A 67,875-nucleotide genomic window follows, 5' to 3' on the forward strand; every position below is an offset into this window, starting at 1 on the left:
TTGGAGTTTTAGAGCTTTGGCGTTTCGGAGTTCTGGATTTTTGAGTTTCGGAGTTTTGGAGTTTCAGTTTTGGAGATTCGGGGTTGCGGAGTTTCGGAATTTGTCAGTTTCGGAGTTTTGGAGTTTCAGAGTTTTGGAGTTTCGGAGTTTTGGAGTTTCAGATTTGTGGAGTTTTGGAGTTTTGAAGTTTTTAGATTTTTGGAGTTTTGGATTTTTAAAGCATTGGAGTTTTGGTGTTTTGGATTTCTGGAGGTTTTCAGTTTTGAGGGGTTGTGGAGTTTTGGAGTTTTGGAGTTTCGGATTTGTGGAGTTTCGGATTTGTGGAGTTTTGAAGTTTTTAAGTTTTTGATTTTTGGAGTTTTGGATTTTTAAAGCATTGGAGTTTTGGTGTTTTGGATTTTTGGAGGTTTTCAGTTTGGAGGGGTTGTGGAATTTTGGAGTTTTGGAGGTTCGGAGTTTTGGAGTTTCCGAGTTTTGGAGTTTCCGAGTTTCGGAATTTTGGATTTTGGAGTTTTGGATTTTTGGAGTTTTGGATTTTTGGAGTTTTGGATTGTTTGAGTTTTGGACTTTCGGAGTTTCGGATTATTGGACTTTTGGAGTTTTAGAGCTTTGGAGTTTTGGAGTTCCAGATTTTCGGAGTTTCCGAGTTTTGCAGTTTCGGAATTTTGGAGTTTTGGAGTTTCGAATTTTAAGTTTTAGAGCTTTGCAGTTTCGGAGTTTTGGAGATTTAGTGTTGTGAGTTTAAGTATTTTGGAGTTTCATAGTTTTGGAGTTTCGGAATTTTGTAGTTTTGGAGATTCGGAGTTTTGGAGTTTTCGAGTTTTGGATTTTTGGAGTTTTGGATTTTTGGAGTCTTGGATTTTTGGAGTTTTGGACTTTCTGAGTTTCGGATTATTGGACTTTTGGAGTTTTAGAGCTTTGGAGTTTTGGATTTTTGCACTTTTGGAGTTTTGGAGTTTCGGAGTTTTGGATTTTTGGAGTTTTGGAGGTATGGATTTTCGGAGATTTGGGGTTTTGTTGTTCCAATATTTTGTAGTTTTGGAGTTTTGGAGTTTTAGAATTTTGGATTTTGGAGGTATGGATTTTTTGAGTTTCAGAGTTTTGGAGATTCGGGGTTGTGGAGCTTTGGAGATTTTGGAGGTTCAGAGTTTTGGAGTTTCCGAGTTTCGGAATTTTGGAGTTTTGGATTTTTGCAGTTTTGGAGTTTTCGAGTTTTGGATTTTTAAAGTTTTGGATTTTTGGAGTTTTGGATTTTTGGAGTTTTGGACTTTCGGAGTTTCGGATTATTGGACTTTTGGAGTTTTAGAGCTTTGGAGTTTTGGAGTTCCAGATTTTCGGAGTTTCGGAGTTTTGGAGTTTCGGAATTTTGGAGTTTTGGAGTTTCGAATTTTAAGTTTTAGAGCTTTGGAGTTTCGGAGTTTTGGAGATTCAGTGTTGTGAGTTTAAGTATTTTGGAGTTTCATAGTTTTGGAGTTTCGGAATTTTGTAGTTTTGGAGTTTCGGAGTTTTGGAGTTTCGGAATTTCGTAATTTCGGTGTTTCAGAGTTTTGGAGTTTTGGAGTTTTTGAGTTTTGGATTTTGCACATTTGGAGTTTTGGATTTTTGGAGTTTTGGAGATTTGGGGTTTTTATTCCAGAATTTTGTAGTTTTTGCAGTTTTGGAGTTTTAGAATTTTGGATTTTGGAGGTATGGATTTTTGGAGTTTCGGAGTTTTGGAGTTTCAGAGTTTTGGAGATTTGGGGTTGCGGAGTTTCGGAATTTGTCAGTTTCGGAGTTTTGGAGTTTCAGAGTTTTGGAGTTTCGGAGTTTTAGTTTTGGAGTTTCAGATTTGTGGAGTTTTGGAGTTTTTAAGTTTTTAGATTTTTGGAGTTTTGGATTTTTAAAGCATTGGAGTTTTGGTGTTTTGGATTTTTGGAGGTTTTCAGTTTTGAGGGGTTGTGGAGTTTGTGGGAATCCTGGCTTTCGCCGTCGCCTTTGCGCGGCTAGCCGGCCTCCCGCGTTGTTTCTCCTCTTTCCCTTGCTCCCGCCTCAGGCGGTGGAGAGGCGGCTGGGTGACTAATCACTGTCATTTAGCCACAGCTCCGCCCCGGCTCCCCAAGGGCCTTTGCCATTGGCGCCTTTTGGCGGGAATTCGGGACCCCGCTTTGGGCGGCCGCGCGCCGCGCGACCGTCCGAGCGGGGCCCAGAGAGAGAGAGATCCCTCCGAGACAGCGTAAGGTGCGTACGTTACTGTTTGTCCGTGCCGGCCTTTGCCGTTCGGACCAGTGCTTACTCGAGCTCGCCCGCACGTGTCCTCTGACCTGCAGCGGCTCGAGCCTGTCCAGCGGGGTCCAGCGACCTCTGACAGACGTACCTTGCGTTGATTGCCCACTCTCTCTCGCAACCGGCCCAACGGTCGACACGAGAGAGATCCCTCCGAGACAGCGTAAGGTGCGTACGTTACTGTTTGTCCGTGCCGGCCTTTGCCGTTCGGACCAGTGCCTACTCGAGCTCGCCCGCACGTGTCCTCTGACCTGCAGCGGCTCGAGCCTGTCCAGCGGGGTCCAGCGACCTCTGACAGGCGTACCTTGCGTTGAATGCCCACTCTCTCTCGCAACCGGCCCAACGGTCGACACGAGAGAGAGATCACAGCACTGCCGCGGGGACATTCTCCTGCAGCGGCGTGCTAGCGGTGCGCATTACTCGAGTCGCTTCGTGCGCGCAGCGGAGCCTTGCTCCTCGCGCGCCCCCGGGACGGGGTGACTATTGAGTGTGTGTGTATCAGCTGGAGGACGATGTGAATAAACGTCTCCTTTGTGAACTTGGAGGCCTATTTCTTTGCGGCGAATCGCTCTCCTCCCAGCGGAGGCTGAGTGCACTGCATCGGTGTCCCAGTGTGTGTGTGGTGACGGCTGATCGGGGCCCTTGGCTCGCGCGAAGCTCGAACCCGCGGTGGGTGGTGGCCTGTGTCCACTTAGGAACCCACAACTGGCGCCCAACGTGCTAAGTCACTGGCGCTTACGCCTTTGACGGCACATTAGCCGAGCAGGTCGCCTTGACGATCACGCTTGCGCACCGTGTCTAACACCCCCAGCGGGGCACTCGGCAGCTACATGTCGGCTCCCTACGGAGTTGTAGCGTCGTTTGATCCGCTGGCTGCTGTTCCTTCGAATAGCTAGACACCGTGGTTGGCCGCGGCCCCCAGCGGGGTTCACGGCGAGACAACCCAAAATGTCGACCACGCGGCTCCCATTGGAGCTGTATCGGAAGCACCCTGCGGTGCATCCGCTGGTCGCATGCCTCAGCTTGAAAGCACGAGCTGATGGGCGAGTTGGTTGTACATGATATGATTGAATCAGCGCTGATATGATATCAGCGCTGTGTTGTCCTTTTCCTCCTTTCCTCTGCTCTCTTTTTGGCCTTCGGCCTTGCGCTGTTTCAATCATATTATGCCTCAGCTGTGCAAGCTTTCCGCCCAGTGCGAAAGCAGTTCGTGTCACGCTGCCGCAACCGGCAGTTTCGAACAGCAGCAGCCGTGCCCCGCGAGCAGTCAATTCTGCTCTGGGAACGGCGAGGCGCTGGCCCGGTTCCCTGTGGAAACCACGCCGCTCATCGAACTAGGAGCCTTGCCTCCCTCGTTCGTGTAGCCCGCCCAAGCCTCCACTGAGGCAGGGGTGCAGTGCGCTCAGTTGGCTGATGCGGCTCCGCGAGCCTGCGGGTCGGCTGGCGCGCTGGGCTCTCCTGATACAGCATTACGACTTTTCCGTGCAGTGTCGAAAGGGGAGCACAAACGTGGTAGCTGACGCGCTATCCCGTGCCCCACTCGCCAGCGGCGCCTTGACGCCTGTAGGCGGAGGGGGCGAAACAGCGGACGAGCCGCCGGGCGGCAAGGAGGGGGAACCCGCAAACGGGTTAACCCATTCCGCTAACCAGGCAAGCAGCGCTTCGCAAAGCGGACGAGAGGCAAAGCTCTTCGTGAGCGCCTCGGAGTTGCCGACGCGAACGGAAATTTTGGCTGCAAACCTGAGTGGGGACGAGACCAGGCTCCCCTCTGGGATGACTGGAATCGTTTTCAGCCGTAAGAGCTACTGAAAGCCCAGCAAAATGACCCCTTTTTGTCGCGAGGTGAGCGACGGTCTCAGGGAGACGGAGCGCCGTGACGCTACTTGTATTGTAGCGGGCGCAGGGGGGCAGAAGCCAGCGTGTGTCGCGGCGAACCCCGGGGATTCATATTTGCTGGACCATGACGGGCTCGTGCTGAAATACATAGCCACCGATGACGAGTCCATCGACCCGTTCAAGGTGGTTATCCCCAAAAGTCTGAGAGGCGCACTTTTGCGATTCTCTCATGACGAACCACTGGCCGGTCATCTGAGTGGCTCCAAAGTTTTTGCAAAACTGAGTCATTCGGTGACGTGGCCCGGCATGAAGCGTGACATTTTCCGCTATTGCCGTTCCTGCCATGTCTGTCAAGCGGTGAAGTCACGGGGCGGCAAGCCGCCTGTAATGATGAAACCGATTGACAGTGTGCGTCCGTGGCAGATGGCCACCTGCGATTTGATGGGGCCTTTCCCCAGGAGCAAGCAGGGGTTCATAGACCTGAAGGCCTACGCGTCACGGTCTGACGAGCTTGCGCCGGTACCCATTGGTATCAAAGGCAAGCGCAAAGGCACAACTGGTGCTGCGGAACGCAAGCGTACGGAGCACCGGTACAATCTGAGGCGACGGTCACCGGCGTGATTGATGCCGGACGGCGGACTCTTCCGCAACCGAAGGCACGCAGCCTCAGCTAGCTGGCGAGCTTTCTCGTCAGGCCCTACCCAGGCGAAGCACGGTGTGTTATTTTTTTTTTGTTGTTGTTGTTTTGGCAGCATGCTCAGTTCCAGCCTTGTGTGTTTATCGGTTTATTTATTTGTTTGCTTGCGTCAGTTTCTAGCCACTTTCGTTTCCTGCTTGTACGTCTGTTTTCGTTCTAACGTACCAGACTTGTACATAGGCAAACTTCAGCCAGCTCGTGCTTGCTCTTATCTGCTAGAAGGAATAGATTGGATTAGGTGTCGTTTGTACAGCGCGCCTTTTCTCATTTCCGGCCCGACTGTGGGTGGTTGGCTCGTTAAGGAGCCGTGTGTCGCGGTGCGAGTTTTGTGCGGCCCGTACGGAGGGGAAGTTGGCGGGGCGTTTGGGGCGATGGGGGAGGCGGAAAGTGCACCCTTTGACCCTCGCCGCGGCGCCTCTGGACGCTTCTGATGAGGGGATCGTTGTCGCCGACCAGCGTCCGCGCACTTGCCGGTGTATGCGTGGTTGTGGCTGTGACTGTGTGCGCGCGTAACCATGAGCCAAGGCGACGCCTGTGAGTTGTGCCGTTGTGTCCTTCTGCGTGAGCGCGTGGATGAGAAGGACCCCTCGCGGTGGACAAGGTTACACATCAGGACGCCGCCGAACGTCCGCGCCGGTTTGAGCCGGCGTGAAGGGGGTGCACTAACTCTCTTGTGCCGAACGTGATGTCGTGCCCAAGGGCGCGAGGTCAGTGCTCTGCCGCGGCCCCGTCGTCATCAACGCACCCTACATCAACGGAAAGAAGACCGCCATCAGTCGTCGGCCCTCCCAACCCGTTCAACTTGAAGTCTGCGAGCGGTGAGTCGCCGACCGGCCCATTGGGCCGCGCCATCGAACTTTGAGGCTGACATCCACCTGTCACATAGCTGTACAGTTTATTCACATCTTCTTGTGTACCGTGTATATAATCTGCAAGCTGTTTTGATTTACTGAAGCGTATGCAAGTGTTGTTTGCCTTGTTTTTCCTTTGTTTTCTTACGTTGTTTTGGCTGGAACTGAAGGGTAGGTAGTTTTTGTTTTGTGTATTCATTTCTTTATTTTGGAACTGAAGTGTAGCTTATTTTTTTGTGTATTGATTTTTTTATTTTGGCCGCGTGCTTTGCCGATGGGTAGGAGGGCATTTAAGGAGAGGGGGATGTGGGAATCCTGGCTTTCGCCGTCGCCTTTGCGCGGCTAGCCGGCCTCCCGCGTTGTTTCTCCTCTTTCCCTTGCTCCCGCCTCAGGCGGTGGAGAGGCGGCTGGGTGACTAATCACTGTCATTTAGCCACAGCTCCGCCCCGGCTCCCCAAGGGCCTTTGCCATTGGCGCCTTTTGGCGGGAATTCGGGACCCCGCTTTGGGCGGCCGCGCGCCGCGCGACCGTCCGAGCGGGGCCCAGAGAGAGAGAGATCCCTCCGAGACAGCGTAAGGTGCGTACGTTACTGTTTGTCCGTGCCGGCCTTTGCCGTTCGGACCAGTGCTTACTCGAGCTCGCCCGCACGTGTCCTCTGACCTGCAGCGGCTCGAGCCTGTCCAGCGGGGTCCAGCGACCTCTGACAGGCGTACCTTGCGTTGATTGCCCACTCTCTCTCGCAACCGGCCCAACGGTCGACACGAGAGAGATCCCTCCGAGACAGCGTAAGGTGCGTACGTTACTGTTTGTCCGTGCCGGCCTTTGCCGTTCGGACCAGTGCCTACTCGAGCTCGCCCGCACGTGTCCTCTGACCTGCAGCGGCTCGAGCCTGTCCAGCGGGGTCCAGCGACCTCTGACAGGCGTACCTTGCGTTGAATGCCCACTCTCTCTCGCAACCGGCCCAACGGTCGACACGAGAGAGAGATCACAGCACTGCCGCGGGGACATTCTCCTGCAGCGGCGTGCTAGCGGTGCGCATTACTCGAGTCGCTTCGTGCGCGCAGCGGAGCCTTGCTCCTCGCGCGCCCCCGGGACGGGGTGACTATTGAGTGTGTGTGTATCAGCTGGAGGACGATGTGAATAAACGTCTCCTTTGTGAACTTGGAGGCCTATTTCTTTGCGGCGAATCGCTCTCCTCCCAGCGGAGGCTGAGTGCACTGCATCGGTGTCCCAGTGTGTGTGTGGTGACGGCTGATCGGGGCCCTTGGCTCGCGCGAAGCTCGAACCCGCGGTGGGTGGTGGCCTGTGTCCACTTAGGAACCCACAACTGGCGCCCAACGTGCTAAGTCACTGGCGCTTACGCCTTTGACGGCACATTAGCCGAGCAGGTCGCCTTGACGATCACGCTTGCGCACCGTGTCTAACACCCCCAGCGGGGCACTCGGCAGCTACATGTCGGCTCCCTACGGAGTTGTAGCGTCGTTTGATCCGCTGGCTGCTGTTCCTTCGAATAGCTAGACACCGTGGTTGGCCGCGGCCCCCAGCGGGGTTCACGGCGAGACAACCCAAAATGTCGACCACGCGGCTCCCATTGGAGCTGTATCGGAAGCACCCTGCGGTGCATCCGCTGGTCGCATGCCTCAGCTGTGCAAGCTTTCCGCCCAGTGCGAAAGCAGTTCGTGTCACGCTGCCGCAACCGGCAGTTTCGAACAGCAGCAGCCGTGCCCCGCGAGCAGTCAATTCTGCTCTGGGAACGGCGAGGCGCTGGCCCGGTTCCCTGTGGAAACCACGCCGCTCATCGAACTAGGAGCCTTGCCTCCCTCGTTCGTGTAGCCCGCCCAAGCCTCCACTGAGGCAGGGGTGCAGTGCGCTCAGTTGGCTGATGCGGCTCCGCGAGCCTGCGGGTCGGCTGGCGCGCTGGGCTCTCCTGATACAGCATTACGACTTTTCCGTGCAGTGTCGAAAGGGGAGCACAAACGTGGTAGCTGACGCGCTATCCCGTGCCCCACTCGCCAGCGGCGCCTTGACGCCTGTAGGCGGAGGGGGCGAAACAGCGGACGAGCCGCCGGGCGGCAAGGAGGGGGAACCCGCAAACGGGTTAACCCATTCCGCTAACCAGGCAAGCAGCGCTTCGCAAAGCGGACGAGAGGCAAAGCTCTTCGTGAGCGCCTCGGAGTTGCCGACGCGAACGGAAATTTTGGCTGCAAACCTGAGTGGGGACGAGACCAGGCTCCCCTCTGGGATGACTGGAATCGTTTTCAGCCGTAAGAGCTACTGAAAGCCCAGCAAAATGACCCCTTTTTGTCGCGAGGTGAGCGACGGTCTCAGGGAGACGGAGCGCCGTGACGCTACTTGTATTGTAGCGGGCGCAGGGGGGCAGAAGCCAGCGTGTGTCGCGGCGAACCCCGGGGATTCATATTTGCTGGACCATGACGGGCTCGTGCTGAAATACATAGCCACCGATGACGAGTCCATCGACCCGTTCAAGGTGGTTATCCCCAAAAGTCTGAGAGGCGCACTTTTGCGATTCTCTCATGACGAACCACTGGCCGGTCATCTGAGTGGCTCCAAAGTTTTTGCAAAACTGAGTCATTCGGTGACGTGGCCCGGCATGAAGCGTGACATTTTCCGCTATTGCCGTTCCTGCCATGTCTGTCAAGCGGTGAAGTCACGGGGCGGCAAGCCGCCTGTAATGATGAAACCGATTGACAGTGTGCGTCCGTGGCAGATGGCCACCTGCGATTTGATGGGGCCTTTCCCCAGGAGCAAGCAGGGGTTCATAGACCTGAAGGCCTACGCGTCACGGTCTGACGAGCTTGCGCCGGTACCCATTGGTATCAAAGGCAAGCGCAAAGGCACAACTGGTGCTGCGGAACGCAAGCGTACGGAGCACCGGTACAATCTGAGGCGACGGTCACCGGCGTGATTGATGCCGGACGGCGGACTCTTCCGCAACCGAAGGCACGCAGCCTCAGCTAGCTGGCGAGCTTTCTCGTCAGGCCCTACCCAGGCGAAGCACGGTGTGTTATTTTTTTTTTGTTGTTGTTGTTTTGGCAGCATGCTCAGTTCCAGCCTTGTGTGTTTATCGGTTTATTTATTTGTTTGCTTGCGTCAGTTTCTAGCCACTTTCGTTTCCTGCTTGTACGTCTGTTTTCGTTCTAACGTACCAGACTTGTACATAGGCAAACTTCAGCCAGCTCGTGCTTGCTCTTATCTGCTAGAAGGAATAGATTGGATTAGGTGTCGTTTGTACAGCGCGCCTTTTCTCATTTCCGGCCCGACTGTGGGTGGTTGGCTCGTTAAGGAGCCGTGTGTCGCGGTGCGAGTTTTGTGCGGCCCGTACGGAGGGGAAGTTGGCGGGGCGTTTGGGGCGATGGGGGAGGCGGAAAGTGCACCCTTTGACCCTCGCCGCGGCGCCTCTGGACGCTTCTGATGAGGGGATCGTTGTCGCCGACCAGCGTCCGCGCACTTGCCGGTGTATGCGTGGTTGTGGCTGTGACTGTGTGCGCGCGTAACCATGAGCCAAGGCGACGCCTGTGAGTTGTGCCGTTGTGTCCTTCTGCGTGAGCGCGTGGATGAGAAGGACCCCTCGCGGTGGACAAGGTTACACATCAGGACGCCGCCGAACGTCCGCGCCGGTTTGAGCCGGCGTGAAGGGGGTGCACTAACTCTCTTGTGCCGAACGTGATGTCGTGCCCAAGGGCGCGAGGTCAGTGCTCTGCCGCGGCCCCGTCGTCATCAACGCACCCTACATCAACGGAAAGAAGACCGCCATCAGTCGTCGGCCCTCCCAACCCGTTCAACTTGAAGTCTGCGAGCGGTGAGTCGCCGACCGGCCCATTGGGCCGCGCCATCGAACTTTGAGGCTGACATCCACCTGTCACATAGCTGTACAGTTTATTCACATCTTCTTGTGTACCGTGTATATAATCTGCAAGCTGTTTTGATTTACTGAAGCGTATGCAAGTGTTGTTTGCCTTGTTTTTCCTTTGTTTTCTTACGTTGTTCTGGCTGGAACTGAAGGGTAGGTAGTTTTTGTTTTGTGTATTCATTTCTTTATTTTGGAACTGAAGTGTAGCTTATTTTTTTGTGTATTGATTTTTTTATTTTGGCCGCGTGCTTTGCCGATGGGTAGGAGGGCATTAAAGGAGAGGGGGATGTGGGAATCCTGGCTTTCGCCGTCGCCTTTGCGCGGCTAGCCGGCCTCCCGCGTTGTTTCTCCTCTTTCCCTTGCTCCCGCCTCAGGCGGTGGAGAGGCGGCTGGGTGACTAATCACTGTCATTTAGCCACAGCTCCGCCCCGGCTCCCCAAGGGCCTTTGCCATTGGCGCCTTTTGGCGGGAATTCGGGACCCCGCTTTGGGCGGCCGCGCGCCGCGCGACCGTCCGAGCGGGGCCCAGAGAGAGAGAGATCCCTCCGAGACAGCGTAAGGTGCGTACGTTACTGTTTGTCCGTGCCGGCCTTTGCCGTTCGGACCAGTGCTTACTCGAGCTCGCCCGCACGTGTCCTCTGACCTGCAGCGGCTCGAGCCTGTCCAGCGGGGTCCAGCGACCTCTGACAGGCGTACCTTGCGTTGATTGCCCACTCTCTCTCGCAACCGGCCCAACGGTCGACACGAGAGAGATCCCTCCGAGACAGCGTAAGGTGCGTACGTTACTGTTTGTCCGTGCCGGCCTTTGCCGTTCGGACCAGTGCCTACTCGAGCTCGCCCGCACGTGTCCTCTGACCTGCAGCGGCTCGAGCCTGTCCAGCGGGGTCCAGCGACCTCTGACAGGCGTACCTTGCGTTGAATGCCCACTCTCTCTCGCAACCGGCCCAACGGTCGACACGAGAGAGAGATCACAGCACTGCCGCGGGGACATTCTCCTGCAGCGGCGTGCTAGCGGTGCGCATTACTCGAGTCGCTTCGTGCGCGCAGCGGAGCCTTGCTCCTCGCGCGCCCCCGGGACGGGGTGACTGTAAGGGTTCGGTAGCGTTCGCGGGGGTCATCGGAACGCGGCTGGGGGTGCTCAAAGCGAAGCGTCTCCTTTCTTGGAACGCGGCCGCTCGCGAACGCGCCGGGAAGTACGGGTGTCCACCCACCCGCGGTACCGATTCGCACACGTGCTGGCACGGATGTGTATTTGTGTTTGTTCTGTTTTAATTTTAGGGTGGAGGGAATGTTCTCTGCACGTACTGGCACGACCGTGCGTTTGTATTTGTGGAAAGGGCGTTTTGCCCTACGGAAGCTGGAGGGCTGGCCAGGCTCTCGATAAGCCAATCATGTGAACATCGCAACATGATTGGAAGCCACGAAATGTGGGCCGGGCCTTTAGGTCTTTAAAACAGGACCCCGGAGCCGGAATCGGGGTTCTGCGCTTAGGTCAGATGCAACGCATCTTCGGCAACGCCGAGTTAGGGGCCTCCCCTAAGTATTAGCCAGATCCACCTTTTTGTTGTTGTTTGTCCTTTTGCCGTTTAATTTGTCTCGAGTGTCTAAACTTCTGTACGCTGTAAATATCTGTACATAAACCTCAGTTATTGCCTTTTTTTTTATCCCTGCGTGTCAACTGATCACAAGAGCGTCTCTGACGTGGCACCCCTGGTGCGAAGAAAGAAGCTTCAGTCTTCGAGTTGAAACCAACCCGTCTCTGGCGGGGCACCGCTGGTGCAAGGAGAGTAGAACCTGATCTTTACTGGCGCAGTCGGACAGGATCCTGCGGCCATCGGATGACGGCGCAGGAAGAAGACAAGGCAGGGAGAAAGGTGACGACAAGGCGACAGGTCAGCGTTCGTGAACGGACCTGCGGAGACACGTCGGCAAGGACGCAAGGACCACGGCGGGTGTCCAGCGACGCGGGACTGCGTACGGTCAAGGAAGCAGCGCGTCGAGAACTCGACGGTCACCGGCGGGTTGCATTAAGTGACGACAGCGGGCACAGGACAAGCGGCGTGCGACAGCTCATCGCAGCGTCCGGGGAGCTGGCAATGCGGATCGACGCATCGAAACCGTGAGTTTCCTTGGTCGCATTGTTCACGTCCCTGTGTTCGAGCCGGCAGGACAGTTGAGGGATACAGACAGCGGTATGGAGAGTTATCCATGCCGGCCCTCACTCGATGTGAGGTACCAAGTGGAATTAGCAAAGGCGCGCTTAGCGTACTTTCAGGCTGAACTTGCGAAAGTGAATAGAGGAAAGGCGCCGCTGTGCGAGGAGAAACCTCAGGATGTTAAGTGCGTCTTGGATGAATTAGAAGCAAAGCGCCAGCAGCTAGCGCTGGAGCTCGCTGAGCTCAAGGCGTCTAGGAAAGCTAGTGAACTAACCAGGGAGAACTGCTCCGAGTCGCGAGAGGTGAGGCAGCCTGTGCTGGAAGACAAAGGATTATGCTTGTCATGCACAGATCAGGGAAAAAGCAGTGAAGACGCTGAAAGCAATCAGCCGGTATGCGGGAACGCATCTTTCTTAGGAAACGCCGCGAAAGGTTCAGGAAGTGAAAACAGGATTCCTGAAGGACGCGGAAATACCACAGCTTTTCCGCCACCGCGGGCGGCTAGCAAAGAACAGGAGCAGCCCAATTCTAGTGATCTAGGGCCAATCGTGACCAAGGTGTCCGATAACAAACAGGACAGCGGTGGAATTCCTGTAGGCTCTAAGATTGTGACCTCTGACGCGGAGCTAGTAACAGCCAGTGAAAATCTGGCGTTGCCGCAACCGCACACTGTGTCGGGTATGGAGCATGAAGTGCCCCGTAGCGTTTCTGGTGGCAAGAGCCCTTCATCCGAGGCAAAGAGCGGAGGTGGGCCTGTTGGGCCGACCGGGCAGAACGCCGCGCAGATGAACGCACCCGGTGTGTGCCCGACCAGGTCAGTTGAGGACCCGGAAATGTGTGGCGACTTGCCGCAAGGCAAGCCCGGGTCAAGTGACTGTCAGGGAGCTCAAGGAGCCTCGGAGTCAGACTATGCCACGGGGCCAGCGGGCGCTGATCAAGCACGGAGCGGCGGTTTCAAAGTTTGCTCGTGCAGAAAAGGTGCAGATGGCCCCGGGCGAGGTGGAGTGGCAGGAGGCAGGTGCGTGGCTTTCGCCTTGAAAGTCGGCGCGTGGAACAGTTCGTTCCGTGCTGCAGTACGCCAGATCAAGTGTAGTAAAACCGGCCTCACTGGTACGGTTAGACTGAGAAGGGGATATGCCCCTCGCGCAGGGCGCGGCCCTTGCTGGCGCGCCGGAGAGAGCGTGCCCTTAGGTGCGTTGTGTGGTCAGGGGTTTAGACCCATCGAGAACCGGGACGTTTTTGATCCTGGAGGGCACCATCTTTTCAGTTCGCGCCCCGTTGTGGCGCCAGCCTAATGAGTGAGTTACCGTTTAGGCGTTAATTGTGTTACTGACAACACGTGGTGGCTCGAATGTACACAGGGACGCTCGGTGCGACTAAGGAGGCTCACGTGGGCATTGGGCGAGTGCTGTGAACGCTCCAGTCGCGAGTGTCTGTGTCTGTGTGCTCATTCGCGAGCAGGACGACGGCGTGCATGCAGACGAACTGGGTGCAACGCACGAACTTGGACGCTGTGTTACGGCGCACGGCAGGCATGCCACTGTGTGTATTTAAGTGTGCATTTTGCGTGATGTTGTGTTGGTGCCCGTGTGCATTTTGTTGTTTTTGGTTTTGTTCGTGCCAGTGTTTGTGTAGCTGCGGTATGTCACCCACAGGGTGGTTTTGTGACCCGTACCGACCCCTTTGTTAGAATTCTAAAAGTGGCATTTGAGCCCTTTGTAGAATCTTGGGAAGGGCGTGTAAGGGTTCGGTAGCGTTCGCGGGGGTCATCGGAACGCGGCTGGGGGTGCTCAAAGCGAAGCGTCTCCTTTCTTGGAACGCGGCCGCTCGCGAACGCGCCGGGAAGTACGGGTGTCCACCCACCCGCGGTACCGATTCGCACACGTGCTGGCACGGATGTGTATTTGTGTTTGTTCTGTTTTAATTTTAGGGTGGAGGGAATGTTCTCTGCACGTACTGGCACGACCGTGCGTTTGTATTTGTGGAAAGGGCGTTTTGCCCTACGGAAGCTGGAGGGCTGGCCAGGCTCTCGATAAGCCAATCATGTGAACATCGCAACATGATTGGAAGCCACGAAATGTGGGCCGGGCCTTTAGGTCTTTAAAACAGGACCCCGGAGCCGGAATCGGGGTTCTGCGCTAAGGTCAGATGCAACGCATCTTCGGCAACGCCGAGTTAGGGGCCTCCCCTAAGTATTAGCCAGATCCACCTTTTTGTTGTTGTTTGTCCTTTTGCCGTTTAATTTGTCTCGAGTGTCTAAACTTCTGTACGCTGTAAATATCTGTACATAAACCTCAGTTATTGCCTTTTTTTTTATCCCTGCGTGTCAACTGATCACAAGAGCGTCTCTGACGTGGCACCCCTGGTGCGAAGAAAGAAGCTTCAGTCTTCGAGTTGAAACCAACCCGTCTCTGGCGGGGCACCGCTGGTGCAAGGAGAGTAGAACCTGATCTTTACTGTGACTATTGAGTGTGTGTGTATCAGCTGGAGGACGATGTGAATAAACGTCTCCTTTGTGAACTTGGAGGCCTATTTCTTTGCGGCGAATCGCTCTCCTCCCAGCGGAGGCTGAGTGCACTGCATCGGTGTCCCAGTGTGTGTGTGGTGACGGCTGATCGGGGCCCTTGGCTCGCGCGAAGCTCGAACCCGCGGTGGGTGGTGGCCTGTGTCCACTTAGAAACCCACAAATTTTGGAGTTTTGGAGGTTCGGAGTTTTGGAGTTTCCAAGTTTTGGAGTTTCCGAGTTTCGGAATTTTGGAGTTTTGGATTTTTGGAGTTTTGGACTTTTGGAGTTTTAGAGCTTTGGAGTTTTGGAGTTTTGGAGTTCCGGATTTTCGGAGTTTCGGAGTTTTGGAGTTTCAGAATTTAGGAGTTTTGCAGTTTCGGAGTTTTGGAGTTTCGAATTTTAAGTTTTGGATTTTTGGAGTTTTGGATGTTTGGAGTTTTGGACTTTCGGAGTTTCGGATTATTGGACTTTTGGAGTTTAAGCGCTTTGGAGTTTTGGATTTTTGCACTTTTGGAGTTTTGGAGTTTCGGAGTTTTGGATTTTTGGAATTTTGGAGGTATGGATTTTTGGAGATTTGGGGTTTTGTTCGAAAATTTTGTAGTTTTGGAGTTTTGGAGTTTTAGAATTTTGGATTTTGGAGGTATGGATTTTGGGAGTTTCGGAGTTTTGGAGATTCGGGGTTGTGGAGCTTTGGAGATTTTGGAGGTTCGGAGTTTTGGAGTTTCCGAGTTTCGGAATTTTGGAGTTTTGGATTTTTGCAGTTTTGGAGTTTTCGAGTTTTGGATTTTTGGAGTTTTGGATTTTTGGAGTTTTGGATTTTTGGAGTTTTGGACTTTCGGAGTTTCGGATTATTGGACTTTTGGAGTTTTAGAACTTTGGAGTTTTGGAGTTCCAGATTTTCGGAGTTTCGGAGTTTTGGAGTTTCGGAATTTTGGAGTTTTGGAGTTTCCAATTTTAAGTTTTGGATTTTTGGAGTTTTGGATTGTTTGAGTTTTGGACTTTTGGAGTTTTAGAGCTTTGGAGTTTTGGAGTTCTGGATTTTTGGAGTTTCGGAGTTTTGGAGTTTCTGAGTTTTGGAGATTCGGGGTTGCGGAGTTTCGGAATTTGTGAGTTTCGGAGTTTTGGAGTTTAGGATTTGTGGAGTTTTGGAGTTTTTAAGTTTTCGATTTTTGGAGTTTCGGATTTTTAAAGCATTGGAGTTTTGGTGTTTTGGATTTTTGGAGGTTTTGAGTTTTGAGGGGTTGTGGAGTTTTGGAGTTTTGGAGGTTCGGAGTATTGGAGTTTCCAAGTTTTGGAGTTTCCGAGTTTCGGAATTTTGGAGTATTGGATTTTTGGAGTTTTGGACTTTTGGAGTTTTAGAGCTTTGGAGTTTTGGATTTTTCAACTTTAGCAGTTTTGGAGTTTCGGAGTTTTGGATTTTTGGAGTTTTGGAGGTATGGATTTTTGGAGATTTGGGGTTTTGTTGTTCGAAAATTTTGTAGTTTTGGAGTTTTGGAGTTTTAGATTTTTGGATTTTTGAGGTATGGATTTTTGGAGTTTCGGAGTTTTGGAGATTCGGGGTTGTGGAGCTTTGGAGATTTTGGAGGGTCGGAGTTTTGGAGTTTCCGAGTTTCGGAATTTTGGAGTTTTGGATTTTTGCAGTTTTGGAGTTTTGCAGTTTTGGATTTTTGGAGTTTTGGATCTTTGGAGTTTTGGATTTTTGGAGTTTTGGACTTTCGGAGTTTCGGATTATTGGACTTTTGGTGTTTTGGAGTTCCAGATTTTCGGAGTTCCAGATTTTCGGAGTTTCGGAGTTTTGGAGTTTCGGAATTTTGGAGTTTTGGAGTTTCGAATTTTAAGTTTTGGATTTTTGGAGTTTTGGATTGTTTGAGTTTTGGACTTTCGGAGTTTCGGATTATTGGACTTTTGGAGTTTTAGAGCTTTTGAGTATTGGAGTTCTGGATTTTTGGAGTTTCGGAGTTTTGGAGTTTCAGAGTTTTGGAGATTTGGGGTTGCGGAGTTTCGGAATTTGTCAGTTTCGGAGTTTTGGAGTTTCAGAGTTTTGGAGTTTCGGAGTTTTAGTTTTGGAGTTTCAGATTTGTGGAGTTTTGGAGTTTTTAAGTTTTTAGATTTTTGGAGTTTTGGATTTTTAAAGCATTGGAGTTTTGGTGTTTTGGATTTTTGGAGGTTTTCAGTTTTGAGGGGTTGTGGAGTTTGTGGGAATCCTGGCTTTCGCCGTCGCCTTTGCGCGGCTAGCCGGCCTCCCGCGTTGTTTCTCCTCTTTCCCTTGCTCCCGCCTCAGGCGGTGGAGAGGCGGCTGGGTGACTAATCACTGTCATTTAGCCACAGCTCCGCCCCGGCTCCCCAAGGGCCTTTGCCATTGGCGCCTTTTGGCGGGAATTCGGGACCCCGCTTTGGGCGGCCGCGCGCCGCGCGACCGTCCGAGCGGGGCCCAGAGAGAGAGAGATCCCTCCGAGACAGCGTAAGGTGCGTAAGTTACTGTTTGTCCGTGCCGGCCTTTGCCGTTCGGACCAGTGCTTACTCGAGCTCGCCCGCACGTGTCCTCTGACCTGCAGCGGCTCGAGCCTGTCCAGCGGGGTCCAGCGACCTCTGACAGGCGTACCTTGCGTTGATTGCCCACTCTCTCTCGCAACCGGCCCAACGGTCGACACGAGAGAGATCCCTCCGAGACAGCGTAAGGTGCGTACGTTACTGTTTGTCCGTGCCGGCCTTTGCCGTTCGGACCAGTGCCTACTCGAGCTCGCCCGCACGTGTCCTCTGACCTGCAGCGGCTCGAGCCTGTCCAGCGGGGTCCAGCGACCTCTGACAGGCGTACCTTGCGTTGAATGCCCACTCTCTCTCGCAACCGGCCCAACGGTCGACACGAGAGAGAGATCACAGCACTGCCGCGGGGACATTCTCCTGCAGCGGCGTGCTAGCGGTGCGCATTACTCGAGTCGCTTCGTGCGCGCAGCGGAGCCTTGCTCCTCGCGCGCCCCCGGGACGGGGTGACTATTGAGTGTGTGTGTATCAGCTGGAGGACGATGTGAATAAACGTCTCCTTTGTGAACTTGGAGGCCTATTTCTTTGCGGCGAATCGCTCTCCTCCCAGCGGAGGCTGAGTGCACTGCATCGGTGTCCCAGTGTGTGTGTGGTGACGGCTGATCGGGGCCCTTGGCTCGCGCGAAGCTCGAACCCGCGGTGGGTGGTGGCCTGTGTCCACTTAGAAACCCACAAGTTTTGGAGTTTTGGAGGTTCGGAGTTTTGGAGTTTCCAAGTTTTGGAGTTTCCGAGTTTCGGAATTTTGGAGTTTTGGATTTTTGGAGTTTTGGACTTTTGGAGTTTTAGAGCTTTGGAGTTTTGGAGTTTTGGAGTTCCGGATTTTCGGAGTTTCGGAGTTTTGGAGTTTCAGAATTTAGGAGTTTTGCAGTTTCGGAGTTTTGGAGTTTCGAATTTTAAGTTTTGGATTTTTGGAGTTTTGGATGTTTGGAGTTTTGCACTTTCGGAGTTTCGGATTATTGGACTTTTGGAGTTTAAGCGCTTTGGAGTTTTGGATTTTTGCACTTTTGGAGTTTTGGAGTTTCGGAGTTTTGGATTTTTGGAATTTTGGAGGTATGGATTTTTGGAGATTTGGGGTTTTGTTCGAAAATTTTGTAGTTTTGGAGTTTTGGAGTTTTAGAATTTTGGATTTTGGAGGTATGGATTTTGGGAGTTTCTGAGTTTTGGAGATTCGGGGTTGTGGAGCTTTGGAGATTTTGGAGGTTCGGAGTTTTGGAGTTTCCGAGTTTCGGAATTTTGGAGTTTTGGATTTTTGCAGTTTTGGAGTTTTCGAGTTTTGGATTTTTGGAGTTTTGGATTTTTGGAGTTTTGGATTTTTGGAGTTTTGGACTTTCGGAGTTTCGGATTATTGGACTTTTGGAGTTTTAGAACTTTGGAGTTTTGGAGTTCCAGATTTTCGGAGTTTCGGAGTTGGAGTTTCGGAATTTTGGAGTTTTGGAGTTTCGAATTTTAAGTTTTGGATTTTTGGAGTTTTGGATTGTTTGAGTTTTGGACTTTCGGAGTTTCGGATTATTGGACTTTTGGAGTTTTAGAGCTTTGGAGTTTTGGAGTTCTGGATTTTTGGAGTTTTGGAGTTTCTGAGTTTTGGAGATTCGGGGTTGCGGAGTTTCGGAATTTGTGAGTTTCGGAGTTTTGGAGTTTCAGTTTTGGAGTTTTGGAGTTTAGGATTTGTGGAGTTTTGGAGTTTTGGAGTTTTTAAGTTTTCGATTTTTGGAGTTTTGGATTTTTAAAGCATTGGAGTTTTGGTGTTTTGGATTTTTGGAGGTTTTGAGTTTTGAGGGGTTGTGGAGTTTTGGAGTTTTGGAGGTTCGGAGTATTGGAGTTTCCAAGTTTTGGAGTTTCCGAGTTTCGGAATTTTGGAGTTTTGGATTTTTGGAGTTTTGGACTTTTGGAGTTTTAGAGCTTTGGAGTTGCGGAGTTTTGGAGTTTCGGAGTTTTGGAGTTTTGCAGTTTCGGAGTTTTGGAGTTTCGAATTTTATGTTGGATTTTTGGAGTTTTGTATGTTTGGAGTTTTGGACTTTCGGAGTTTCGGATTATTGGACGTCTGGAGTTTTAGAGCTTTGGAGTTTTGGAGTTTTGGAGTTCTGGATTTTCAGAGTTTCGGAGTTTTGGAGTTTCCGAGTTTCGGAATTTTGGAGTTTTGGATTTTTGCAGTTTTGGAGTTTCGTAATGTTGTAGTTTTGGAGTTTTGGAGTTTCAGAGTTTTGGAGTTTTGGTGTTTTGGATTTTTGGAGTTTCGGAGTTTTGGAGTTTTGGATTTTTGGAGTTTTGGAGTTTTAGAGCTTTGGAGTTTTGGATTTTTCAACTTTAGGAGTTTTGGAGTTTCGGAGTTTTGGATTTTTGGAGTTGGAGGTATGGATTTTTGGAGATTTGGGGTTTTGTTGGTCGAAAATTTTGTAGTTTTGGAGTTTTGGAGTTTTAGAATTTTGGATTTTGGAGGTATGGATTTTTGGAGTTTCGGAGTTCTGGAGATTCGGGGTTGTGGAGCTTTGGAGATTTTGGAGGTTCGGAGTTTTGGAGTTTCCGAGTTTCGGAATTTTGGAGTTTTGGATTTTTGCAGTTTTGGAGTTTTGGAGTTTTGGATTTTTGGAGTTTTGGATTTTTGGAGTTTTGGATTATTGCAGTTTTGGACTTTCGGAGTTTCGGATTATTGGACTTTTGGTGTTTTGGAGTTCCAGATTTTCGGAGTTCCAGATTTTCGGAGTTTCGGAGTTTTGGAGTTTCGGAATTTTGGAGTTTTGGAGTTTCGAATTTTAAGTTTTGGATTTTTGGAGTTTTGGATTGTTTGAGTTGTGGACTTTCGGAGTTTCGGATTATTGGACTTTTGGAGTTTTAGAGCTTTGGAGTTTTGGAGTTCTGGATATTTGGAGTTTCGGAGTTTTGGAGTTTCAGAGTTTTGGAGTTTCGGAGTTTTGGAGTTTTGCAGTTTCAGATTTGTGGAGTTTTGGAGTTTTTAAGTTTTTAGATTTTTGGAGTTTTGGATTTTTAAAGCATTGGAGTTTTGGTGTTTTGGATTTTTGGAGGTTTTCAGTTTTGAGGGGTTGTGGAGTTTTAGAGTTTTGGAGGTTCGGAGTTTTGGAGTTTCCAAGTTTTGGAGTTTCCGAGTTTCGGAATTTTGGAGTTTTGGATTTTTGGAGTTTTAGACTTTTGGAGTTTTAGAGCTTTGGAGTTTTGAGTTTTGGAGTTCCGGATTTTCGGAGTTTCGGAGTTTTGGAGTTTCGGAATTTTGGAGTTTTGCAGTTTCGGAGTTTTGGAGTTTCGAATTTTAAGTTTTGGATTTTTGGAGTTTTGGATGTTTGGAGTTTTGGACTTTCGGAGTTTCGGATTATTGGACTTTTGGAGTTTTAGAGCTTTGGAGTTTTGGATTTTTGCACTTTTGGAGTTTTGGAGTTTCGGAGTTTTGGATTTTTGGAGTTTTGGAGGTATGGATTTTTGGAGATTTGGGGTTTTGTTCGAAAATTTTGTAGTTTTGGAGTTTTGGAGTTTTAGAATTTTGGATTTTGGAGGTATGGATTTTTGGAGTTTCGGAGTTTTGGAGATTCGGGGTTGTGGAGCTTTGGAGATTTTGGAGGTTCGGAGTTTTGGAGTTTCCGAGTTTCGGAATTTTGGAGTTTTGGATTTTTGCAGTTTTGGAGTTTTCGAGTTTTGGATTTTTGGAGTTTTGGATTTTTGGAGTTTTGGATTTTTGGAGTTTTGGACTTTCGGAGTTTCGGATTATTGGACTTTTCGAGTTTTAGAACTTTGGAGTTTTGTAGTTCCAGATTTTCGGAGTTTTGGAGTTTCGGAATTTTGGAGTTTTGGAGTTTCGAATTTTAAGTTTTGGATTTTTGGAGTTTTGGATTGTTTGAGTTTTGGACTTTCGGAGTTTCGGATTATTGGACTTTTCGAGTTTTAGAACTTTGGAGTTTTGTAGTTCCAGATTTTCGGAGTTTCGGAGTTTTGGAGTTTCGGAATTTTGGAGTTTTGGAGTTTCGAATTTTAAGTTTTGGATTTTTGGAGTTTTGGATTGTTTGAGTTTTGGACTTTCGGAGTTTCGGATTATTGGACTTTTGGAGTTTTAGAGCTTTGGAGTTTTGGAGTTCTGGATTTTTGGAGTTTTGGAGTTTTGGAGTTTCTGAGTTTTGGAGATTCGGGGTTGCGGAGTTTCGGAATTTGTGAGTTTCGGAGTTTTGGAGTTTCAGTTTTGGAGTTTTGGAGTTTAGGATTTGTGGAGTTTTGGAGTTTTGGAGTTTTTAAGTTTTCGATTTTTGGAGTTTTGGATTTTTAAAGCATTGGAGTTTTGGTGTTTTGGATTTTTGGAGGTTTTGAGTTTTGAGGGGTTGTGGAGTTTTGGAGTTTTGGAGGTTCGGAGTATTGGAGTTTCCAAGTTTTGGAGTTTCCGAGTTTCGGAATTTTGGAGTTTTGGATTTTTGGAGTTTTGGACTTTTGGAGTTTTAGAGCTTTGGAGTTGCGGAGTTTTGGAGTTTCGGAGTTTTGGAGTTTTGCAGTTTCGGAGTTTTGGAGTTTCGAATTTTAAGTTGGATTTTCGGAGTTTTGTATGTTTGGAGTTTTGGACTTTCGGAGTTTCGGATTATTGGACGTCTGGAGTTTTAGAGCTTTGGAGTTTTGGAGTTTTGGAGTTCTGGATTTTCGGAGTTTCGGAGTTTTGGAGTTTCCGAGTTTCGGAATTTTGGAGTTTTGGATTTTTGCAGTTTTGGAGTTTCGTAATGTTGTAGTTTTGGAGTTTTGGAGTTTCAGAGTTTTGGAGTTTTGGTGTTTTGGATTTTTGGAGTTTCGGAGTTTTGGAGTTTTGGATTTTTGGAGTTTTGGAGTTTTAGAGCTTTGGAGTTTTGGATTTTTCAACTTTAGGAGTTTTGGAGTTTCGGAGTTTTGGATTTTTGGAGTTGGAGGTATGGATTTTTGGAGATTTGGGGTTTTGTTGTTTGAAAATTTTGTAGTTTTGGAGTTTTGGAGTTTTAGAATTTTGGATTTTGGAGGTATGGATTTTTGGAGTTTCGGAGTTTTGGAGATTCGGGGTTGTGGAGCTTTGGAGATTTTGGAGGTTCGGAGTTTTGGAGTTTCCGAGTTTCGGAATTTTGGAGTTTTGGATTTTTGCAGTTTTGGAGTTTTGGAGTTTTGGATTTTTGGAGTTTTGGATTTTTGGAGTTTTGGATTTTTGCAGTTTTGGACTTTCGGAGTTTCGGATTATTGGACTTTTGGTGTTTTGGAGTTCCAGATTTTCGGAGTTCCAGATTTTCGGAGTTTTGGAGTTTTGGAGTTTCGGAATTTTGGAGTTTTGGAGTTTCGAATTTTAAGTTTTGGATTTTTGGAGTTTTGGATTGTTTGAGTTGTGGACTTTCGGAGTTTCGGATTATTGGACTTTTGGAGTTTTAGAGCTTTGGAGTTTTGGAGTTCTGGATTTTTGGAGTTTCGGAGTTTTGGAGTTTCAGAGTTTTGGACATTCGGGGTTGCGGAGTTTCGGAATTTGTCAGTTTCGGAGTTTTGGAGTTTCAGAGTTTTGGAGTTTCGGAGTTTTAGTTTTGGAGTTTCAGATTTGTGGAGTTTTGGAGTTTTTAAGTTTTTAGATTTTTGGAGTTTTGGATTTTTAAAGCATCGGAGTTTTGGTGTTTTGGATTTTTGGAGGTTTTCAGTTTTGAGGGGTTGTGGAGTTTTGGAGTTTTGGAGGTTCGGAGTTTTGGAGTTTCCGAGTTTCGGAATTTTGGAGTTTTGGATTTTTGGAGTTTTGGACTTTTGGAGTTTTAGAGCTTTGGAGTTTTGGAGTTTTTGAGTTCCGGATTTTCGGAGTTTCGGAGTTTTGGAGTTTCAGAATTTAGGAGTTTTGCAGTTTCGGAGTTTTGGAGTTTCGAATTTTAAGTTTTGGATTTTTGGAGTTTTGGATGTTTGGAGTTTTGGACTTTCGGAGTTTCGGATTATTGGACTTTTGGAGTTCAAGCGCTTTGGAGTTTTGGATTTTTGCACTTTTGGAGTTTTGGAGTTTCGGAGTTTTGGATTTTTGGAGTTTTGGAGGTATGGATTTTTGGAGATTTGGGGTTTTGTTCGAAAATTTTGTAGTTTTGGAGTTCTGGAGTTTTAGAATTTTGGATTTTGGAGGTATGGATTTTTGGAGTTTCGGAGTTTTGGAGATTCGGGGTTGTGGAGCTTTGGAGATTTTGGAGGTTCGGAGTTTTGGAGTTTCCGAGTTTCGGAATTTTGGAGTTTTGAATTTTTGCAGTTTTGGAGTTTTCGAGTTTTGGATTTTTGGAGTTTTGGATTTTTGGAGTTTTGGATTTTTGGAGTTTTGGACTTTCGGAGTTTCGGATTATTGGACTTTTGGAGTTTTAGAACTTTGGAGTTTTGGAGTTCCAGATTTTCAGAGTTTCGGAGTTTTGGAGTTTCGGAATTTTGGAGTTTTGGAGTTTCGAATTTTAAGTTTTGGATTTTTGGAGTTTTGGATTGTTTGAGTTTTGGACTTTCGGAGTTTCGGATTATTGGACTTTTGGAGTTTTAGAGCTTTGGAGTTTTGGAGTTCTGGATTTTTGGAGTTTCGGAGTTTTGGAGTTTCTGAGTTTTGGAGATTCGGGGTTGCGGAGTTTCGGAATTTGTGAGTTTCGGAGTTTTGGAGTTTCAGTTTTGGAGTTTTGGAGTTTAGGATTTGTGGAGTTTTGGAGTTTTGGAGTTTTTAAGTTTTCGATTTTTGGAGTTTTGGATTTTTAAAGCATTGGAGTTTTGGTGTTTTGGATTTTTGGAGGTTTTGAGTTTTGAGGGGTTGTGGAGTTTTGGAGTTTTGGAGGTTCGGAGTATTGGAGTTTCCAAGTTTTGGAGTTTCCGAGTTTCGGAATTTTGGAGTTTTGGATTTTTGGAGTTTTGGACTTTTGGAGTTTTAGAGCTTTGGAGTTGCGGAGTTTTGGAGTTTCGGAGTTTTGGAGTTTTGCAGTTTCGGAGTTTTGGAGTTTCGAATTTTATGTTGGATTTTTGGAGTTTTGTATGTTTGGAGTTTTGGACTTTCGGAGTTTCGGATTATTGGACGTCTGGAGTTTTAGAGCTTTGGAGTTTTGGAGTTTTGGAGTTCTGGATTTTCAGAGTTTCGGAGTTTTGGAGTTTCCGAGTTTCGGAATTTTGGAGTTTTGGATTTTTGCAGTTTTGGAGTTTCGTAATGTTGTAGTTTTGGAGTTTTGGAGTTTCAGAGTTTTGGAGTTTTGGTGTTTTGGATTTTTGGAGTTTCGGAGTTTTGGAGTTTTGGATTTTTGGAGTTTTGGAGTTTTAGAGCTTTGGAGTTTTGGATTTTTCAACTTTAGGAGTTTTGGAGTTTCGGAGTTTTGGATTTTTGGAGTTGGAGGTATGGATTTTTGGAGATTTGGGGTTTTGTTGGTCGAAAATTTTGTAGTTTTGGAGTTTTGGAGTTTTAGAATTTTGGATTTTGGAGGTATGGATTTTTGGAGTTTCGGAGTTCTGGAGATTCGGGGTTGTGGAGCTTTGGAGATTTTGGAGGTTCGGAGTTTTGGAGTTTCCGAGTTTCGGAATTTTGGAGTTTTGGATTTTTGCAGTTTTGGAGTTTTGGAGTTTTGGATTTTTGGAGTTTTGGATTTTTGGAGTTTTGGATTATTGCAGTTTTGGACTTTCGGAGTTTCGGATTATTGGACTTTTGGTGTTTTGGAGTTCCAGATTTTCGGAGTTCCAGATTTTCGGAGTTTCGGAGTTTTGGAGTTTCGGAATTTTGGAGTTTTGGAGTTTCGAATTTTAAGTTTTGGATTTTTGGAGTTTTGGATTGTTTGAGTTGTGGACTTTCGGAGTTTCGGATTATTGGACTTTTGGAGTTTTAGAGCTTTGGAGTTTTGGAGTTCTGGATATTTGGAGTTTCGGAGTTTTGGAGTTTCAGAGTTTTGGAGTTTCGGAGTTTTGGAGTTTTGCAGTTTCAGATTTGTGGAGTTTTGGAGTTTTTAAGTTTTTAGATTTTTGGAGTTTTGGATTTTTAAAGCATTGGAGTTTTGGTGTTTTGGATTTTTGGAGGTTTTCAGTTTTGAGGGGTTGTGGAGTTTTAGAGTTTTGGAGGTTCGGAGTTTTGGAGTTTCCAAGTTTTGGAGTTTCCGAGTTTCGGAATTTTGGAGTTTTGGATTTTTGGAGTTTTAGACTTTTGGAGTTTTAGAGCTTTGGAGTTTTGAGTTTTGGAGTTCCGGATTTTCGGAGTTTCGGAGTTTTGGAGTTTCGGAATTTTGGAGTTTTGCAGTTTCGGAGTTTTGGAGTTTCGAATTTTAAGTTTTGGATTTTTGGAGTTTTGGATGTTTGGAGTTTTGGACTTTCGGAGTTTCGGATTATTGGACTTTTGGAGTTTTAGAGCTTTGGAGTTTTGGATTTTTGCACTTTTGGAGTTTTGGAGTTTCGGAGTTTTGGATTTTTGGAGTTTTGGAGGTATGGATTTTTGGAGATTTGGGGTTTTGTTCGAAAATTTTGTAGTTTTGGAGTTTTGGAGTTTTAGAATTTTGGATTTTGGAGGTATGGATTTTTGGAGTTTCGAAGTTTTGGAGATTCGGGGTTGTGGAGCTTTGGAGATTTTGGAGGTTCGGAGTTTTGGAGTTTCCGAGTTTCGGAATTTTGGAGTTTTGGATTTTTGCAGTTTTGGAGTTTTCGAGTTTTGGATTTTTGGAGTTTTGGATTTTTGGAGTTTTGGATTTTTGGAGTTTTGGACTTTCGGAGTTTCGGATTATTGGACTTTTCGAGTTTTAGAACTTTGGAGTTTTGTAGTTCCAGATTTTCGGAGTTTTGGAGTTTCGGAATTTTGGAGTTTTGGAGTTTCGAATTTTAAGTTTTGGATTTTTGGAGTTTTGGATTGTTTGAGTTTTGGACTTTCGGAGTTTCGGATTATTGGACTTTTCGAGTTTTAGAACTTTGGAGTTTTGTAGTTCCAGATTTTCGGAGTTTCGGAGTTTTGGAGTTTCGGAATTTTGGAGTTTTGGAGTTTCGAATTTTAAGTTTTGGATTTTTGGAGTTTTGGATTGTTTGAGTTTTGGACTTTCGGAGTTTCGGATTATTGAACTTTTGGAGTTTTAGAGCTTTGGAGTTTTAGAGTTCTGGATTTTTGGAGTTTCGGAGTTTTGGAGTTTCAGAGTTTTGGAGATTCGGGGTTGCGGAGTTTCGGAATTTGTCAGTTTCGGAGTTTTGGAGTTTCAGAGTTTTGGAGTTTCGGAGTTTTGGAGATTTGGAGTTTCAGATTTGTGGAGTTTTGGAGTTTTTAAGTTTTTAGATTTTTGGAGTTTTGGATTTTTAAAGCATTGGAGTTTTGGTGTTTTGGATTTTTGGAGGTTTTCAGTTTTGAGGGGTTGTGGAGTTTTGGAGTTTTGGAGGTTCGGAGTTTTGGAGTTTCCAAGTTTTGGAGTTTCCGAGTTTCGGGATTTTGGAGTTTTGGATTTTTGGAGTTTTGGACTTTTGGAGTTTTAGAGCTTTGGAGTTTTGGAGTTTTGGAGTTCCGGATTTTCGGAGTTTCGGAGTTTTGGAGTTTCGGAATTTTGGAGTTTTGCAGTTTCGGAGTTTTGGAGTTTCGAATTTTAAGTTTTGGATTTTTGGAGTTTTGGATGTTTGGAGTTTTGGACTTTCGGAGTTTCGGATTATTGGACTTTTGGAGTTTTAGAGCTTTGGAGTTTTGGATTTTTGCACTTTTGGAGTTTTGGAGTTTCGGAGTTTTGGATTTTTGGAGGTTTGGAGGTATGGATTTTTGGAGATTTGGGGTTTTGTTCGAAAATCTTGTAGTTTTGGAGTTTTGGAGTTTTAGAATTTTGGATTTTGGAGGTATGGATTTTTGGAGTTTCGGAGTTTTGGAGATTCGGGGTTGTGGAGCTTTGGAGATTTTGGAGGTTCGGAGTTTTGGAGTTTCCGAGTTTCGGAATTTTGGAGTTCTGGATTTTTGCAGTTTTGGAGTTTTCGAGTTTTGGATTTTTGGAGTTTTGGATTTTAGGAGTTTTGGATTTTTGGAGTTTTGGACTTTCGGAGTTTCGGATTATTGGACTTTTGGAGTTTTAGAGCTTTGGAGTTTTGGAGTTCTGGATTTTTGGAGTTTCGGAGTTTTGGAGTTTCTGAGTTTTGGAGATTCGGGGTTGCGGAGTTTCGGAATTTGTGAGTTTCGGAGTTTCGGAGTTTTTAAGTTTTAGATTTTTGGAGTTTTGGATTTTTAAAGCATTGGAGTTTTGGTGTTTTGGATTTTTGGAGTTTTGCAGTTTCGGAGTTTTGGAGTTTCGAATTTTAAGTTGGATTTTTGGAGTTTTGTATGTTTGGAGTTTTGGACTTTCGGAGTTTCGCATTATTTGACGTCTGGAGTTTTAGAGCTTTGGAGTTTTGGAGTTCTGGATTTTCGGAGTTTCGGAGTTTTGGAGTTTCCGAGTTTCGGAATTTTGGAGTTTTGGATTTTTGCAGTTTTGGAGTTTCGTAATTTTGTAGTTTTGGAGTTTTGGAGTTTCAGAGTTTTGGAGTTTTGGAGTTTTGGTGTTTTGGTGTTTTGGATTTTCGGAGTTTCGGAGTTTTGAAGTTTTGGATTTTTGGAGTTTTGGAGTTTTTGAGTTTTTAAGTTTTGGAGTTTTGGATTTTTGCACTTTTGGAGCTTTGGAGTTTCGGAGTTTTGGATTTTTGGAGTTTTGGAGGTATGGATTTTTGTAGATTCGGGGTTTTGTTGTTCCAGACTTTCGGAGTTTCGGAGTTTTGGAGTTTCGGAATTTTGGAGTTTTGGAGTTTCGAATTTTAAGTTTTGGATTTTTGGAGTTTTGGATTGTTTGAGTTTTGGACTTTCGGAGTTTCGGATTATTGGACATTTGGAGTTTTAGAGCTTTGGAGTTTTGGCATTCTGGATTTTTGGAGTTTCGGAGTTTTGGAGTTTCAGAGTTTTGGAGATTCGGGGTTGCGGAGTTTCGGAGTTTGTGAGTTTCGGAGTTTTGGAGTTTCAGAGTTTTGGAGTTTCGGAGTTTTGGAGTTTCGGATTTGTGGAGTTTTGGAGTTTTTAAGTTTTCGATTTTTGGAGTTTTGGATTTTTGGAGTTTTGGATTTTTAAAGCATTGGAGTTTGGTGTTTTGCATTTTTGGAGGTTTTGAGTTTTGAGGGGTTGTGGAGTTTTGGAGTTTTGGAGGTTCGGAGTTTTGGAGTTTCCGAGTTTTGGAGTTTCCGAGTTTTGGAGTTTCCGAGTTTCGGAATTTTGGAGTTTTGGATTTTTGGAGTTTTGGAGTTTTAGAGCTTTGGAGTTTTGGAGTTTTGGAGTTCCGGATTTTCGGAGTTTCGGAGTTTTGGAGTTTCGGAATTTTGGAGTTTCGGAGTTTTGGAGTTTTGCAGTTTCGGAGTTTTGGAGTTTCGGAGTTTCAAATTTTAAGTTTTGGATTTTTGGAGTTTTGGATGTTTGGAGTTTTGGACTTTCGGAGTTTCGGATTATTGGACGTCTGGAGTTTTAGAGCTTTGGAGTTTTGGAGTTCTGGAGTTCTGGATTTTCAGAGTTTCGGAGTTTTGGAGTTTCCGAGTTTCGGAATTTTGGAGTTTTGGATTTTTGCAGTTTTGGAGTTTCGTAATTTTGTAGTTTTGGAGTTTTGGAGTTTTAGAGTTTCAGAGTTTTGGAGTTTTGGTGTTTTGGATTTTTGGAGTTTCGGAGTTTCGGAGTTTTGGTAGTTTTGGAGTTTTGGATTTTTGGAGTTTTGGAGTTTTGGTGTTTTGGATTTTCGGAGTTTCGGAGTTTCGGAGTTTTGGTAGTTTTTAAGTTTTTAGATTTTTGGAGTTTTGGATTTTTGGAGTTTTGGAGTTTTGGAGCTTTAGAGCTTTGGAGATTTTGGAGGTTCGGAGTTTTGGAGTTTCCGAGTTTCGGAATTTTGGAGTTTTGGATTTTTCCAGTTTTGGAGTTTTCGAGTTTTCGATTTTTGGAGTTTTGGATTTTTGGAGTTTTGGATTTTTGGAGTTTTGGACTTTCGGAGTTTCGGATTATTGGACTTTTCGAGTTTTAGAACTTTGGAGTTTTGGAGTTCCAGATTTTCGGAGTTTCGGAGTTTTGGAGTTTCGGAATTTTGGAGTTTTGGAGTTTCGAATTTTAAGTTTTGGATTTTTGGAGTTTTGGATTGTTTGAGTTTTGGACTTTCGGAGTTTCGGATTATTGGACTTTTGGAGTTTTAGAGCTTTGGAGTTTTGGAGTTCTGGATTTTTGGAGTTTCGGAGTTTTGGAGTTTCAGAGTTTTGGAGATTCGGGGTTGCGGAGTTTCGGAATTTGTCAGTTTCGGAGTTTTGGAGTTTCAGTTTTGGAGTTTTGGAGTTTAGGATTTGTGGAGTTTTGGAGTTTTGGAGTTTTTAAGTTTTCGATTTTTGGAGTTTTGGATTTTTAAAGCATTGGAGTTTTGGTGTTTTGGATTTTTGGAGGTTTTGAGTTTTGAGGGGTTGTGGAGTTTTGGAGTTTTGGAGGTTCGGAGTATTGGAGTTTCCAAGTTTTGGAGTTTCCGAGTTTCGGAATTTTGGAGTTTTGAATTTTTGGAGTTTTGGACTTTTGGAGTTTTAGAGCTTTGGAGTTTTGGATTTTTCAACTTTAGGAGTTTTGGAGTTTCGGAGTTTTGGATTTTTGGAGTTTTGCAGTTTCGGAGTTTTGGAGTTTCGAATTTTAAGTTTTGGATTTTTGGAGTTTTGGATGTTTGGAGTTTTGGACTTTCGGAGTTTCGGATTATTGGACTTTTGGAGTTTTAGAGCTTTGGAGTTTTGGATTTTTGCACTTTTGGAGTTTTGGAGTTTCGAAGTTTTGGATTTTTGGAGTTTTGGAGGTATGGATTTTTGGAGATTTGGGGTTTTGTTCGAAAATTTTGTAGTTTTGGAGTTTTGGAGTTTTAGAATTTTGGATTTTGGAGGTATGGATTTTTGGAGTTTCGGAGTTTTGGAGATTCGGGGTTGTGGAGCTTTGGAGATTTTGGAGGTTCGGAGTTTTGGAGTTTCCGAGTTTCGGAATTTTGGATTTTGGATTTTTGCAGTTTTGGAGTTTTCGAGTTTTGGATTTTTGGAGTTTTGGATTTTTGGAGTTTTGGATTTTTGGAGTTTTGGACTTTCGGAGTTTCGGATTATTGGACTTTTGGAGTTTTAGAACTTTGGAGTTTTGGAGTTCCAGATTTTCGGAGTTTCGGAGTTTTGGAGTTTCGGAATTTTGGAGTTTTGGAGTTTCGAATTTTAAGTTTTGGATTTTTGGAGTTTTGGATTGTTTGAGTTTTGGACTTTCGGAGTTTCGGATTATTGGACTTTTGGAGTTTTAGAGCTTTGGAGTTTTGGAGTTCTGGATTTTTGGAGTTTTGGAGTTTTGGAGTTTCTGAGTTTTGGAGATTCGGGGTTGCGGAGTTTCGGAATTTGTGAGTTTCGGAGTTTTGGAGTTTCAGTTTTGGAGTTTTGGAGTTTAGGATTTGTGGAGTTTTGGAGTTTTGGAGTTTTTAAGTTTTCGATTTTTGGAGTTTTGGATTTTTAAAGCATTGGAGTTTTGGTGTTTTGGATTTTTGGAGGTTTTGAGTTTTGAGGGGTTGTGGAGTTTTGGAGTTTTGGAGGTTCGGAGTATTGGAGTTTCCAAGTTTTGGAGTTTCCGAGTTTCGGAATTTTGGAGTTTTGGATTTTTGGAGTTTTGGACTTTTGGAGTTTTAGAGCTTTGGAGTTGCGGAGTTTTGGAGTTTCGGAGTTTTGGAGTTTTGCAGTTTCGGAGTTTTGGAGTTTCGAATTTTAAGTTGGATTTTTGGAGTTTTGTATGTTTGGAGTTTTGGACTTTCGGAGTTTCGGATTATTGGACGTCTGGAGTTTTAGAGCTTTGGAGTTTTGGAGTTTTGGAGTTCTGGATTTTCGGAGTTTCGGATTTTTGGAGTTTCCGAGTTTCGGAATTTTGGAGTTTTGGATTTTTGCAGTTTTGGAGTTTCGTAATGTTGTAGTTTTGGAGTTTTGGAGTTTCAGTTTTGGAGTTTTGGTGTCTTGGATTTTTGGAGTTTCGGAGTTTTGGAGTTTTGGATTTTTGGAGTTTTGGAGTTTTAGAGCTTTGGAGTTTTGGATTTTTCAACTTTAGGAGTTTTGGAGTTTCGGAGTTTTGGATTTTTGGAGTTGGAGGTATGGATTTTTGGAGATTTGGGGTTTTGTTGTTCGAAAATTTTGTAGTTTTGGAGTTTTGGAGTTTTAGAATTTTGGATTTTGGAGGTATGGATTTTTGGAGTTTCCGAGTTTTGGAGATTCGGGGTTGTGGAGCTTTGGAGATTTTGGAGGTTCGGAGTTTTGGAGTTTCCGAGTTTCGGAATTTTGGAGTTTTGGATTTTTGCAGTTTTGGAGTTTTGGAGTTTTGGATTTTTGGAGTTTTGGATTTTTGGAGTTTTGGATTTTTGCAGTTTTGGACTTTCGGAGTTTCGGATTATTGGACTTTTGGTGTTTTGGAGTTCCAGATTTTCGGAGTTCCAGATTTTCGGAGTTTTGGAGTTTTGGAGTTTCGGAATTTTGGAGTTTTGGAGTTTCGAATTTTAAGTTTTGGATTTTTGGAGTTTTGGATTGTTTGAGTTGTGGACTTTCGGAGTTTCGGATTATTGGACTTTTGGAGTTTTAGAGCTTTGGAGTTTTGGAGTTCTGGATTTTTGGAGTTTCGGAGTTTTGGAGTTTCAGAGTTTTGGACATTCGGGGTTGCGGAGTTTCGGAATTTGTCAGTTTCGGAGTTTTGGAGTTTCAGAGTTTTGGAGTTTCGGAGTTTTAGTTTTGGAGTTTCAGATTTGTGGAGTTTTGGAGTTTCTAAGTTTTTAGATTTTTGGAGTTTTGGATTTTTAAAGCATTGGAGTTTTGGTGTTTTGGATTTTTGGAGGTTTTCAGTTTTGAGGGGTTGTGGAGTTTTGGAGTTTTGGAGGTTCGGAGTTTTGGAGTTTCCGAGTTTCGGAATTTTGGAGTTTTGGATTTTTGGAGTTTTGGACTTTTGGAGTTTTAGAGCTTTGGAGTTTTGGAGTTTTTGAGTTCCGGATTTTCGGAGTTTCGGAGTTTTGGAGTTTCAGAATTTAGGAGTTTTGCAGTTTCGGAGTTTTGGAGTTTCGAATTTTAAGTTTTGGATTTTTGGAGTTTTGGATGTTTGGAGTTTTGGACTTTCGGAGTTTCGGATTATTGGACTTTTGGAGTTTAAGCGCTTTGGAGTTTTGGATTTTTGCACTTTTGGAGTTTTGGAGTTTCGGAGTTTTGGATTTTTGGAGTTTTGTAGGTATGGATTTTTGGAGATTTGGGGTTTTGTTCGAAAATTTTGTAGTTTTGGAGTTTGGGAGTTTTAGAATTTTGGATTTTGGAGGTATGGATTTTTGGAGTTTCGGAGTTTTGGAGATTCGGGGTTGTGGAGCTTTGGAGATTTTGGAGGTTCGGAGTTTTGGAGTTTCCGAGTTTCGGAATTTTGGAGTTTTGAATTTTTGCAGTTTTGGAGTTTTCGAGTTTTGGATTTTTGGAGTTTTGGATTTTTGGAGTTTTGGATTTTTGGAGTTTTGGACTTTCGGAGTTTCGGATTATTGGACTTTTGGAGTTTTAGAACTTTGGAGTTTTGGAGTTCCAGATTTTCAGAGTTTCGGAGTTTTGGAGTTTCGGAATTTTGGAGTTTTGGAGTTTCGAATTTTAAGTTTTGGATTTTTGGAGTTTTGGATTGTTTGAGTTTTGGACTTTCGGAGTTTCGGATTATTGGACTTTTGGAGTTTTAGAGCTTTGGAGTTTTGGAGTTCTGGATTTTTGGAGTTTCGGAGTTTTGGAGTTTCTGAGTTTTGGAGATTCGGGGTTGGGGAGTTTCGGAATTTGTGAGTTTCGGAGTTTTGGAGTTTCAGTTTTGGAGTTTTGGAGTTTAGGACTTGTGGAGTTTTGGAGTTTTGGAGTTTTTAAGTTTTCGATTTTTGGAGTTTTGGATTTTTAAAGCATTGGAGTTTTGGTGTTTTGGATTTTTGGAGGTTTTGAGTTTTGAGGGGTTGTGGAGTTTTGGAGTTTTGGAGGTTCGGAGTATTGAGTTTCCAAGTTTTGGAGTTTCCGAGTTTCGGAATTTTGGAGTTTTGGATTTTTGGAGTTTTGGACTTTTGGAGTTTTAGAGCTTTGGAGTTGCGGAGTTTTGGAGTTTCGGAGTTTTGGAGTTTTGCAGTTTCGGAGTTTTGGAGTTTCGAATTTTATGTTGGATTTTTGGAGTTTTGTATGTTTGGAGTTTTGGACTTTCGGAGTTTCGGATTATTGGACGTCTGGAGTTTTAGAGCTTTGGAGTTTTGGAGTTTTGGAGTTCTGGATTTTCAGAGTTTCGGAGTTTTGGAGTTTCCGAGTTTCGGAATTTTGGAGTTTTGGATTTTTGCAGTTTTGGAGTTTCGTAATGTTGTAGTTTTGGAGTTTTGGAGTTTCAGAGTTTTGGAGTTTTGGTGTTTTGGATTTTTGGAGTTTCGGAGTTTTGGAGTTTTGGATTTTTGGAGTTTTGGAGTTTTAGAGCTTTGGAGTTTTGGATTTTTCAACTTTAGGAGTTTTGGAGTTTCGGAGTTTTGGATTTTTGGAGTTGGAGGTATGGATTTTTGGAGATTTGGGGTTTTGTTGGTCGAAAATTTTGTAGTTTTGGAGTTTTGGAGTTTTAGAATTTTGGATTTTGGAGGTATGGATTTTTGGAGTTTCGGAGTTCTGGAGATTCGGGGTTGTGGAGCTTTGGAGATTTTGGAGGTTCGGAGTTTTGGAGTTTCCGAGTTTCGGAATTTTGGAGTTTTGGATTTTTGCAGTTTTGGAGTTTTGGAGTTTTGGATTTTTGGAGTTTTGGATTTTTGGAGTTTTGGATTTTTGCAGTTTTGGACTTTCGGAGTTTCGGATTATTGGACTTTTGGTGTTTTGGAGTTCCAGATTTTCGGAGTTCCAGATTTTCGGAGTTTTGGAGTTTTGGAGTTTCGGAATTTTGGAGTTTTGGAGTTTCGAATTTTAAGTTTTGGATTTTTGGAGTTTTGGATTGTTTGAGTTGTGGACTTTCGGAGTTTCGGATTATTGGACTTTTGGAGTTTTAGAGCTTTGGAGTTTTGGAGTTCTGGATTTTTGGAGTTTCGGAGTTTTGGAGTTTCAGAGTTTTGGACATTCGGGGTTGCGGAGTTTCGGAATTTGTCAGTTTCGGAGTTTTGGAGTTTCAGAGTTTTGGAGTTTCGGAGTTTTAGTTTTGGAGTTTCAGATTTGTGGAGTTTTGGAGTTTCTAAGTTTTTAGATTTTTGGAGTTTTGGATTTTTAAAGCATTGGAGTTTTGGTGTTTTGGATTTTTGGAGGTTTTCAGTTTTGAGGGGTTGTGGAGTTTTGGAGTTTTGGAGGTTCGGAGTTTTGGAGTTTCCGAGTTTCGGAATTTTGGAGTTTTGGATTTTTGGAGTTTTGGACTTTTGGAGTTTTAGAGCTTTGGAGTTTTGGAGTTTTTGAGTTCCGGATTTTCGGAGTTTCGGAGTTTTGGAGTTTCAGAATTTAGGAGTTTTGCAGTTTCGGAGTTTTGGAGTTTCGAATTTTAAGTTTTGGATTTTTGGAGTTTTGGATGTTTGGAGTTTTGGACTTTCGGAGTTTCGGATTATTGGACTTTTGGAGTTTAAGCGCTTTGGAGTTTTGGATTTTTGCACTTTTGGAGTTTTGGAGTTTCGGAGTTTTGGATTTTTGGAGTTTTGGAGGTATGGATTTTTGGAGATTTGGGGTTTTGTTCGAAAATTTTGTAGTTTTGGAGTTTTGGAGTTTTAGAATTTTGGATTTTGGAGGTATGGATTTTTGGAGTTTCGGAGTTTTGGAGATTCGGGGTTGTGGAGCTTTGGAGATTTTGGAGGTTCGGAGTTTTGGAGTTTCCGAGTTTCGGAATTTTGGAGTTTTGGATTTTTGCAGTTTTGGAGTTTTCGAGTTTTGGATTTTTGGAGTTTTGGATTTTTGGAGTTTTGGATTTTTGGAGTTTTGGACTTTCGGAGTTTCGGATTATTGGACTTTTCGAGTTTAGAACTTTGGAGTTTTGTAGTTCCAGATTTTCGGAGTTTCGGAGTTTTGGAGTTTCGGAATTTTGGAGTTTTGGAGTTTCGAATTTTAAGTTTTGGATTTTTGGAGTTTTGGATTGTTTGAGTTTTGGACTTTCGGAGTTTCGGATTATTGGACTTTTCGAGTTTTAGAACTTTGGAGTTTTGTAGTTCCAGATTTTCGGAGTTTCGGAGTTTTGGAGTTTCGGAATTTTGGAGTTTTGGAGTTTCGAATTTTAAGTTTTGGATTTTTGGAGTTTTGGATTGTTTGAGTTTTGGACTTTCGGAGTTTCGGATTATTGGACTTTTGGAGTTTTAGAGCTTTGGAGTTTTGGAGTTCTGGATTTTTGGAGTTTCGGAGTTTTGGAGTTTCAGAGTTTTGGAGATTCGGGGTTGCGGAGTTTCGGAATTTGTCAGTTTCGGAGTTTTGGAGTTTCAGAGTTTTGGAGTTTCGGAGTTTTGGAGATTTGGAGTTTCAGATTTGTGGAGTTTTGGAGTTTTTAAGTTTTTAGATTTTTGGAGTTTTGGATTTTTAAAGCATTGGAGTTTTGGTGTTTTGGATTTTTGGAGGTTTTCAGTTTTGAGGGGTTGTGGAGTTTTGGAGTTTTGGAGGTTCGGAGTTTTGGAGTTTCCAAGTTTTGGAGTTTCCGAGTTTCGGGATTTTGGAGTTTTGGATTTTTGGAGTTTTGGACTTTTGGAGTTTTAGAGCTTTGGAGTTTTGGAGTTTTGGAGTTCCGGATTTTCGGAGTTTCGGAGTTTTGGAGTTTCGGAATTTTGGAGTTTTGCAGTTTCGGAGTTTTGGAGTTTCGAATTTTAAGTTTTGGATTTTTGGAGTTTTGGATGTTTGGAGTTTTGGACTTTCGGAGTTTCGGATTATTGGACTTTTGGAGTTTTAGAGCTTTGGAGTTTTGGATTTTTGCACTTTTGGAGTTTTGGAGTTTCGGAGTTTTGGATTTTTGGAGGTTTGGAGGTATGGATTTTTGGAGATTTGGGGTTTTGTTCGAAAATTTTGTAGTTTTGGAGTTTTGGAGTTTTAGAATTTTGGATTTTGGAGGTATGGATTTTTGGAGTTTCGGAGTTTTGGAGATTCGGGGTTGTGGAGCTTTGGAGATTTTGGAGGTTCGGAGTTTTGGAGTTTCCGAGTTTCGGAATTTTGGAGTTCTGGATTTTTGCAGTTTTGGAGTTTTCGAGTTTTGGATTTTTGGAGTTTTGGATTTTAGGAGTTTTGGATTTTTGGAGTTTTGGACTTTCGGAGTTTCGGATTATTGGACTTTTGGAGTTTTAGAGCTTTGGAGTTTTGGAGTTCTGGATTTTTGGAGTTTCGGAGTTTTGGAGTTTCTGAGTTTTGGAGATTCGGGGTTGCGGAGTTTCGGAATTTGTGAGTTTCGGAGTTTCGGAGTTTTTAAGTTTTAGATTTTTGGAGTTTTGGATTTTTAAAGCATTGGAGTTTTGGTGTTTTGGATTTTTGGAGTTTTGCAGTTTCGGAGTTTTGGAGTTTCGAATTTTAAGTTGGATTTTTGGAGTTTTGTATGTTTGGAGTTTTGGACTTTCGGAGTTTCGCATTATTGGACGTCTGGAGTTTTAGAGCTTTGGAGTTTTGGAGTTTTGGAGTTCTGGATTTTCGGAGTTTCGGAGTTTTGGAGTTTCCGAGTTTCGGAATTTTGGAGTTTTGGATTTTTGCAGTTTTGGAGTTTCGTAATTTTGTAGTTTTGGAGTTTTGGAGTTTCAGAGTTTTGGAGTTTTGGAGTTTTGGTGTTTTGGTGTTTTGGATTTTCGGAGTTTCGGAGTTTTGAAGTTTTGGATTTTTGGAGTTTTGGAGTTTTTGAGTTTTTAAGTTTTGGAGTTTTGGATTTTTGCACTTTTGGAGCTTTGGAGTTTCGGAGTTTTGGATTTTTGGAGTTTTGGAGGTATGGATTTTTGGAGATTCGGGGTTTTGTTGTTCCAGACTTTCGGAGTTTCGGAGTTTTGGAGTTTCGGAATTTTGGAGTTTTGGAGTTTCGAATTTTAAGTTTTGGATTTTTGGAGTTTTGGATTGTTTGAGTTTTGGACTTTCGGAGTTTCGGATTATTGGACATTTGGAGTTTTAGAGCTTTGGAGTTTTGGCATTCTGGATTTTTGGAGTTTCGGAGTTTTGGAGTTTCAGAGTTTTGGAGATTCGGGGTTGCGGAGTTTCGGAGTTTGTGAGTTTCGGAGTTTTGGAGTTTCAGAGTTTTGGAGTTTCGGAGTTTTGGAGTTTCGGATTTGTGGAGTTTTGGAGTTTTTAAGTTTTCGATTTTTGGAGTTTTGGATTTTTGGAGTTTTGGATTTTTAAAGCATTGGAGTTTGGTGTTTTGCATTTTTGGAGGTTTTGAGTTTTGAGGGGTTGTGGAGTTTTGGAGTTTTGGAGGTTCGGAGTTTTGGAGTTTCCGAGTTTTGGAGTTTCCGAGTTTTGGAGTTTCCGAGTTTCGGAATTTTGGAGTTTTGGATTTTTGCAGTTTTGGAGTTTTCGAGTTTTGGATTTTTGGAGTTTTGGATTTTAGGAGTTTTGGATTTTTGGAGTTTTGGACTTTCGGAGTTTCGGATTATTGGACTTTTGGAGTTTTAGAGCTTTGGAGTTTTGGAGTTCTGGATTTTTGGAGTTTCGGAGTTTTGGAGTTTCTGAGTTTTGGAGATTCGGGGTTGCGGAGTTTCGGAATTTGTGAGTTTCGGAGTTTCGGAGTTTTTAAGTTTTAGATTTTTGGAGTTTTGGATTTTTAAAGCATTGGAGTTTTGGTGTTTTGGATTTTTGGAGTTTTGCAGTTTCGGAGTTTTGGAGTTTCGAATTTTAAGTTGGATTTTTGGAGTTTTGTATGTTTGGAGTTTTGGACTTTCGGAGTTTCGCATTATTGGACGTCTGGAGTTTTAGAGCTTTGGAGTTTTGGAGTTTTGGAGTTCTGGATTTTCGGAGTTTCGGAGTTTTGGAGTTTCCGAGTTTCGGAATTTTGGAGTTTTGGATTTTTGCAGTTTTGGAGTTTCGTAATTTTGTAGTTTTGGAGTTTTGGAGTTTCAGAGTTTTGGAGTTTTGGAGTTTTGGTGTTTTGGTGTTTTGGATTTTCGGAGTTTCGGAGTTTTGAAGTTTTGGATTTTTGGAGTTTTGGAGTTTTTGAGTTTTTAAGTTTTGGAGTTTTGGATTTTTGCACTTTTGGAGCTTTGGAGTTTCGGAGTTTTGGATTTTTGGAGTTTTGGAGGTATGGATTTTTGGAGATTCGGGGTTTTGTTGTTCCAGACTTTCGGAGTTTCGGAGTTTTGGAGTTTCGGAATTTTGGAGTTTTGGAGTTTCGAATTTTAAGTTTTGGATTTTTGGAGTTTTGGATTGTTTGAGTTTTGGACTTTCGGAGTTTCGGATTATTGGACATTTGGAGTTTTAGAGCTTTGGAGTTTTGGCATTCTGGATTTTTGGAGTTTCGGAGTTTTGGAGTTTCAGAGTTTTGGAGATTCGGGGTTGCGGAGTTTCGGAGTTTGTGAGTTTCGGAGTTTTGGAGTTTCAGAGTTTTGGAGTTTCGGAGTTTTGGAGTTTCGGATTTGTGGAGTTTTGGAGTTTTTAAGTTTTCGATTTTTGGAGTTTTGGATTTTTGGAGTTTTGGATTTTTAAAGCATTGGAGTTTGGTGTTTTGCATTTTTGGAGGTTTTGAGTTTTGAGGGGTTGTGGAGTTTTGGAGTTTTGGAGGTTCGGAGTTTTGGAGTTTCCGAGTTTTGGAGTTTCCGAGTTTTGGAGTTTCCGAGTTTCGGAATTTTGGAGTTTTGGATTTTTGCAGTTTTGGAGTTTTCGAGTTTTGGATTTTTGGAGTTTTGGATTTTAGGAGTTTTGGATTTTTGGAGTTTTGGACTTTCGGAGTTTCGGATTATTGGACTTTTGGAGTTTTAGAGCTTTGGAGTTTTGGAGTTCTGGATTTTTGGAGTTTCGGAGTTTTGGAGTTTCTGAGTTTTGGAGATTCGGGGTTGCGGAGTTTCGGAATTTGTGAGTTTCGGAGTTTCGGAGTTTTTAAGTTTTAGATTTTTGGAGTTTTGGATTTTTAAAGCATTGGAGTTTTGGTGTTTTGGATTTTTGGAGTTTTGCAGTTTCGGAGTTTTGGAGTTTCGAATTTTAAGTTGGATTTTTGGAGTTTTGTATGTTTGGAGTTTTGGACTTTCGGAGTTTCGCATTATTGGACGTCTGGAGTTTTAGAGCTTTGGAGTTTTGGAGTTTTGGAGTTCTGGATTTTCGGAGTTTCGGAGTTTTGGAGTTTCCGAGTTTCGGAATTTTGGAGTTTTGGATTTTTGCAGTTTTGGAGTTTCGTAATTTTGTAGTTTTGGAGTTTTGGAGTTTCAGAGTTTTGGAGTTTTGGAGTTTTGGTGTTTTGGTGTTTTGGATTTTCGGAGTTTCGGAGTTTTGAAGTTTTGGATTTTTGGAGTTTTGGAGTTTTTGAGTTTTTAAGTTTTGGAGTTTTGGATTTTTGCACTTTTGGAGCTTTGGAGTTTCGGAGTTTTGGATTTTTGGAGTTTTGGAGGTATGGATTTTTGGAGATTCGGGGTTTTGTTGTTCCAGACTTTCGGAGTTTCGGAGTTTTGGAGTTTCGGAATTTTGGAGTTTTGGAGTTTCGAATTTTAAGTTTTGGATTTTTGGAGTTTTGGATTGTTTGAGTTTTGGACTTTCGGAGTTTCGGATTATTGGACATTTGGAGTTTTAGAGCTTTGGAGTTTTGGCATTCTGGATTTTTGGAGTTTCGGAGTTTTGGAGTTTCAGAGTTTTGGAGATTCGGGGTTGCGGAGTTTCGGAGTTTGTGAGTTTCGGAGTTTTGGAGTTTCAGAGTTTTGGAGTTTCGGAGTTTTGGAGTTTCGGATTTGTGGAGTTTTGGAGTTTTTAAGTTTTCGATTTTTGGAGTTTTGGATTTTTGGAGTTTTGGATTTTTAAAGCATTGGAGTTTGGTGTTTTGCATTTTTGGAGGTTTTGAGTTTTGAGGGGTTGTGGAGTTTTGGAGTTTTGGAGGTTCGGAGTTTTGGAGTTTCCGAGTTTTGGAGTTTCCGAGTTTTGGAGTTTCCGAGTTTCGGAATTTTGGAGTTTTGGATTTTTGCAGTTTTGGAGTTTTCGAGTTTTGGATTTTTGGAGTTTTGGATTTTAGGAGTTTTGGATTTTTGGAGTTTTGGACTTTCGGAGTTTCGGATTATTGGACTTTTGGAGTTTTAGAGCTTTGGAGTTTTGGAGTTCTGGATTTTTGGAGTTTCGGAGTTTTGGAGTTTCTGAGTTTTGGAGATTCGGGGTTGCGGAGTTTCGGAATTTGTGAGTTTCGGAGTTTCGGAGTTTTTAAGTTTTAGATTTTTGGAGTTTTGGATTTTTAAAGCATTGGAGTTTTGGTGTTTTGGATTTTTGGAGTTTTGCAGTTTCGGAGTTTTGGAGTTTCGAATTTTAAGTTGGATTTTTGGAGTTTTGTATGTTTGGAGTTTTGGACTTTCGGAGTTTCGCATTATTGGACGTCTGGAGTTTTAGAGCTTTGGAGTTTTGGAGTTTTGGAGTTCTGGATTTTCGGAGTTTCGGAGTTTTGGAGTTTCCGAGTTTCGGAATTTTGGAGTTTTGGATTTTTGCAGTTTTGGAGTTTCGTAATTTTGTAGTTTTGGAGTTTTGGAGTTTCAGAGTTTTGGAGTTTTGGAGTTTTGGTGTTTTGGTGTTTTGGATTTTCGGAGTTTCGGAGTTTTGAAGTTTTGGATTTTTGGAGTTTTGGAGTTTTTGAGTTTTTAAGTTTTGGAGTTTTGGATTTTTGCACTTTTGGAGCTTTGGAGTTTCGGAGTTTTGGATTTTTGGAGTTTTGGAGGTATGGATTTTTGGAGATTCGGGGTTTTGTTGTTCCAGACTTTCGGAGTTTCGGAGTTTTGGAGTTTCGGAATTTTGGAGTTTTGGAGTTTCGAATTTTAAGTTTTGGATTTTTGGAGTTTTGGATTGTTTGAGTTTTGGACTTTCGGAGTTTCGGATTATTGGACATTTGGAGTTTTAGAGCTTTGGAGTTTTGGCATTCTGGATTTTTGGAGTTTCGGAGTTTTGGAGTTTCAGAGTTTTGGAGATTCGGGGTTGCGGAGTTTCGGAGTTTGTGAGTTTCGGAGTTTTGGAGTTTCAGAGTTTTGGAGTTTCGGAGTTTTGGAGTTTCGGATTTGTGGAGTTTTGGAGTTTTTAAGTTTTCGATTTTTGGAGTTTTGGATTTTTGGAGTTTTGGATTTTTAAAGCATTGGAGTTTGGTGTTTTGCATTTTTGGAGGTTTTGAGTTTTGAGGGGTTGTGGAGTTTTGGAGTTTTGGAGGTTCGGAGTTTTGGAGTTTCCGAGTTTTGGAGTTTCCGAGTTTTGGAGTTTCCGAGTTTCGGAATTTTGGAGTTTTGGATTTTTGGAGTTTTGGAGTTTTGGAGTTTTAGAGCTTTGGAGTTTTGGAGTTTTGGAGTTCCGGATTTTCGGAGTTTCGGAGTTTTGGAGTTTCGGAATTTTGGAGTTTCGGAGTTTTGGAGTTTTGCAGTTTCGGAGTTTTGGAGTTTCGGAGTTTCAAATTTTAAGTTTTGGATTTTTGGAGTTTTGGATGTTTGGAGTTTTGGACTTTCGGAGTTTCGGATTATTGGACGTCTGGAGTTTTAGAGCTTTGGAGTTTTGGAGTTCTGGAGTTCTGGATTTTCAGAGTTTCGGAGTTTTGGAGTTTCCGAGTTTCGGAATTTTGGAGTTTTGGATTTTTGCAGTTTTGGAGTTTCGTAATTTTGTAGTTTTGGAGTTTTGGAGTTTTAGAGTTTCAGAGTATTGGAGTTTTGGTGTTTTGGATTTTTGGAGTTTCGGAGTTTCGGAGTTTTGGTAGTTTTGGAGTTTTGGATTTTTGGAGTTTTGGAGTTTTGGTGTTTTGGATTTTCGGAGTTTCGGAGTTTCGGAGTTTTGGTAGTTTTTAAGTTTTTAGATTTTTGGAGTTTTTGATTTTTGGAGTTTTGGAGTTTTGGAGCTTTAGAGCTTTGGAGATTTTGGAGGTTCGGAGTTTTGGAGTTTCCGAGTTTGGGAATTTTGGAGTTTTGGATTTTTCCAGTTTTGGAGTTTTCGAGTTTTCGATTTTTGGAGTTTTGGATTTTTGGAGTTTTGGATTTTTGGAGTTTTGGACTTTCGGAGTTTCGGATTATTGGACTTTTCGAGTTTTAGAACTTTGGAGTTTTGGAGTTCCAGATTTTCGGAGTTTCGGAGTTTTGGAGTTTCGGAATTTTGGAGTTTTGGAGTTTCGAATTTTAAGTTTTGGATTTTTGGAGTTTTGGATTGTTTGAGTTTTGGACTTTCGGAGTTTCGGATTATTGGACTTTTGGAGTTTTAGAGCTTTGGAGTTTTGGAGTTCTGGATTTTTGGAGTTTCGGAGTTTTGGAGTTTCAGAGTTTTGGAGGTTCGGGGTTGCGGAGTTTCGGAATTTGTCAGTTTCGGAGTTTTGGAGTTTCAGTTTTGGAGTTTTGGAGTTTAGGATTTGTGGAGTTTTGGAGTTTTGGAGTTTTTAAGTTTTCGATTTTTGGAGTTTTGGATTTTTAAAGCATTGGAGTTTTGGTGTTTTGGATTTTTGGAGGTTTTGAGTTTTGAGGGGTTGTGGAGTTTTGGAGTTTTGGAGGTTCGGAGTATTGGAGTTTCCAAGTTTTGGAGTTTCCGAGTTTCGGAATTTTGGAGTTTTGGATTTTTGGAGTTTTGGACTTTTGGAGTTTTAGAGCTTTGGAGTTTTGGATTTTTCAACTTTAGGAGTTTTGGAGTTTCGGAGTTTTGGATTTTTGGAGTTTTGCAGTTTCGGAGTTTTGGAGTTTCGAATTTTAAGTTTTGGATTTTTGGAGTTTTGGATGTTTGGAGTTTTGGACTTTCGGAGTTTCGGATTATTGGACTTTTGGAGTTTTAGAGCTTTGGAGTTTTAGATTTTTGCACTTTTGGAGTTTTGGAGTTTCGAAGTTTTGGATTTTTGGAGTTTTGGAGGTATGGATTTTTGGAGATTTGGGGTTTTGTTCGAAAATTTTGTAGTTTTGGAGTTTTGGAGTTTTAGAATTTTGGATTTTGGAGGTATGGATTTTTGGAGTTTCGGAGTTTTGGAGATTCGGGGTTGTGGAGCTTTGGAGATTTTGGAGGTTCGGAGTTTTGGAGTTTCCGAGTTTCGGAATTTTGGAGTTTTGGATTTTTGCAGTTTTGGAGTTTTCGAGTTTTGGATTTTTGGAGTTTTGGATTTTTGGAGTTTTGGATTTTTGGAGTTTTGGACTTTCGGAGTTTCGGATTATTGGACTTTTGGAGTTTTAGAACTTTGGAGTTTTGGAGTTCCAGATTTTCGGAGTTTCGGAGTTTTGGAGTTTCGGAATTTTGGAGTTTTGGAGTTTCGAATTTTAAGTTTTGGATTTTTGGAGTTTTGGATTGTTTGAGTTTTGGACTTTCGGAGTTTCGGATTATTGGACTTTTGGAGTTTTAGAGCTTTGGAGTTTTGGAGTTCTGGATTTTTGGAGTTTTGGAGTTTTGGAGTTTCTGAGTTTTGGAGATTCGGGGTTGCGGAGTTTCGGAATTTGTGAGTTTCGGAGTTTTGGAGTTTCAGTTTTGGAGTTTTGGAGTTTAGGATTTGTGGAGTTTTGGAGTTTTGGAGTTTTTAAGTTTTCGATTTTTGGAGTTTTGGATTTTTAAAGCATTGGAGTTTTGGTGTTTTGGATTTTTGGAGGTTTTGAGTTTTGAGGGGTTGTGGAGTTTTGGAGTTTTGGAGGTTCGGAGTATTGGAGTTTCCAAGTTTTGGAGTTTCCGAGTTTCGGAATTTTGGAGTTTTGGATTTTTGGAGTTTTGGACTTTTGGAGTTTTAGAGCTTTGGAGTTGCGGAGTTTTGGAGTTTCGGAGTTTTGGAGTTTTGCAGTTTCGGAGTTTTGGAGTTTCGAATTTTAAGTTGGATTTTTGGAGTTTTGTATGTTTGGAGTTTTGGACTTTCGGAGTTTCGGATTATTGGACGTCTGGAGTTTTAGAGCTTTGGAGTTTTGGAGTTCTGGATTTTCGGAGTTTCGGAGTTTTGGAGTTTCCGAGTTTCGGAATTTTGGAGTTTTGGATTTTTGCAGTTTTGGAGTTTCGTAATGTTGTAGTTTTGGAGTTTTGGAGTTTCAGAGTTTTGGAGTTTTGGTGTTTTCGATTTTTGGAGTTTCGGAGTTTTGGAGTTTTCGATTTTTGGAGTTTTGGAGTTTTAGAGCTTTGGAGTTTTGGATTTTTCAACTTTAGGAGTTTTGGAGTTTCGGAGTTTTGGATTTTTGGAGTTGGAGGTATGGATTTTTGGAGATTTGGGGTTTTGTTCGAAAATTTTGTAGTTTTGGAGTTTTGGAGTTTTAGAATTTTGGATTTTGGAGGTATGGATTTTTGGAGTTTCGGAGTTTTGGAGATTCGGGGTTGTGGAGCTATGGAGATTTTGGAGGTTCGGAGTTTTGGAGTTTCCGAGTTTCGGAATTTTGGAGTTTTGGATTTTTGCAGTTTTGGAGTTTTGGAGTTTTGGATTTTTGGAGTTTTGGATTTTTGGAGTTTTGGATTTTTGCAGTTTTGGACTTTCGGAGTTTCGGATTATTGGACTTTTGGTGTTTTGGAGTTCCAGATTTTCGGAGTTCCAGATTTTCGGAGTTTTGGAGTTTTGGAGTTTCGGAATTTTGGAGTTTTGGAGTTTCGAATTTTAAGTTTTGGATTTTTGGAGTTTTGGATTGTTTGAGTTGTGGACTTTCGGAGTTTCGGATTATTGGACTTTTGGAGTTTTAGAGCTTTGGAGTTTTGGAGTTCTGGATTTTTGGAGTTTCGGAGTTTTGGAGTTTCAGAGTTTTGGACATTCGGGGTTGCGGAGTTTCGGAATTTGTCTGTTTCGGAGTTTTGGAGTTTCAGAGTTTTGGAGTTTCGGAGTTTTAGTTTTGGAGTTTCAGATTTGTGGAGTTTTGGAGTTTCTAAGTTTTTAGATTTTTGGAGTTTTGGATTTTTAAAGCATTGGAGTTTTGGTGTTTTGGATTTTTGGAGGTTTTCAGTTTTGAGGGGTTGTGGAGTTTTGGAGTTTTGGAGGTTCGGAGTTTTGGAGTTTCCGAGTTTCGGAATTTTGGAGTTTTGGATTTTTGGAGTTTTGGACTTTTGGAGTTTTAGAGCTTTGGAGTTTTGGAGTTTTTGAGTTCCGGATTTTCGGAGTTTCGAAGTTTTGGAGTTTCAGAATTTAGGAGTTTTGCAGTTTCGGAGTTTTGGAGTTTCGAATTTTAAGTTTTGGATTTTTGGAGTTTTGGATGTTTGGAGTTTTGGACTTTCGGAGTTTCGGATTATTGGACTTTTGGAGTTTAAGCGCTTTGGAGTTTTGGATTTTTGCACTTTTGGAGTTTTGGAGTTTCGGAGTTTTGGATTTTTGGAGTTTTGGAGGTATGGATTTTTGGAGATTTGGGGTTTTGTTCGAAAATTTTGTAGTTTTGGAGTTTGGGAGTTTTAGAATTTTGGATTTTGGAGGTATGGATTTTTGGAGTTTCGGAGTTTTGGAGATTCGGGGTTGTGGAGCTTTGGAGATTTTGGAGGTTCGGAGTTTTGGAGTTTCCGAGTTTCGGAATTTTGGAGTTTTGAATTTTTGCAGTTTTGGAGTTTTCGAGTTTTGGATTTTTGGAGTTTTGGATTTTTGGAGTTTTGGATTTTTGGAGTTTTGGACTTTCGGAGTTTCGGATTATTGGACTTTTGGAGTTTTAGAACTTTGGAGTTTTGGAGTTCCAGATTTTCAGAGTTTCGGAGTTTTGGAGTTTCGGAATTTTGGAGTTTTGGAGTTTCGAATTTTAAGTTTTGGATTTTTGGAGTTTTGGATTGTTTGAGCTTTGGACTTTCGGAGTTTCGGATTATTGGACTTTTGGAGTTTTAGAGCTTTGGAGTTTTGGAGTTCTGGATTTTTGGAGTTTCGGAGTTTTGGAGTTTCTGAGTTTTGGAGATTCGGGGTTGCGGAGTTTCGGAATTTGTGAGTTTCGGAGTTTTGGAGTTTCAGTTTTGGAGTTTTGGAGTTTAGGATTTGTGGAGTTTTGGAGTTTTGGAGTTTTTAAGTTTTCGATTTTTGGAGTTTTGGATTTTTAAAGCATTGGAGTTTTGGTGTTTTGGATTTTTGGAGGTTTTGAGTTTTGAGGGGTTGTGGAGTTTTGGAGTTTTGGAGGTTCGGAGTATTGGAGTTTCCAAGTTTTGGAGTTTCCGAGTTTCGGAATTTTGGAGTTTTGGATTTTTGGAGTTTTGGACTTTTGGAGTTTTAGAGCTTTGGAGTTTTGAGTTTTGGAGTTCCGGATTTTCGGAGTTTCGGAGTTTTGGAGTTTCGGAATTTTGGAGTTTTGCAGTTTCGGAGTTTTGGAGTTTCGAATTTTAAGTTTTGGATTTTTGGAGTTTTGGATGTTTGGAGTTTTGGACTTTCGGAGTTTCGGATTATTGGACTTTTGGAGTTTTAGAGCTTTGGAGTTTTGGATTTTTGCACTTTTGGAGTTTTGGAGTTTCGGAGTTTTGGATTTTTGGAGTTTTGGAGGTATGGATTTTTGGAGATTTGGGGTTTTGTTCGAAAATTTTGTAGTTTTGGAGTTTTGGAGTTTTAGAATTTTGGATTTTGGAGGTATGGATTTTTGGAGTTTCGGAGTTTTGGAGATTCGGGGTTGTGGAGCTTTGGAGATTTTGGAGGTTCGGAGTTTTGGAGTTTCCGAGTTTCGGAATTTTGGAGTTTTGGATTTTTGCAGTTTTGGAGTTTTCGAGTTTTGGATTTTTGGAGTTTTGGATTTTTGGAGTTTTGGATTTTTGGAGTTTTGGACTTTCGGAGTTTCGGATTATTGGACTTTTCGAGTTTTAGAACTTTGGAGTTTTGTAGTTCCAGATTTTCGGAGTTTCGGAGTTTTGGAGTTTCGGAATTTTGGAGTTTTGGAGTTTCGAATTTTAAGTTTTGGATTTTTGGAGTTTTGGATTGTTTGAGTTTTGGACTTTCGGAGTTTCGGATTATTGGACTTTTCGAGTTTTAGAACTTTGGAGTTTTGTAGTTCCAGATTTTCGGAGTTTCGGAGTTTTGGAGTTTCGGAATTTTGGAGTTTTGGAGTTTCGAATTTTAAGTTTTGGATTTTTGGAGTTTTGGATTGTTTGAGTTTTGGACTTTCGGAGTTTCGGATTATTGGACTTTTGGAGTTTTAGAGCTTTGGAGTTTTGGAGTTCTGGATTTTTGGAGTTTCGGAGTTTTGGAGTTTCAGAGTTTTGGAGATTCGGGGTTGCGGAGTTTCGGAATTTGTCAGTTTCGGAGTTTTGGAGTTTCAGAGTTTTGGAGTTTCGGAGTTTTGGAGATTTGGAGTTTCAGATTTGTGGAGTTTTGGAGTTTTTAAGTTTTTAGATTTTTGAAGTTTTGGATTTTTAAAGCATTGGAGTTTTGGTGTTTTGGATTTTTGGAGGTTTTCAGTTTTGAGGGGTTGTGGAGTTTTGGAGTTTTGGAGGTTCGGAGTTTTGGAGTTTCCAAGTTTTGGAGTTTCCGAGTTTCGGGATTTTGGAGTTTTGGATTTTTGGAGTTTTGGACTTTTGGAGTTTTAGAGCTTTGGAGTTTTGGAGTTTTGGAGTTCCGGATTTTCGGAGTTTCGGAGTTTTGGAGTTTCGGAATTTTGGAGTTTTGCAGTTTCGGAGTTTTGGAGTTTCGAATTTTAAGTTTTGGATTTTTGGAGTTTTGGATGTTTGGAGTTTTGGACTTTCGGAGTTTCGGATTATTGGACTTTTGGAGTTTTAGAGCTTTGGAGTTTTGGATTTTTGCACTTTTGGAGTTTTGGAGTTTCGGAGTTTTGGATTTTTGGAGGTTTGGAGGTATGGATTTTTGGAGATTTGGGGTTTTGTTCGAAAATTTTGTAGTTTTGGAGTTTTGGAGTTTTAGAATTTTGGATTTTGGAGGTATGGATTTTTGGAGTTTCGGAGTTTTGGAGATTCGGGGTTGTGGAGCTTTGGAGATTTTGGAGGTTCGGAGTTTTGGAGTTTCCGAGTTTCGGAATTTTGGAGTTTTGGATTTTTGCAGTTTTGGAGTTTTCGAGTTTTGGATTTTTGGAGTTTTGGATTTTAGGAGTTTTGGATTTTTGGAGTTTTGGACTTTCGGAGTTTCGGATTATTGGACTTTTGGAGTTTTAGAGCTTTGGAGTTTTGGAGTTCTGGATTTTTGGAGTTTCGGAGTTTTGGAGTTTCTTAGTTTTGGAGATTCGGGGTTGCGGAGTTTCGGAATTTGTGAGTTTCGGAGTTTCGGAGTTTTTAAGTTTTAGATTTTTGGAGTTTTGGATTTTTAAAGCATTGGAGTTTTGGTGTTTTGGATTTTTGGAGGTTTTGAGTTTTGAGGGGTTGTGGAGTTTTGGAGTTTTGGAGGTTCGGAGTATTGGAGTTTCCAAGTTTTGGAGTTTCAGAGTTTCGGAATTTTGGAGTTTTGGATTTTTGGAGTTTTGGACTTTTGGAGTTTTAGAGCTTTGGAGTTTTGGATTTTTCAACTTTAGGAGTTTTGGAGTTTCGGAGTTTTGGATTTTTGGAGTTTTGCAGTTTCGGAGTTTTGGAGTTTCGAATTTTAAGTTTTGGATTTTTGGAGTTTTGGATGTTTGGAGTTTTGGACTTTCGGAGTTTCGGATTATTGGACTTTTGGAGTTTTAGAGCTTTGGAGTTTTAGATTTTTGCACTTTTGGAGTTTTGGAGTTTCGAAGTTTTGGATTTTTGGAGTTTTGGAGGTATGGATTTTTGGAGATTTGGGGTTTTGTTCGAAAATTTTGTAGTTTTGGAGTTTTGGAGTTTTAGAATTTTGGATTTTGGAGGTATGGATTTTTGGAGTTTCGGAGTTTTGGAGATTCGGGGTTGTGGAGCTTTGGAGATTTTGGAGGTTCGGAGTTTTGGAGTTTCCGAGTTTCGGAATTTTGGAGTTTTGGATTTTTGCAGTTTTGGAGTTTTCGAGTTTTGGATTTTTGGAGTTTTGGATTTTTGGAGTTTTGGATTTTTGGAGTTTTGGACTTTCGGAGTTTCGGATTATTGGACTTTTGGAGTTTTAGAACTTTGGAGTTTTGGAGTTCCAGATTTTCGGAGTTTCGGAGTTTTGGAGTTTCGGAATTTTGGAGTTTTGGAGTTTCGAATTTTAAGTTTTGGATTTTTGGAGTTTTGGATTGTTTGAGTTTTGGACTTTCGGAGTTTCGGATTATTGGACTTTTGGAGTTTTAGAGCTTTGGAGTTTTGGAGTTCTGGATTTTTGGAGTTTTGGAGTTTTGGAGTTTCTGAGTTTTGGAGATTCGGGGTTGCGGAGTTTCGGAATTTGTGAGTTTCGGAGTTTTGGAGTTTCAGTTTTGGAGTTTTGGAGTTTAGGATTTGTGGAGTTTTGGAGTTTTGGAGTTTTTAAGTTTTCGATTTTTGGAGTTTTGGATTTTTAAAGCATTGGAGTTTTGGTGTTTTGGATTTTTGGAGGTTTTGAGTTTTGAGGGGTTGTGGAGTTTTGGAGTTTTGGAGGTTCGGAGTATTGGAGTTTCCAAGTTTTGGAGTTTCCGAGTTTCGGAATTTTGGAGTTTTGGATTTTTGGAGTTTTGGACTTTTGGAGTTTTAGAGCTTTGGAGTTGCGGAGTTTTGGAGTTTCGGAGTTTTGGAGTTTTGCAGTTTCGGAGTTTTGGAGTTTCGAATTTTAAGTTGGATTTTTGGAGTTTTGTATGTTTGGAGTTTTGGACTTTCGGAGTTTCGGATTATTGGACGTCTGGAGTTTTAGAGCTTTGGAGTTTTGGAGTTCTGGATTTTCGGAGTTTCGGAGTTTTGGAGTTTCCGAGTTTCGGAATTTTGGAGTTTTGGATTTTTGCAGTTTTGGAGTTTCGTAATGTTGTAGTTTTGGAGTTTTGGAGTTTCAGAGTTTTGGAGTTTTGGTGTTTTCGATTTTTGGAGTTTCGGAGTTTTGGAGTTTTCGATTTTTGGAGTTTTGGAGTTTTAGAGCTTTGGAGTTTTGGATTTTTCAACTTTAGGAGTTTTGGAGTTTCGGAGTTTTGGATTTTTGGAGTTGGAGGTATGGATTTTTGGAGATTTGGGGTTTTGTTCGAAAATTTTGTAGTTTTGGAGTTTTGGAGTTTTAGAATTTTGGATTTTGGAGGTATGGATTTTTGGAGTTTCGGAGTTTTGGAGATTCGGGGTTGTGGAGCTATGGAGATTTTGGAGGTTCGGAGTTTTGGAGTTTCCGAGTTTCGGAATTTTGGAGTTTTGGATTTTTGCAGTTTTGGAGTTTTGGAGTTTTGGATTTTTGGAGTTTTGGATTTTTGGAGTTTTGGATTTTTGCAGTTTTGGACTTTCGGAGTTTCGGATTATTGGACTTTTGGTGTTTTGGAGTTCCAGATTTTCGGAGTTCCAGATTTTCGGAGTTTTGGAGTTTTGGAGTTTCGGAATTTTGGAGTTTTGGAGTTTCGAATTTTAAGTTTTGGATTTTTGGAGTTTTGGATTGTTTGAGTTGTGGACTTTCGGAGTTTCGGATTATTGGACTTTTGGAGTTTTAGAGCTTTGGAGTTTTGGAGTTCTGGATTTTTGGAGTTTCGGAGTTTTGGAGTTTCAGAGTTTTGGACATTCGGGGTTGCGGAGTTTCGGAATTTGTCTGTTTCGGAGTTTTGGAGTTTCAGAGTTTTGGAGTTTCGGAGTTTTAGTTTTGGAGTTTCAGATTTGTGGAGTTTTGGAGTTTCTAAGTTTTTAGATTTTTGGAGTTTTGGATTTTTAAAGCATTGGAGTTTTGGTGTTTTGGATTTTTGGAGGTTTTCAGTTTTGAGGGGTTGTGGAGTTTTGGAGTTTTGGAGGTTCGGAGTTTTGGAGTTTCCGAGTTTCGGAATTTTGGAGTTTTGGATTTTTGGAGTTTTGGACTTTTGGAGTTTTAGAGCTTTGGAGTTTTGGAGTTTTTGAGTTCCGGATTTTCGGAGTTTCGAAGTTTTGGAGTTTCAGAATTTAGGAGTTTTGCAGTTTCGGAGTTTTGGAGTTTCGAATTTTAAGTTTTGGATTTTTGGAGTTTTGGATGTTTGGAGTTTTGGACTTTCGGAGTTTCGGATTATTGGACTTTTGGAGTTTAAGCGCTTTGGAGTTTTGGATTTTTGCACTTTTGGAGTTTTGGAGTTTCGGAGTTTTGGATTTTTGGAGTTTTGGAGGTATGGATTTTTGGAGATTTGGGGTTTTGTTCGAAAATTTTGTAGTTTTGGAGTTTGGGAGTTTTAGAATTTTGGATTTTGGAGGTATGGATTTTTGGAGTTTCGGAGTTTTGGAGATTCGGGGTTGTGGAGCTTTGGAGATTTTGGAGGTTCGGAGTTTTGGAGTTTCCGAGTTTCGGAATTTTGGAGTTTTGAATTTTTGCAGTTTTGGAGTTTTCGAGTTTTGGATTTTTGGAGTTTTGGATTTTTGGAGTTTTGGATTTTTGGAGTTTTGGACTTTCGGAGTTTCGGATTATTGGACTTTTGGAGTTTTAGAACTTTGGAGTTTTGGAGTTCCAGATTTTCAGAGTTTCGGAGTTTTGGAGTTTCGGAATTTTGGAGTTTTGGAGTTTCGAATTTTAAGTTTTGGATTTTTGGAGTTTTGGATTGTTTGAGCTTTGGACTTTCGGAGTTTCGGATTATTGGACTTTTGGAGTTTTAGAGCTTTGGAGTTTTGGAGTTCTGGATTTTTGGAGTTTCGGAGTTTTGGAGTTTCTGAGTTTTGGAGATTCGGGGTTGCGGAGTTTCGGAATTTGTGAGTTTCGGAGTTTTGGAGTTTCAGTTTTGGAGTTTTGGAGTTTAGGATTTGTGGAGTTTTGGAGTTTTGGAGTTTTTAAGTTTTCGATTTTTGGAGTTTTGGATTTTTAAAGCATTGGAGTTTTGGTGTTTTGGATTTTTGGAGGTTTTGAGTTTTGAGGGGTTGTGGAGTTTTGGAGTTTTGGAGGTTCGGAGTATTGGAGTTTCCAAGTTTTGGAGTTTCCGAGTTTCGGAATTTTGGAGTTTTGGATTTTTGGAGTTTTGGACTTTTGGAGTTTTAGAGCTTTGGAGTTTTGAGTTTTGGAGTTCCGGATTTTCGGAGTTTCGGAGTTTTGGAGTTTCGGAATTTTGGAGTTTTGCAGTTTCGGAGTTTTGGAGTTTCGAATTTTAAGTTTTGGATTTTTGGAGTTTTGGATGTTTGGAGTTTTGGACTTTCGGAGTTTCGGATTATTGGACTTTTGGAGTTTTAGAGCTTTGGAGTTTTGGATTTTTGCACTTTTGGAGTTTTGGAGTTTCGGAGTTTTGGATTTTTGGAGTTTTGGAGGTATGGATTTTTGGAGATTTGGGGTTTTGTTCGAAAATTTTGTAGTTTTGGAGTTTTGGAGTTTTAGAATTTTGGATTTTGGAGGTATGGATTTTTGGAGTTTCGGAGTTTTGGAGATTCGGGGTTGTGGAGCTTTGGAGATTTTGGAGGTTCGGAGTTTTGGAGTTTCCGAGTTTCGGAATTTTGGAGTTTTGGATTTTTGCAGTTTTGGAGTTTTCGAGTTTTGGATTTTTGGAGTTTTGGATTTTTGGAGTTTTGGATTTTTGGAGTTTTGGACTTTCGGAGTTTCGGATTATTGGACTTTTCGAGTTTTAGAACTTTGGAGTTTTGTAGTTCCAGATTTTCGGAGTTTCGGAGTTTTGGAGTTTCGGAATTTTGGAGTTTTGGAGTTTCGAATTTTAAGTTTTGGATTTTTGGAGTTTTGGATTGTTTGAGTTTTGGACTTTCGGAGTTTCGGATTATTGGACTTTTCGAGTTTTAGAACTTTGGAGTTTTGTAGTTCCAGATTTTCGGAGTTTCGGAGTTTTGGAGTTTCGGAATTTTGGAGTTTTGGAGTTTCGAATTTTAAGTTTTGGATTTTTGGAGTTTTGGATTGTTTGAGTTTTGGACTTTCGGAGTTTCGGATTATTGGACTTTTGGAGTTTTAGAGCTTTGGAGTTTTGGAGTTCTGGATTTTTGGAGTTTCGGAGTTTTGGAGTTTCAGAGTTTTGGAGATTCGGGGTTGCGGAGTTTCGGAATTTGTCAGTTTCGGAGTTTTGGAGTTTCAGAGTTTTGGAGTTTCGGAGTTTTGGAGATTTGGAGTTTCAGATTTGTGGAGTTTTGGAGTTTTTAAGTTTTTAGATTTTTGAAGTTTTGGATTTTTAAAGCATTGGAGTTTTGGTGTTTTGGATTTTTGGAGGTTTTCAGTTTTGAGGGGTTGTGGAGTTTTGGAGTTTTGGAGGTTCGGAGTTTTGGAGTTTCCAAGTTTTGGAGTTTCCGAGTTTCGGGATTTTGGAGTTTTGGATTTTTGGAGTTTTGGACTTTTGGAGTTTTAGAGCTTTGGAGTTTTGGAGTTTTGGAGTTCCGGATTTTCGGAGTTTCGGAGTTTTGGAGTTTCGGAATTTTGGAGTTTTGCAGTTTCGGAGTTTTGGAGTTTCGAATTTTAAGTTTTGGATTTTTGGAGTTTTGGATGTTTGGAGTTTTGGACTTTCGGAGTTTCGGATTATTGGACTTTTGGAGTTTTAGAGCTTTGGAGTTTTGGATTTTTGCACTTTTGGAGTTTTGGAGTTTCGGAGTTTTGGATTTTTGGAGGTTTGGAGGTATGGATTTTTGGAGATTTGGGGTTTTGTTCGAAAATTTTGTAGTTTTGGAGTTTTGGAGTTTTAGAATTTTGGATTTTGGAGGTATGGATTTTTGGAGTTTCGGAGTTTTGGAGATTCGGGGTTGTGGAGCTTTGGAGATTTTGGAGGTTCGGAGTTTTGGAGTTTCCGAGTTTCGGAATTTTGGAGTTTTGGATTTTTGCAGTTTTGGAGTTTTCGAGTTTTGGATTTTTGGAGTTTTGGATTTTAGGAGTTTTGGATTTTTGGAGTTTTGGACTTTCGGAGTTTCGGATTATTGGACTTTTGGAGTTTTAGAGCTTTGGAGTTTTGGAGTTCTGGATTTTTGGAGTTTCGGAGTTTTGGAGTTTCTTAGTTTTGGAGATTCGGGGTTGCGGAGTTTCGGAATTTGTGAGTTTCGGAGTTTCGGAGTTTTTAAGTTTTAGATTTTTGGAGTTTTGGATTTTTAAAGCATTGGAGTTTTGGTGTTTTGGATTTTTGGAGGTTTTGAGTTTTGAGGGGTTGTGGAGTTTTGGAGTTTTGGAGGTTCGGAGTATTGGAGTTTCCAAGTTTTGGAGTTTCAGAGTTTCGGAATTTTGGAGTTTTGGATTTTTGGAGTTTTGGACTTTTGGAGTTTTAGAGCTTTGGAGTTTTGGATTTTTCAACTTTAGGAGTTTTGGAGTTTCGGAGTTTTGGATTTTTGGAGTTTTGCAGTTTCGGAGTTTTGGAGTTTCGAATTTTAAGTTTTGGATTTTTGGAGTTTTGGATGTTTGGAGTTTTGGACTTTCGGAGTTTCGGATTATTGGACTTTTGGAGTTTTAGAGCTTTGGAGTTTTGGATTTTTGCACTTTTGGAGTTTTGGAGTTTCGAAGTTTTGGATTTTTGGAGTTTTGGAGGTATGGATTTTTGGAGATTTGGGGTTTTGTTCGAAAATTTTGTAGTTTTGGAGTTTTGGAGTTTTAGAATTTTGGATTTTGGAGGTATGGATTTTTGGAGTTTCGGAGTTTTGGAGATTCGGGGTTGTGGAGCTTTGGAGATTTTGGAGGTTCGGAGTTTTGGAGTTTCCGAGTTTCGGAATTTTGGAGTTTTGGATTTTTGCAGTTTTGGAGTTTTCGAGTTTTGGATTTTTGGAGTTTTGGATTTTTGGAGTTTTGGATTTTTGGAGTTTTGGACTTTCGGAGTTTCGGATTATTGGACTTTTGGAGTTTTAGAACTTTGGAGTTTTGGAGTTCCAGATTTTCGGAGTTTCGGAGTTTTGGAGTTTCGGAATTTTGGAGTTTTGGAGTTTCGAATTTTAAGTTTTGGATTTTTGGAGTTTTGGATTGTTTGAGTTTTGGACTTTCGGAGTTTCGGATTATTGGACTTTTGGAGTTTTAGAGCTTTGGAGTTTTGGAGTTCTGGATTTTTGGAGTTTTGGAGTTTTGGAGTTTCTGAGTTTTGGAGATTCGGGGTTGCGGAGTTTCGGAATTTGTGAGTTTCGGAGTTTTGGAGTTTCAGTTTTGGAGTTTTGGAGTTTAGGATTTGTGGAGTTTTGGAGTTTTGGAGTTTTTAAGTTTTCGATTTTTGGAGTTTTGGATTTTTAAAGCATTGGAGTTTTGGTGTTTTGGATTTTTGGAGGTTTTGAGTTTTGAGGGGTTGTGGAGTTTTGGAGTTTTGGAGGTTCGGAGTATTGGAGTTTCCAAGTTTTGGAGTTTCCGAGTTTCGGAATTTTGGAGTTTTGGATTTTTGGAGTTTTGGACTTTTGGAGTTTTAGAGCTTTGGAGTTGCGGAGTTTTGGAGTTTCGGAGTTTTGGAGTTTTGCAGTTTCGGAGTTTTGGAGTTTCGAATTTTAAGTTGGATTTTTGGAGTTTTGTATGTTTGGAGTTTTGGACTTTCGGAGTTTCGGATTATTGGACGTCTGGAGTTTTAGAGCTTTGGAGTTTTGGAGTTTTGGAGTTCTGGATTTTCGGAGTTTCGGAGTTTTGGAGTTTCCGAGTTTCGGAATTTTGGAGTTTTGGATTTTTGCAGTTTTGGAGTTTCGTAATGTTGTAGTTTTGGAGTTTTGGAGTTTCAGAGTTTTGGAGTTTTGGTGTTTTGGATTTTTGGAGTTTCGGAGTTTTGGAGTTTTGGATTTTTGGAGTTTTGGAGTTTTAGAGCTTTGGAGTTTTGGATTTTTCAACTTTAGGAGTTTTGGAGTTTCGGAGTTTTGGATTTTTGGAGTTGGAGGTATGGATTTTTGGAGATTTGGGGTTTTGTTCGAAAATTTTGTAGTTTTGGAGTTTTGGAGTTTTAGAATTTTGGATTTTGGAGGTATGGATTTTTGGAGTTTCGGAGTTTTGGAGATTCGGGGTTGTGGAGCTATGGAGATTTTGGAGGTTCGGAGTTTTGGAGTTTCCGAGTTTCGGAATTTTGGAGTTTTGGATTTTTGCAGTTTTGGAGTTTTGGAGTTTTGGATTTTTGGAGTTTTGGATTTTTGGAGTTTTGGATTTTTGCAGTTTTGGACTTTCGGAGTTTCGGATTATTGGACTTTTGGTGTTTTGGAGTTCCAGATTTTCGGAGTTCCAGATTTTCGGAGTTTTGGAGTTTTGGAGTTTCGGAATTTTGGAGTTTTGGAGTTTCGAATTTTAAGTTTTGGATTTTTGGAGTTTTGGATTGTTTGAGTTGTGGACTTTCGGAGTTTCGGATTATTGGACTTTTGGAGTTTTAGAGCTTTGGAGTTTTGGAGTTCTGGATTTTTGGAGTTTCGGAGTTTTGGAGTTTCAGAGTTTTGGACATTCGGGGTTGCGGAGTTTCGGAATTTGTCTGTTTCGGAGTTTTGGAGTTTCAGAGTTTTGGAGTTTCGGAGTTTTAGTTTTGGAGTTTCAGATTTGTGGAGTTTTGGAGTTTCTAAGTTCTTAGATTTTTGGAGTTTTGGATTTTTAAAGCATTGGAGTTTTGGTGTTTTGGATTTTTGGAGGTTTTCAGTTTTGAGGGGTTGTGGAGTTTTGGAGTTTTGGAGGTTCGGAGTTTTGGAGTTTCCGAGTTTCGGAATTTTGGAGTTTTGGATTTTTGGAGTTTTGGACTTTTGGAGTTTTAGAGCTTTGGAGTTTTGGAGTTTTTGAGTTCCGGATTTTCGGAGTTTCGAAGTTTTGGAGTTTCAGAATTTAGGAGTTTTGCAGTTTCGGAGTTTTGGAGTTTCGAATTTTAAGTTTTGGATTTTTGGAGTTTTGGATGTTTGGAGTTTTGGACTTTCGGAGTTTCGGATTATTGGACTTTTGGAGTTTAAGCGCTTTGGAGTTTTGGATTTTTGCACTTTTGGAGTTTTGGAGTTTCGGAGTTTTGGATTTTTGGAGTTTTGGAGGTATGGATTTTTGGAGATTTGGGGTTTTGTTCGAAAATTTTGTAGTTTTGGAGTTTGGGAGTTTTAGAATTTTGGATTTTGGAGGTATGGATTTTTGGAGTTTCGGAGTTTTGGAGATTCGGGGTTGTGGAGCTTTGGAGATTTTGGAGGTTCGGAGTTTTGGAGTTTCCGAGTTTCGGAATTTTGGAGTTTTGAATTTTTGCAGTTTTGGAGTTTTCGAGTTTTGGATTTTTGGAGTTTTGGATTTTTGGAGTTTTGGATTTTTGGAGTTTTGGACTTTCGGAGTTTCGGATTATTGGACTTTTGGAGTTTTAGAACTTGGGAGTTTTGGAGTTCCAGATTTTCAGAGTTTCGGAGTTTTGGAGTTTCGGAATTTTGGAGTTTTGGAGTTTCGAATTTTAAGTTTTGGATTTTTGGAGTTTTGGATTGTTTGAGTTTTGGACTTTCGGAGTTTCGGATTATTGGACTTTTGGAGTTTTAGAGCTTTGGAGTTTTGGAGTTCTGGATTTTTGGAGTTTCGGAGTTTTGGAGTTTCTGAGTTTTGGAGATTCGGGGTTGCGGAGTTTCGGAATTTGTGAGTTTCGGAGTTTTGGAGTTTCAGTTTTGGAGTTTTGGAGTTTAGGATTTGTGGAGTTTTGGAGTTTTGGAGTTTTTAAGTTTTCGATTTTTGGAGTTTTGGATTTTTAAAGCATTGGAGTTTTGGTGTTTTGGATTTTTGGAGGTTTTGAGTTTTGAGGGGTTGTGGAGTTTTGGAGTTTTGGAGGTTCGGAGTATTGGAGTTTCCAAGTTTTGGAGTTTCCGAGTTTCGGAATTTTGGAGTTTTGGATTTTTGGAGTTTTGGACTTTTGGAGTTTTAGAGCTTTGGAGTTGCGGAGTTTTGGAGTTTCGGAGTTTTGGAGTTTTGCAGTTTCGGAGTTTTGGAGTTTCGAATTTTATGTTGGATTTTTGGAGTTTTGTATGTTTGGAGTTTTGGACTTTCGGAGTTTCGGATTATTGGACGTCTGGAGTTTTAGAGCTTTGGAGTTTTGGAGTTTTGGAGTTCTGGATTTTCAGAGTTTCGGAGTTTTGGAGTTTCCGAGTTTCGGAATTTTGGAGTTTTGGATTTTTGCAGTTTTGGAGTTTCGTAATGTTGTAGTTTTGGAGTTTTGGAGTTTCAGAGTTTTGGAGTTTTGGTGTTTTGGATTTTTGGAGTTTCGGAGTTTTGGAGTTTTGGATTTTTGGAGTTTTGGAGTTTTAGAGCTTTGGAGTTTTGGATTTTTCAACTTTAGGAGTTTTGGAGTTTCGGAGTTTTGGATTTTTGGAGTTGGAGGTATGGATTTTTGGAGATTTGGGGTTTTGTTGGTCGAAAATTTTGTAGTTTTGGAGTTTTGGAGTTTTAGAATTTTGGATTTTGGAGGTATGGATTTTTGGAGTTTCGGAGTTCTGGAGATTCGGGGTTGTGGAGCTTTGGAGATTTTGGAGGTTCGGAGTTTTGGAGTTTCCGAGTTTCGGAATTTTGGAGTTTTGGATTTTTGCAGTTTTGGAGTTTTGGAGTTTTGGATTTTTGGAGTTTTGGATTTTTGGAGTTTTGGATTATTGCAGTTTTGGACTTTCGGAGTTTCGGATTATTGGACTTTTGGTGTTTTGGAGTTCCAGATTTTCGGAGTTCCAGATTTTCGGAGTTTCGGAGTTTTGGAGTTTCGGAATTTTGGAGTTTTGGAGTTTCGAATTTTAAGTTTTGGATTTTTGGAGTTTTGGATTGTTTGAGTTGTGGACTTTCGGAGTTTCGGATTATTGGACTTTTGGAGTTTTAGAGCTTTGGAGTTTTGGAGTTCTGGATATTTGGAGTTTCTGAGTTTTGGAGTTTCAGAGTTTTGGACATTCGGGGTTGCGGAGTTTCGGAATTTGTCAGTTTCGGAGTTTTGGAGTTTCAGAGTTTTGGAGTTTCGGAGTTTTGGAGTTTTGCAGTTTCAGATTTGTGGAGTTTTGGAGTTTTTAAGTTTTTAGATTTTTGGAGTTTTGGATTTTTAAAGCATTGGAGTTTTGGTGTTTTGGATTTTTGGAGGTTTTCAGTTTTGAGGGGTTGTGGAGTTTTAGAGTTTTGGAGGTTCGGAGTTTTGGAGTTTCCAAGTTTTGGAGTTTCCGAGTTTCGGAATTTTGGAGTTTTGGATTTTTGGAGTTTTGGACTTTTGGAGTTTTAGAGCTTTGGAGTTTTGAGTTTTGGAGTTCCGGATTTTCGGAGTTTCGGAGTTTTGGAGTTTCGGAATTTTGGAGTTTTGCAGTTTCGGAGTTTTGGAGTTTCGAATTTTAAGTTTTGGATTTTTGGAGTTTTGGATGTTTGGAGTTTTGGACTTTCGGAGTTTCGGATTATTGGACTTTTGGAGTTTTAGAGCTTTGGAGTTTTGGATTTTTGCACTTTTGGAGTTTTGGAGTTTCGGAGTTTTGGATTTTTGGAGTTTTGGAGGTATGGATTTTTGGAGATTTGGGGTTTTGTTCGAAAATTTTGTAGTTTTGGAGTTTTGGAGTTTTAGAATTTTGGATTTTGGAGGTATGGATTTTTGGAGTTTCGGAGTTTTGGAGATTCGGGGTTGTGGAGCTTTGGAGATTTTGGAGGTTCGGAGTTTTGGAGTTTCCGAGTTTCGGAATTTTGGAGTTTTGGATTTTTGCAGTTTTGGAGTTTTCGAGTTTTGGATTTTTGGAGTTTTGGATTTTTGGAGTTTTGGATTTTTGGAGTTTTGGACTTTCGGAGTTTCGGATTATTGGACTTTTCGAGTTTTAGAACTTTGGAGTTTTGTAGTTCCAGATTTTCGGAGTTTCGGAGTTTTGGAGTTTCGGAATTTTGGAGTTTTGGAGTTTCGAATTTTAAGTTTTGGATTTTTGGAGTTTTGGATTGTTTGAGTTTTGGACTTTCGGAGTTTCGGATTATTGGACTTTTCGAGTTTTAGAACTTTGGAGTTTTGTAGTTCCAGATTTTCGGAGTTTCGGAGTTTTGGAGTTTCGGAATTTTGGAGTTTTGGAGTTTCGAATTTTAAGTTTTGGATTTTTGGAGTTTTGGATTGTTTGAGTTTTGGACTTTCGGAGTTTCGGATTATTGGACTTTTGGAGTTTTAGAGCTTTGGAGTTTTGGAGTTCCGGATTTTTGGAGTTTCGGAGTTTTGGAGTTTCAGAGTTTTGGAGATTCGGGGTTGCGGAGTTTCGGAATTTGTCAGTTTCGGAGTTTTGGAGTTTCAGAGTTTTGGAGTTTCGGAGTTTTGGAGATTTGGAGTTTCAGATTTGTGGAGTTTTGGAGTTTTTAAGTTTTTAGATTTTTGAAGTTTTGGATTTTTAAAGCATTGGAGTTTTGGTGTTTTGGATTTTTGGAGGTTTTCAGTTTTGAGGGGTTGTGGAGTTTTGGAGTTTTGGAGGTTCGGAGTTTTGGAGTTTCCAAGTTTTGGAGTTTCCGAGTTTCGGGATTTTGGAGTTTTGGATTTTTGGAGTTTTGGACTTTTGGAGTTTTAGAGCTTTGGAGTTTTGGAGTTTTGGAGTTCCGGATTTTCGGAGTTTCGGAGTTTTGGAGTTTCGGAATTTTGGAGTTTTGCAGTTTCGGAGTTTTGGAGTTTCGAATTTTAAGTTTTGGATTTTTGGAGTTTTGGATGTTTGGAGTTTTGGACTTTCGGAGTTTCGGATTATTGGACTTTTGGAGTTTTAGAGCTTTGGAGTTTTGGATTTTTGCACTTTTGGAGTTTTGGAGTTTCGGAGTTTTGGATTTTTGGAGGTTTGGAGGTATGGATTTTTGGAGATTTGGGGTTTTGTTCGAAAATTTTGTAGTTTTGGAGTTTTGGAGTTTTAGAATTTTGGATTTTGGAGGTATGGATTTTTGGAGTTTCGGAGTTTTGGAGATTCGGGGTTGTGGAGCTTTGGAGATTTTGGAGGTTCGGAGTTTTGGAGTTTCCGAGTTTCGGAATTTTGGAGTTTTGGATTTTTGCAGTTTTGGAGTTTTCGAGTTTTGGATTTTTGGAGTTTTGGATTTTAGGAGTTTTGGATTTTTGGAGTTTTGGACTTTCGGAGTTTCGGATTATTGGACTTTTGGAGTTTTAGAGCTTTGGAGTTTTGGAGTTCTGGATTTTTGGAGTTTCGGAGTTTTGGAGTTTCTGAGTTTTGGAGATTCGGGGTTGCGGAGTTTCGGAATTTGTGAGTTTCGGAGTTTCGGAGTTTTTAAGTTTTAGATTTTTGGAGTTTTGGATTTTTAAAGCATTGGAGTTTTGGTGTTTTGGATTTTTGGAGTTTTGCAGTTTCGGAGTTTTGGAGTTTCGAATTTTAAGTTGGATTTTTGGAGTTTTGTATGTTTGGAGTTTTGGACTTTCGGAGTTTCGCATTATTGGACGTCTGGAGTTTTAGAGCTTTGGAGTTTTGGAGTTTTGGAGTTCTGGATTTTCGGAGTTTCGGAGTTTTGGAGTTTCCGAGTTTCGGAATTTTGGAGTTTTGGATTTTTGCAGTTTTGGAGTTTCGTAATTTTGTAGTTTTGGAGTTTTGGAGTTTCAGAGTTTTGGAGTTTTGGAGTTTTGGTGTTTTGGTGTTTCGGATTTTCGGAGTTTCGGAGTTTTGAAGTTTTGGATTTTTGGAGTTTTGGAGTTTTTGAGTTTTTAAGTTTTGGAGTTTTGGATTTTTGCACTTTTGGAGCTTTGGAGTTTCGGAGTTTTGGATTTTTGGAGTTTTGGAGGTATGGATTTTTGGAGATTCGGGGTTTTGTTGTTCCAGACTTTCGGAGTTTCGGAGTTTTGGAGTTTCGGAATTTTGGAGTTTTGGAGTTTCGAATTTTAAGTTTTGGATTTTTGGAGTTTTGGATTGTTTGAGTTTTGGACTTTCGGAGTTTCGGATTATTGGACATTTGGAGTTTTAGAGCTTTGGAGTTTTGGCATTCTGGATTTTTGGAGTTTCGGAGTTTTGGAGTTTCAGAGTTTTGGAGATTCGGGGTTGCGGAGTTTCGGAGTTTGTGAGTTTCGGAGTTTTGGAGTTTCAGAGTTTTGGAGTTTCGGAGTTTTGGAGTTTCGGATTTGTGGAGTTTTGGAGTTTTTAAGTTTTCGATTTTTGGAGTTTTGGATTTTTGGAGTTTTGGATTTTTAAAGCATTGGAGTTTGGTGTTTTGCATTTTTGGAGGTTTTGAGTTTTGAGGGGTTGTGGAGTTTTGGAGTTTTGGAGGTTCGGAGTTTTGGAGTTTCCGAGTTTTGGAGTTTCCGAGTTTTGGAGTTTCCGAGTTTCGGAATTTTGGAGTTTTGAATTTTTGGAGTTTTGGAGTTTTGGAGTTTTAGAGCTTTGGAGTTTTGGAGTTTTGGAGTTCCGGATTTTCGGAGTTTCGGAGTTTTGGAGTTTCGGAATTTTGGAGTTTCGGAGTTTTGGAGTTTTGCAGTTTCGGAGTTTTGGAGTTTCGGAGTTTCAAATTTTAAGTTTTGGATTTTTGGAGTTTTGGATGTTTGGAGTTTTGGACTTTCGGAGTTTCGGATTATTGGACGTCTGGAGTTTTAGAGCTTTGGAGTTTTGGAGTTCTGGAGTTCTGGATTTTCAGAGTTTCGGAGTTTTGGAGTTTCCGAGTTTCGGAATTTTGGAGTTTTGGATTTTTGCAGTTTTGGAGTTTCGTAATTTTGTAGTTTTGGAGTTTTGGAGTTTTAGAGTTTCAGAGTTTTGGAGTTTTGGTGTTTTGGATTTTTGGAGTTTCGGAGTTTCGGAGTTTTGGTAGTTTTGGAGTTTTGGATTTTTGGAGTTTTGGACTTTTGGAGTTTTAGAGCTTTGGAGTTGCGGAGTTTTGGAGTTTCGGAGTTTTGGAGTTTTGCAGTTTCGGAGTTTTGGAGTTTCGAATTTTATGTTGGATTTTTGGAGTTTTGTATGTTTGGAGTTTTGGACTTTCGGAGTTTCGGATTATTGGACGTCTGGAGTTTTAGAGCTTTGGAGTTTTGGAGTTCTGGAGTTCTGGATTTTCAGAGTTTCGGAGTTTTGGAGTTTCCGAGTTTCGGAATTTTGGAGTTTTGGATTTTTGCAGTTTTGGAGTTTCGTAATTTTGTAGTTTTGGAGTTTTGGAGTTTTAGAGTTTCAGAGTTTTGGAGTTTTGGTGTTTTGGATTTTTGGAGTTTCGGAGTTTCGGAGTTTTGGTAGTTTTGGAGTTTTGGATTTTTGGAGTTTTGGACTTTTGGAGTTTTAGAGCTTTGGAGTTGCGGAGTTTTGGAGTTTCGGAGTTTTGGAGTTTTGCAGTTTCGGAGTTTTGGAGTTTCGAATTTTATGTTGGATTTTTGGAGTTTTGTATGTTTGGAGTTTTGGACTTTCGGAGTTTCGGATTATTGGACGTCTGGAGTTTTAGAGCTTTGGAGTTTTGGAGTTTTGGAGTTCTGGATTTTCAGAGTTTCGGAGTTTTGGAGTTTCCGAGTTTCGGAATTTTGGAGTTTTGGATTTTTGCAGTTTTGGAGTTTCGTAATGTTGTAGTTTTGGAGTTTTGGAGTTTCAGAGTTTTGGAGTTTTGGTGTTTTGGATTTTTGGAGTTTCGGAGTTTTGGAGTTTTGGATTTTTGGAGTTTTGGAGTTTTAGAGCTTTGGAGTTTTGGATTTTTCAACTTTAGGAGTTTTGGAGTTTCGGAGTTTTGGATTTTTGGAGTTGGAGGTATGGATTTTTGGAGATTTGGGGTTTTGTTGGTCGAAAATTTTGTAGTTTTGGAGTTTTGGAGTTTTAGAATTTTGGATTTTGGAGGTATGGATTTTTGGAGTTTCGGAGTTCTGGAGATTCGGGGTTGTGGAGCTTTGGAGATTTTGGAGGTTCGGAGTTTTGGAGTTTCCGAGTTTCGGAATTTTGGAGTTTTGGATTTTTGCAGTTTTGGAGTTTTGGAGTTTTGGATTTTTGGAGTTTTGGATTTTTGGAGTTTTGGATTATTGCAGTTTTGGACTTTCGGAGTTTCGGATTATTGGACTTTTGGTGTTTTGGAGTTCCAGATTTTCGGAGTTCCAGATTTTCGGAGTTTCGGAGTTTTGGAGTTTCGGAATTTTGGAGTTTTGGAGTTTCGAATTTTAAGTTTTGGATTTTTGGAGTTTTGGATTGTTTGAGTTGTGGACTTTCGGAGTTTCGGATTATTGGACTTTTGGAGTTTTAGAGCTTTGGAGTTTTGGAGTTCTGGATATTTGGAGTTTCGGAGTTTTGGAGTTTCAGAGTTTTGGACATTCGGGGTTGCGGAGTTTCGGAATTTGTCAGTTTCGGAGTTTTGGAGTTTCAGAGTTTTGGAGTTTCGGAGTTTTGGAGTTTTGCAGTTTCAGATTTGTGGAGTTTTGGAGTTTTTAAGTTTTTAGATTTTTGGAGTTTTGGATTTTTAAAGCATTGGAGTTTTGGTGTTTTGGATTTTTGGAGGTTTTCAGTTTTGAGGGGTTGTGGAGTTTTAGAGTTTTGGAGGTTCGGAGTTTTGGAGTTTCCAAGTTTTGGAGTTTCCGAGTTTCGGAATTTTGGAGTTTTGGATTTTTGGAGTTTTGGACTTTTGGAGTTTTAGAGCTTTGGAGTTTTGAGTTTTGGAGTTCCGGATTTTCGGAGTTTCGGAGTTTTGGAGTTTCGGAATTTTGGAGTTTTGCAGTTTCGGAGTTTTGGAGTTTCGAATTTTAAGTTTTGGATTTTTGGAGTTTTGGATGTTTGGAGTTTTGGACTTTCGGAGTTTCGGATTATTGGACTTTTGGAGTTTTAGAGCTTTGGAGTTTTGGATTTTTGCACTTTTGGAGTTTTGGAGTTTCGGAGTTTTGGATTTTTGGAGTTTTGGAGGTATGGATTTTTGGAGATTTGGGGTTTTGTTCGAAAATTTTGTAGTTTTGGAGTTTTGGAGTTTTAGAATTTTGGATTTTGGAGGTATGGATTTTTGGAGTTTCGGAGTTTTGGAGATTCGGGGTTGTGGAGCTTTGGAGATTTTGGAGGTTCGGAGTTTTGGAGTTTCCGAGTTTCGGAATTTTGGAGTTTTGGATTTTTGCAGTTTTGGAGTTTTCGAGTTTTGGATTTTTGGAGTTTTGGATTTTTGGAGTTTTGGATTTTTGGAGTTTTGGACTTTCGGAGTTTCGGATTATTGGACTTTTCGAGTTTTAGAACTTTGGAGTTTTGTAGTTCCAGATTTTCGGAGTTTCGGAGTTTTGGAGTTTCGGAATTTTGGAGTTTTGGAGTTTCGAATTTTAAGTTTTGGATTTTTGGAGTTTTGGATTGTTTGAGTTTTGGACTTTCGGAGTTTCGGATTATTGGACTTTTCGAGTTTTAGAACTTTGGAGTTTTGTAGTTCCAGATTTTCGGAGTTTCGGAGTTTTGGAGTTTCGGAATTTTGGAGTTTTGGAGTTTCGAATTTTAAGTTTTGGATTTTTGGAGTTTTGGATTGTTTGAGTTTTGGACTTTCGGAGTTTCGGATTATTGGACTTTTGGAGTTTTAGAGCTTTGGAGTTTTGGAGTTCTGGATTTTTGGAGTTTCGGAGTTTTGGAGTTTCAGAGTTTTGGAGATTCGGGGTTGCGGAGTTTCGGAATTTGTCAGTTTCGGAGTTTTGGAGTTTCAGAGTTTTGGAGTTTCGGAGTTTTGGAGATTTGGAGTTTCAGATTTGTGGAGTTTTGGAGTTTTTAAGTTTTTAGATTTTTGAAGTTTTGGATTTTTAAAGCATTGGAGTTTTGGTGTTTTGGATTTTTGGAGGTTTTCAGTTTTGAGGGGTTGTGGAGTTTTGGAGTTTTGGAGGTTCGGAGTTTTGGAGTTTCCAAGTTTTGGAGTTTCCGAGTTTCGGGATTTTGGAGTTTTGGATTTTTGGAGTTTTGGACTTTTGGAGTTTTAGAGCTTTGGAGTTTTGGAGTTTTGGAGTTCCGGATTTTCGGAGTTTCGGAGTTTTGGAGTTTCGGAATTTTGGAGTTTTGCAGTTTCGGAGTTTTGGAGTTTCGAATTTTAAGTTTTGGATTTTTGGAGTTTTGGATTGTTTGAGTTGTGGACTTTCGGAGTTTCGGATTATTGGACTTTTGGAGTTTTAGAGCTTTGGAGTTTTGGAGTTCTGGATATTTGGAGTTTCTGAGTTTTGGAGTTTCAGAGTTTTGGACATTCGGGGTTGCGGAGTTTCGGAATTTGTCAGTTTCGGAGTTTTGGAGTTTCAGAGTTTTGGAGTTTCGGAGTTTTGGAGTTTTGCAGTTTCAGATTTGTGGAGTTTTGGAGTTTTTAAGTTTTTAGATTTTTGGAGTTTTGGATTTTTAAAGCATTGGAGTTTTGGTGTTTTGGATTTTTGGAGGTTTTCAGTTTTGAGGGGTTGTGGAGTTTTAGAGTTTTGGAGGTTCGGAGTTTTGGAGTTTCCAAGTTTTGGAGTTTCCGAGTTTCGGAATTTTGGAGTTTTGGATTTTTGGAGTTTTGGACTTTTGGAGTTTTAGAGCTTTGGAGTTTTGAGTTTTGGAGTTCCGGATTTTCGGAGTTTCGGAGTTTTGGAGTTTCGGAATTTTGGAGTTTTGCAGTTTCGGAGTTTTGGAGTTTCGAATTTTAAGTTTTGGATTTTTGGAGTTTTGGATGTTTGGAGTTTTGGACTTTCGGAGTTTCGGATTATTGGACTTTTGGAGTTTTAGAGCTTTGGAGTTTTGGATTTTTGCACTTTTGGAGTTTTGGAGTTTCGGAGTTTTGGATTTTTGGAGTTTTGGAGGTATGGATTTTTGGAGATTTGGGGTTTTGTTCGAAAATTTTGTAGTTTTGGAGTTTTGGAGTTTTAGAATTTTGGATTTTGGAGGTATGGATTTTTGGAGTTTCGGAGTTTTGGAGATTCGGGGTTGTGGAGCTTTGGAGATTTTGGAGGTTCGGAGTTTTGGAGTTTCCGAGTTTCGGAATTTTGGAGTTTTGGATTTTTGCAGTTTTGGAGTTTTCGAGTTTTGGATTTTTGGAGTTTTGGATTTTTGGAGTTTTGGATTTTTGGAGTTTTGGACTTTCGGAGTTTCGGATTATTGGACTTTTCGAGTTTTAGAACTTTGGAGTTTTGTAGTTCCAGATTTTCGGAGTTTCGGAGTTTTGGAGTTTCGGAATTTTGGAGTTTTGGAGTTTCGAATTTTAAGTTTTGGATTTTTGGAGTTTTGGATTGTTTGAGTTTTGGACTTTCGGAGTTTCGGATTATTGGACTTTTCGAGTTTTAGAACTTTGGAGTTTTGTAGTTCCAGATTTTCGGAGTTTCGGAGTTTTGGAGTTTCGGAATTTTGGAGTTTTGGAGTTTCGAATTTTAAGTTTTGGATTTTTGGAGTTTTGGATTGTTTGAGTTTTGGACTTTCGGAGTTTCGGATTATTGGACTTTTGGAGTTTTAGAGCTTTGGAGTTTTGGAGTTCCGGATTTTTGGAGTTTCGGAGTTTTGGAGTTTCAGAGTTTTGGAGATTCGGGGTTGCGGAGTTTCGGAATTTGTCAGTTTCGGAGTTTTGGAGTTTCAGAGTTTTGGAGTTTCGGAGTTTTGGAGATTTGGAGTTTCAGATTTGTGGAGTTTTGGAGTTTTTAAGTTTTTAGATTTTTGAAGTTTTGGATTTTTAAAGCATTGGAGTTTTGGTGTTTTGGATTTTTGGAGGTTTTCAGTTTTGAGGGGTTGTGGAGTTTTGGAGTTTTGGAGGTTCGGAGTTTTGGAGTTTCCAAGTTTTGGAGTTTCCGAGTTTCGGGATTTTGGAGTTTTGGATTTTTGGAGTTTTGGACTTTTGGAGTTTTAGAGCTTTGGAGTTTTGGAGTTTTGGAGTTCCGGATTTTCGGAGTTTCGGAGTTTTGGAGTTTCGGAATTTTGGAGTTTTGCAGTTTCGGAGTTTTGGAGTTTCGAATTTTAAGTTTTGGATTTTTGGAGTTTTGGATGTTTGGAGTTTTGGACTTTCGGAGTTTCGGATTATTGGACTTTTGGAGTTTTAGAGCTTTGGAGTTTTGGATTTTTGCACTTTTGGAGTTTTGGAGTTTCGGAGTTTTGGATTTTTGGAGGTTTGGAGGTATGGATTTTTGGAGATTTGGGGTTTTGTTCGAAAATTTTGTAGTTTTGGAGTTTTGGAGTTTTAGAATTTTGGATTTTGGAGGTATGGATTTTTGGAGTTTCGGAGTTTTGGAGATTCGGGGTTGTGGAGCTTTGGAGATTTTGGAGGTTCGGAGTTTTGGAGTTTCCGAGTTTCGGAATTTTGGAGTTTTGGATTTTTGCAGTTTTGGAGTTTTCGAGTTTTGGATTTTTGGAGTTTTGGATTTTAGGAGTTTTGGATTTTTGGAGTTTTGGACTTTCGGAGTTTCGGATTATTGGACTTTTGGAGTTTTAGAGCTTTGGAGTTTTGGAGTTCTGGATTTTTGGAGTTTCGGAGTTTTGGAGTTTCTGAGTTTTGGAGATTCGGGGTTGCGGAGTTTCGGAATTTGTGAGTTTCGGAGTTTCGGAGTTTTTAAGTTTTAGATTTTTGGAGTTTTGGATTTTTAAAGCATTGGAGTTTTGGTGTTTTGGATTTTTGGAGTTTTGCAGTTTCGGAGT

This window comes from Amblyomma mixtum, chromosome 10 (genome assembly GCF_055824585.1).
Source record: "Amblyomma mixtum isolate Tamu chromosome 10, ASM5582458v1, whole genome shotgun sequence".
Classification (NCBI taxonomy): Eukaryota; Metazoa; Arthropoda; class Arachnida; order Ixodida; family Ixodidae; genus Amblyomma; species Amblyomma mixtum.